This window comes from Mobula birostris, chromosome 6 (assembly GCF_030028105.1).
Source record: "Mobula birostris isolate sMobBir1 chromosome 6, sMobBir1.hap1, whole genome shotgun sequence".
Taxonomy (NCBI): domain Eukaryota; kingdom Metazoa; phylum Chordata; class Chondrichthyes; order Myliobatiformes; family Myliobatidae; genus Mobula; species Mobula birostris.
In genome coordinates, this window is record NC_092375.1 from 47,470,158 (window position 1) to 47,542,246 (window position 72,089).

Genomic DNA, 72,089 nt, shown 5'->3' on the forward strand with positions numbered 1-72,089 from the left:
AGGGTAGGTCATATAATCCTTCATTTGCTTTACCATAAAGAGATTATGGATTATCACTTAATTTACCTGAATTATGAATGTATCCAATGATTCTACCTCCGCAGTGAAGTAGAGAATTTCAAAGTTCTACGTCCCATTGAGAGAAAACAAATTGTTCATCATCTCCACCTTAAAAGATTGTTCACTACTTCAGTAGCTTTGCCCCCAGTACTGGATTTCCACATGAGGAATCATCTCCTGGTCGTTTATCTTGGTAGGCAGTCTGTTTTAATAGAATTGAACCTAATTGACAATTAATTTCAGTTGTCCGATTTTCTGCTATCTAGGCATCATTGGTTCGGCCAGCATCTATTGTCTATTCTTGCACAAAGGTGGTGGTGTGGTGCCCTGAACTGCTGCAGGTTCCCCACAGTACTGCTGGGTAGGACGTTCTAGGATTTAACTCCAGTGATGACAAAGGATCAGCAACATATTTCCAGTTTTAAAATAATGTGCGACTTGGAGGAGAACGTGCGAGGAATGTTATTCTCATTCACTTGTTATTAGCAGCGGATGCTGTGGATTTGAGAGGTGCTGTCAAATAGCTAAAGTCAAAGTCAAAATTGAGTTTATTGTCATCTGCACAAGAACATGTATGCACTGGTGCAATGAAAATCTTACTTGCAGCTGCATCACTGACACATAGCGCTGTATTAGCACCACCTCGCAAGACAAACATAAAGGAATCATAATATTAACCAATCAAAATAGCCTAGGTGCGTAACTGCATTATATATTGTGGATGGTATACACTGAAGCCACTGTGTGCTGGTGATGGAGGGATTGAATAATTTATTTTTTTAGAGATTCCTTCCAGTTCACACTGCCCAGCAACCCATCTGCTTAGCCCTGGCCTAATCACAGGACAATCTGCAATGACCAATTACGAAGGGGAGTAGACAGGAGAATGGGATTGAGAGAGATAATAAATCAGCCATGATGGAATGGCACAGCAGACTCAACGGGCTAAGTGGCCAAAATCTGCTCCTATGTCTTATGGTCTTATGGTCCCATTAACCTACTAGCTAGTACATCTTTGGAACATGGGAGGAAACTGGAGAACCTGGAAGAAACCCGCGTGACTCATGGGAAGGACTACAAACTTCTTACAGACGACATCTGAATTGAACTCTGAACTCCAATGCCCCAAGTTGTAATAGCTTCACACTAACTGCTATGGTGCCCGTATGATAATGTTTAGGTGGTAGGTGGATGATGTTCACATTGTCCTGGATGTCAATACTTTTGAGTTTGATTGGAGCTGCACTTCGCCAGATAGAGGTAGGGTATTCTATCACCCTCCTTACATTCCTTATGGATAGTAAAAAAGCTTTGGGAGGCCACACTGACTTAGCAACGTGGAGTAGTAGGGACGTCTCTCCTCTCCACTGGCCACCGCAACTCACAGCTCTCAGCTCTCAGCTCTGAGTGAGGGGGTCAAACCAAAACATTGGAATCCCTTTCCTCCCACAGGTGCTGCTTGACTCACTGAGTTCCTTCAGCAGATTGTTTGCTTCTCCACATCTGTCATCTACAGTCTCTTGTGCCTCTACTTTATTGGAAATAGTGATTGCCTGGCTCTTGTTGACATGAATGTTACATCCACTTATTAACCTAGGCCTGAATTTTATCTAGGTCTTACTGGATGCAGGAATGGACAACTGAGGCGTGGGGATTGGAAATACCTATTGTGAAATCATGAATGAACACCCCCTGCTCTGACCTATAAAGCATTCAGACACACAGGGCAACTCTGTGCCAACTTGTTCACAAGCAACAGGAGATTCTGCAGATATTTTGGGCTGAGACCCTTCAGCAGGGAACAGGCCACTGAGGAGAAAAGTGAAGGGTCTCAGCCAAAACATCAGCTGCTTATTCCCTTCCCATAGATGCTGCCTGTCCTGCTGAGTTTCACCAGCACTGTGTGCCTGTTGCAATATTATTCATAGTTTATAATGGCTTTTCAAGATAGATAACAAGATACTGTTGAAGGTTAACTTCCTGTTGCAAAGAATCCCAGAAGGGATTAAATTAGGGAAGTGAACCTGAACAAGTAATTTCAATAGCAGTTCTGTCCTCTATCTGTGGACAGTAATAAAGCTCTTTGTGATTCCTAGCTTCTTAGAGAATGACTTCCCAAATCAATAAACCATTGTCATTGTTTCAGGGAAGTGACATTTATAAACATTCAAGAAATATAATTGAGTAACTCCTTGGGACACTATACAATAAACAGGTGAATCGAGCACGTCTTTTCACTGTAGCCTATCAAAATTCCTTTGCATACTTCTAATGCTTGCCCATGAAAAGTTTGTCACCTGTGACTCTGACCCCCTAGTCCTCCCCGTTCCTATGTTGGTGAGAATTAGTTGCAAGGCTTATAGTTGGAATTTTAGTCAGGGATATGGCACTTATTTCAGCATAGAAATCTTCCCTCACCTTCTCAGGTCAACAGAGAGAATGGGCAATAACATGACCCTGCCAGCGCTACATGTGACCGAAGAATAATTTAAAGAACACATTTGTTCATTAGATTCAGACACGCATTTGCTGATTATGTCTGAAAGCGAATCCTCCCTGATCACAGCTTCAGATGAGACCTGTGAGACCAGCTCTTTGTCTAGTGATTCTAACAGCTCTGGACTGGTCTGACTGTTGTTCTTCCTCGGTCTTTCTGCACATTTGCTGCACCCACACAGCTGCATTTTACATCCTTTGTTTTGAGGCCCCCACCCCCACCCCGCCAATGTAGTTGCAAGCTCGGTGCAAAGCACTGTCTTTCTCTTGGGTCTGCCAATAGAAAAAGAATAGGAATTTTACACAGGGGAAAGAGTGCATGTGCTTTGCTTCAAGCACAGTCTCAAGAACGACACACTATCAGCCAGGCTCAGCAATCTGGCCATTTAGGAGGAAGCTGGCTTAACCCCTTGTGATATAGTGAGGAAGGAATCAGTAAATTTTAAGTCCTACCCGCACCTGACGTCCAATTGAACCTTTATGTCACTAACCTTCAGTCTACCAGTGACGTTGTTTTCCCTGAACATCAGAAATCCAAACCCATTACGTGTTAAGCAGGTGACTGAGTTCCCAAATATTTAGACATCGGCAGCTGCACCTGTACAGGCATAGTCAAGGACCAGTTTTGTGCATGTATTAATCGTGAAAAAGTTCAAATGATCTTTAGCTATCAAATCAAATCACTCAGTAGTGACTGTGATGCTTTCATCTCATGATAATTCATTGTCAACTGAGTGAAGAAGGGGGAAGGATGGGTAAAGACTGCTGGGCTGGGCTGTCCAGAACTCCCACCAGCAATAGGGGTATACAGTGGACCTCATTGGTCTGATGATATGTTTGGCTGGTATAGATACAGCTGCATGTTCTAATGCTTTGAGAGATCTGCTTTGTGTTTCTTTACTTGAGTTAGAGAGATAACCCTTGCATCAGGATAAGCTGGAAGCTGAGCATGAGCTCTTGCTACAGGGAGGAGTGGGTCGCCATGGTTGATACTAGCATTGTCAAGAATTGACAGAATTTCCAGTTACTGCATGAATATTCCTTTGGCTCTCCCTGTTTTACAATCTCCCCATAATGTGATCCTTCTCTTTTCAAAACCAATCCCTTTGCACAAGAGCTTTGGGGAGGAAATTCCAGATTTGGAATTATAGTGATCAATAGTGGTTCTAGAAAACCTGCTGGTTTGTGGGATGACTGCAGGTTGTAGGGACCAGAAGGGGTAAGGCCACGGAGGGCTGTACAAATGGTGATTTCTAAATTGAAATGTTGCTTAATCATGATTTGCTGTAGATCACAAACATAGGGGTTGTGGATAAAAAGGATGGTATAAGTTCAGAGTTTGGTTTTTACAGTGTACTAAATATCACTGCAGCTTTAAGAACTATGCGCACCATGTAACATGACTTTGACACATAGCCACTGCTGTTTTGTTGAGAGGCACTGTTGGGAGACCAATCAGAAGTACACTGGAATAACAAATTCTGGATGTAACAAAGCCATGGATGACCATTGCAGCCACATTGCCAAAGAGACAGACCCGGGCAACGTATAGTATTGGTGATGGAGGTATGTGGTCCAAGTCAATCAGAAAGTGAGCTTAATACATTAGTTTAAAACATTAATTTGGTGTTGATTTATTGGGATTTAACTCTAACCATTTACTTTGCTGTAACAAGAAAGGGAAAATCATATGTAGGATTCTAGCCCATCTTAATAATAACTAGCAATAAGAGGGAGAGATCATTTCACTTTAGCCATTACAAGATTCTTTACTTCAGTCTGCCAAAACAGGCCACAAAGGATTACTGTCGAAGTATTCAGACTGCGGTTTGCTGCTTAAATGAAACCTCATTTACAAATACAATAACACCCCCCCCCCCGCCGACACTTTGGAACAGAATGTTTTCTGAATATTCTGAACCAATACAATAAGTCTGCATTACAAAACCACAGCATGTATTGTCAAGCAGTGTTTTAACAAAATCAGTTTCAAAAGTTTCTTTGAGCTTCAACGTGGCCTAAGAGATAGATGGTGGTTTTCAAGACTTTATTGAGGTATTTCCTGTGTATGACAACAAAAGCATTGTGCCTTTATATTTCTCAATATCTCTGGAGCAATACCAGTTGTTATAAGGCCAGAACTTTTTTGACAAGCTTGCTTTTTAAACTTACTTCCACAAACGTACCAGCCACCAAGCTTCTGCATGAATCACTGAGTTCCAACTCAATTGCATGGACTGCTGCAGTCTGGCGGCATAGCAGATGAACATCTGGAAATTTCCACAGTTTAATAGCTAGGTGACACTTCATCAGTACAGCTGTTCTTTAGGGCATAGTCTTCTGCCACTTAATGGTGGAAACACTACAACTACTAAATAGTTTAACTGTGAATGAAAAAGAGCACACGCAGGAAGACGGAGAGTGAAGCTGAAATGCCGGAAAAAGAAGTTGCAAACAAGTCAGATTTTCCAACTGGAGGAGGAAATCAAACTCTGCCTTTCTAACTGTCTGTGTGATGTGTTACATCATCCCTATTGAGGATCATGTTGAGGTTAAATATTATGGCACCCAGCCTGTATTCTTGGGAAACAGTGAATCAGAGCTTGGGGTCTGGACAACTGGACGCACGGCTGCCAACAGTCTACTGACTGAGCTCTGAGATGCCCAACAACCAGAAATGAAAATGTGTAGGCATCTGGAAGGGTTATATCGTGTGGGGGCGGGGGGGGGGGGTGGAAGGCTGAGATCATGGACAAATCAAAAAGAAATATGAGAATTTTAAAGTTGGAGTGTTACTGAAATGGATAACTAGTCAAGTACAGAGGTAGTGAAAATACAGGTTGTGATGCTGGTTAGGGTTAAGCAGCAGTCTTTTAAATGACTTTGAGATTGTAAAAACTGGATGGAGGGAAGCATATTGGAATGCACTGAGGGTTTACTGCAACAGTCAAGTCCAGAGGAAACAAAGGTAAGGACGATGAAACCATGGAGATGAGTTGAGGCAGTGTGGAATGTTACTGTGGAGGAATTAAGTGACCTTGGAGATGGTATGAATATGATATCTGTAGCTCAACATTGACATGTTCCTGGCCAGAATGGCAAGAGCTTTGAAACATCTGCTCCTCTTTGGAGCCTGAGCTCTGGCTTTCTGATTCTACACCTCACTGGATCAAGTTAGTAAGGTTTTAAGGATGCATTAATTTTTACTGATCAGACTAGAAACCTCCTTGAAATTATCTACAATTCTTCACCAGCATATCAAGGCCAGAGATAAGGGGGTGAATTGGTTTGTACAAATCAGCATCACTGATCAGTCACAACACTGTGAGAAATAATTTCATTCACTGGCAATTTTAATTGTCTCAAGTTAATTCCATTCTCTTTTGCAATCTATTGAGGCAGTGCAATCAATTCTTCATAAGTATTAGAACAGAGATTACTCTCTTCAATCCTCCATCTCAATGTTTGGAATTGCTCTAAGTGTTAGGCTTATTCAAAACATCCAATGAATTTGTGATGTTTATGGTCAGATATACTATAAGTGCTTATTTGTGACTATCGTATTGAACTTTAAGGAATATATGAATATTTCTCGATGATTAAAGTGAGAAAAATGCCACATGTACAGATTGAATCCTACGTACATCCCTGATACTCATTTTCTTGCAGGCGCTCACAATGAATACGAGAAACACAGTAGAATAAATGAAAGACAGCACCGGACAGGAAGGACAGACAATCAATGTGCAAAAGACAACAAACTGGTCAAATGCAAAAAATAAAATAATAATAATAATCATAATAATAAATAGATAAGCAATGAATATTGAGAACATGAGATGAAGAGTCCCTGAAAGTGAGTCCATGGCTTGTGGGAACAGCTCAGTGATGGGGTGATTGAAGTTATCCCCTTTGGTTCATGAGCCTGATAGTTAAGGGGTAATAACTGTTCCTGAACTTGGTGATGTGGGTCTTGGCACTCCTGTATCTTCTTCCTGATGGCAGCAGTGAGAAGAAAGCATGGCGCGGATTTTTTGGGTCCACAATGAGGAATGCTGCTTTCCTATGACAGTGTTCTCTATAGGTGTGCTCAGTGGTGGATAGGTCTTTACCTGTGACGGACTGGGCCATATCCGCTACCTTTTGTAAGCATTTCCATTCACTGTGACTCATTGGCAACATATGTTTGATAGCACTTTTATGAAGTGTCTGGGACATCTTGCTGCATTTATACCTGTATATAAATAGGCATTTATTGTTCTTGAATAAGCAAAGCTCTTACCTTGTATTAATAGTTAAACAGGAATCTATGACCATAGAAAATCTATTTCTTTATAGAGCAAACTCCTTTGATGATGCATATTAATGTTGAACAACACCAGTTTACTTTCATGGATTAAAAAATTCAAGTCACATTCCTTCCTCCTCCATGCACTGTTTGATTTTTTTTTCTTGTATTAATGAATTGCTGGATTAAATATTGAGAAAATTCAGTTTTTGGCAATATTCTGCATGATTTCTGATTAGTGCCAGTAGATACCATTCTGTGCTCAATCAATTAATATACAGATTTCCTGTACAGAGCCTTATCAAGTTTGCCCATATGGCATTACTCCATTAAAATTCCAATCATCCTCTGGGATATGCTCTATTAGATTCCAGCAATCTCATGCCTTGCCTGAAACACAGATTACTGAAGCCCCTCAAGATTTTAAGGCATAATGGAATAAGCCAGGTTCTCAGCACCAAAGGAAGGAGACTGAACCTCCGGTTAGGTCCTCCGTTCAATTAATCGTGCTTTCTACATTATCTCTTGACACTTTCAAGCATCCCAACCCTGCCAAAGCAGAACACTTACGGCATATACCACTTTATGTATTTAGGTATACAATTTAAATAAAAATTCACTCTTTTACCAGGTATAACATTTTAAGTAAAAAAAAATCTTTCTGTTACCTTAAGCCAGACCGTTCTTTTGCATCTAACGTCTCATAGGAAGAATATTAATTACAACAACTTGACAGAGCTTCAATTCATTCAGTTTGAGTTTTCTGGATTAGTTCTATCCCCCCAGGGTTAGATCCTGGTTTACAGTCAGCTGACTCTCTGCCTTGTCAGGACTCTAATGAAAACAAATATTAGACTGAAATGTTTCAAAAGCAATCTTGCACATTCTAAAATCTGTTTCAAATGGAAATTCGACTTTTCAGTCACCCCTCATAAATGTTGAAGTTCATTAGCAACAAGGATTTGATTGATGCGACAGACATTTTTGTGTCAAAAACCTAAATATTAGCAAGGAAGAAGTCTGTGTAGAGAGAATTTAAAGCTAAGTAAAAGTAAATCATCTGTTATGATTAAAAATTAAAGGTTAAAGATTAGCTTTGTTTTTCAAATGTACATAAATCAAAACATACAGTGAAATGCGTTGTTTGCGTCAATGACTAACAGTCCAAGGATGAACAAATGACTTACACATATAATTCCATCGAACACATAGCTTCATTTCAGTTTCCATAACTAAAATGAAGTTAACATTCAAGCTCCATATATGCCTCACTCCATCTTTCCTCTTACCAGCATAACCCATCCTTCCCTTTCCCCTTGTGCTCATCCAGGATTGTGGCACTGACCAGCACAGTTCAAGGATGTGCTGGATATTTCTGGTGCCAACAAAGCACTCTCCTAACATGTATGCCTTTGAAACGTGGGGGGAGCCATAGCGCCCAAAGGAAACCCAGCAGTCACGAAGAGAATATTAAAAACTCCTTAAAGACAGTGCCAGGAATTGAACCCCAATCACGATTGGTAGCATTGTATAGCATTACAATAACTGCTACACTACTGTACTGCCCCTTTTGTTGAGTTTTACCCCCGCTACACCTTCTGTGATTGCTGATTTACAAACTTTTGCTACCTGATTTCTCATGAACTCACATTCCTTCCTTGCTGTAGAACAATAGATATCTTCTACTTGGCACACGACCAGACTTTATGGAAAGATAAAAGACTGGAAAAGTTTCTATCACCAACGTAGCTAAATAACATCTCAGTAACATTGGCAGTTACTTGGACTAAGAGGTCGTATTTGGACTAAGACTGTCTTAAGTCTTGTTATTTTTGGATAGATTGAATTGTAAATCTGATTTTGATCATTGTGGTATGTAAAAGGATTCAAGTTCCTTTGGTAGGTACTGCAATTTGAAAAAATACTTTAAAAAAATATTTCTTCCTAAATAACCCAATGAGTAACAACTATGCAACATCCATTTGTCTTTTTGGAGGTCATTTGAAATCTCCAGCACATGTGCTTTATTAAAGCCTTGAATTGATTAGATATGTTTTATGATGGTCTGGAGGCTTACTCACTGACACAGAGCGGTAACCAAGCAAGGACAAATAAGCTTGAACAACACTGATGAATTGCAATATTTGAGTAAATTGGTTCCATGCATACAGTATGCATTATCTTATTATGATGTAGTCTATTGAATCATGATGATGACTGACAAACACCAAACTGAAAATTGAAACAGTGCAGTGGGTATAATACTCTGTCTACACTTTAAATGCCAAAGGCTCATTCAGGTCAACTTTGGATGAAGTAATCATTGATGTCTTTCAGAGCAGACTGTATTTGAAAAGACAGGTCTATGCTTAAATATCATTGCAGTCAGGGCAGTTTATGCATGTCTGATTGCAGTGCTTAAGCTTGCACATGGAACAAACATCTGTTTATGCTTGCTGTTGTTGACATAAGGAAATACCACTCTAGATGACTCTTGCAGCCAGTGAATTTACAGTCTATTAGTTGGTTTTCTGGTAGGAAAATAAAACTTGCTTTGGATTCATCCAATATGATTGGTAAAGTGCATTTAATCAGGGTCCTCAGATAGGCACAAGACTCCTCCGAATTCTGTGGGTACATGGGGGGGAGTTAGGGAAAGGGAAGGGGTGCTGATGTGGTTATCGCACGCACATAGTACAGAAGGAGCCTGCTGCAGGGGACACCAGCACCTTCAGGTTCACACATCAACCTGACTTAGAAATACCTTGCCATTCCAGTATTGCTACTGGAATTCTCTACTCAGAAGTATTGTGGGAGCACCTGCAATGCATGATTGCTGAGATTCAAAAGCACCACCAGCAATAACTTGCAACGAATTTCTCACCACGGGAATTACTGGAACTTTCATGCAGGACTGAGATCCTAACTTTGTATTAGAACAAATGCTGAAGGGTTTAACAAATCTGACAGAAGATTTTAAGTTTTCCAAATGTCTTTCTTTCAGAATTGTTGGAACTAATGTACAATCTCTAAAGTTACTCTACTAGCCTACAGAAGAAATATATCAGTATATCCAAGTCTGAACCATTGCAGTGGTTTGGTTTCTTGTGTAAATCAAGTATGGTGAGGCTAAAAATGCCTGATTCCCCTAGGTAGTTTATAACTTTAAACTCAAGGTAGGTTTCACTGTTACTAAAGGTAGGTTGTGAGGGTGTCATTATTGTATTATGTGCCTTCCAAGTGTTTAAGCTTTTGAGTGACCTGCTCTCCACATGCAGAAAACCATGCATGCTATTGGGCAGAAGAATGACAAATCCACTTAAAGTATGTAAAAAGATTAAGAGTCAACTAGAAGCCAAACCAGGACCTTGTAGATTAGTGCTGGTGCAATTTTGACATAGGTGTTGGGAACTGACATTGGGAACCTCCCGTGCTGAGTTGGTCATAATAATAATAATAATAAGTACTTTATTGATCCCAAGTGAGCAATTCTTTCATTACAGCAGCAACATTTAAAAACACACTTAGTGTGCAGACTTAACGAATAAAATGTACAGAATAACAATATACACAATTTAACAATGTGCAATACGGTGCAATACTGTGCAATAATAATGTACAAAATAATAAAGCGGAGGCTATTGTACTATGATCTGTTCTCCTGTCTCACAGAGATGAACTGTTGTATACGCATATTTCATTTGGTAGGAAAGATGCTCTGTAACGATCCTTGCGACAATGGAGCTGAATGATCCTGTTTGAAAGGGTGCTCTGCTGCTTATTCAGTAGATCATGGAGAGGTCATGCCTGATTGTCCATAATGGATAACAGTTTGTTTAGTGACCTCCTCTCCACCACTAACTCAAGAGTCTGGGTTGTAGCCAAGGATGGATCCAGCCTTTTTGATGAGTTTATTTAGTCTTTTTGCATCTCCAGCGCCGATGCTGCTCCCCCAACATAAAGCTGCAAAGAGGACTGCACTCACTACAACAGACTGGTAAACAATCTCCAGTATTCTGCTGCACGCATTGAAGGATCTCAGCTTCCTTAGAAAATAGAGTCTGCTCATCCCCTTCTTGTAAGCAGCCTTGCTGTTGGCATTCCAGTCAAGTTTGTTGTCGAGGTGAACACCCGAGTACTCGCACTGCAACCTCTTCTCCCAGAATGTGTGCGGGATTTGTCACAGTCCTCTTCCTCATTGCTGGGTCAGCTTCTTCCACTTCCTGTTCTTTGCTGATTAACGTGGTGCCCTTCCTCATATCTCATGTTTTATGTGACACAAAAGCAGCCATTTGGCCCGAAAATTTCCTTGACAACTCTCAGAGTGATCCCTTCAATTCTATTCCCCGTTACAAAAATACAACCTATCTTTTCTCACACGTCCACGAATCTCCTGTCATTCATCTACAGCACACTTGGAGAAACTTACAGTAGCAAATTAACACACCAGTCCACTGTCTTTGATATATGAGGAGAACCTAGAGAAGGCCGAAACAGTCACAGCAGAACAGATATACCTACACAGTCAGCACCTATTGGCAGATTGAACTCTGATCGTTGGAGCCGTGAGATTGCAGCTCTAGAAGTTGCTCCATTGTGCTGCTGCCTTCCTCTAGGGCCTTTATGCAGCACTAAAGGACAACTCTTGAAGCTTTGGCTAGGCTGGATTGCAGAGTGTAATATGCTTGGTAAAAATAATTGGTTTATTATTGTCATGGGTACTGAGGTACTCCAAAAATTTGTCTTGCATACCATTCATACAGATCAATTCATTAGAACAGTGCATAAACATAGTACAAGGTAAAACAATACCCACGTGTACAATGAACTATTGTAGTTACAGTGAAAATGCTACGTAGGCAGACAGTAAAGTGCAAGGTGATAATGAGGTAGATTGTGAAGTCACGAATCCATCTTATCAGAGAATTCTTGAGCCTAGTGGTATGTGCTTTCAGACTTCGGTCCAATGCAAAGTGGATTGGGAAAGAATGTCCAGGGTGGGTGAAGTCAGGCTGCTTCACATAGAAGATAAGAACATGAGAAATTGGAGCAGGTGTAGCCCATCTAGCCCATTGAACATGTTCCACATTCAATAAGGCTGATCTGGCTGTAGACTCAGCTCTACTTCGCAAGCTTTTCCTATAACCCTTAATTCCCCTGCTATGCAAAAATCTATCCAGCTGGCTTAAATATACAATATTTAATGAGGTAGCCTCCATTGCATTTGCCCTGACCTGTACCTGAAGTCAATGACCAGCTCTTTCATTTTGCTGACCTTGAGGGAAAGGTTGTTGCATGACATCATGTCACTTTGCTCTCTGTTGTCTTTTACTACTCTGACTCATCATCATTTGAGATAAGCCACACTACAGAGGTAGTGGAAATCTCTGGGGTAGTGAGTAATCATGTAATCATGAGTGTGTGGGGCATAAAGTTGGGGACTGAGGGTGCAAACCTGTGGGGCACCAGGGCTGAGGATAATCCTGGCCAAGGTGTTGTTGCCTATTCTTACTGATTGTGGTCTGTTGCTCCAAAAGTCAATGATCCAGTTCCAAAGGGAGGTGCTGATTTCCAGGTCAAGGAGTCAGAGGATGGTTTTGCTAATGAAAAAGGACCTGCAGTCAGGGTTAATTATTGCACTCGTTGCAACAAACCCAACAAATATTTAATAAATTCCTTTCTTTTCAGAAAGAAAGTGGAGCTGCAGAGTATGAAAAAAATTGGAGATAACTGAATTCAACTCCTGTCTTCCTGTATTTCCACCAATTCAATTTCAAATTGAAGTTGAATTTTCATTCAACTATACATGAACACAGCCGAATGAAACAATGTTCCTCTGGGGCCAAGGTGCAAAACATACACAGCACATTCATTTTCAATTTTAAAATCTTTTTTATTAATTATTACTAAAGAACAACAAAAAATACATTAAGGTAATCAAGTCAATATGCCAATATGTACAATGAAGAATTAAATTAGCAAATAACTGATTAACAAAGCTAAGCGATATATCAATAATAATAAGAAAAAATAAAGTGTTAAGAATATACTTTTGAAAGAAGAAAAGAAAGAAAAAAAAAAGACCCCCTACTAACCAAAAAAAAACGAGAAAAAAACCCCATTGGGAGCACAACCCCATCATACAAGCTTCCATAAAAGAAAAACATCAATCCACCAACTCAAATCCATTTAAACAAAAATCAGAAGGTATCCATATTAATTAACTCAAATCAGATGATAGTGGTGGGCAAATGAACCCCCACCTTTTCTCAAAATCAAATCGAGGATCAAAAGTTCAACTTCTGATTTTCTCCAAACTAAGACATAGCATCACCTGAGAGAAGCATTGTATCAAGCACATTCAAAATAGAGAGCAAAGAAGCATAGTCACACAAACAAAAAGACAGATATATATGTGTGTGTGTGTGTGTGTGTGTGTGTGTGTGTGTGTGTGTGTTTGTGTATAGTCCAAGTCCCTGAACAGCATGTCCCGCAAATTGATGGTGCGGTTCCTGGCAGTACACAAACATGCACGCAATCCAGTCTGTCATTCCACTGATGGACACTGGAGGGCAGCACCAACAGGAGAGGCTAGCCCCCAGCCGAGCATGGATGCCACGCTACACTGCCTCTGGTATCTTCTCTCCTGGACTGCAGTAGCATGTAAACATGCAGCCTGAGGCCGAGTCTCACTATAACCGAGGCCATGCATCTCCCCCACCATCTGTAAACCTGCCAAACAAGGGAAACAAAACTATTCTGAACGCTGACATCGGGGAAGGATAGACATCTCCTTGTTTTGATATTTAAGAGTAAGTATCTGCTCATTCTATAAATCGGAGGTAGAAATGGAGTCTAATAAGGGGATGGTGATGAAGAATTGGCTTTATTTATTTCTTGGATTTATGCCCATCCTTTATAATTCCACTTATGGGTTTAATCTTCAGATGCATTAAAATCAGGGATTGGGACTATTCTTTCCAAAATACTTCATGAATGTCTGGAATTTGTTTTTAAAATATTATGGTCATTTCCTGTACTAGGTTACATATTAGGCTTTTCCCCAAACTGTGGCCTTGGATTGACTGCTGTTTTCAGAGGCAGACTGAACAAAGGGCAGGATCTTGACATCTGCAAACATTTTATGCTCCTCAGACCAGGGCCTGCTAGTGCTGTGGAATGACACACTTCCTATTCCAAGGAGGAAAGCCTGATCTATGCTCCTTCAGTTAAAATAATGGGCAAGGTTTAAGATTTTCACATTAGGAGTTTAATCTGAAATCAAATGTAACTTCAGAGATTTGCTTTACTTGCCACATGTACATCAAAATATCGAAACATACATTTTGTGCTAACGATCGAAAAGTCTGAAGATGTGCTGGGGACACCCTGCAGTCACCACACTTCTGGCGCCAACATAGCATGCCGACAACTTACTAACCCTAACGTATACGTCTTTGTAACATGGGGGAAACTGGAGAACTCAGAGTAAACCGCGCGTTAACTGGGAAAACGTACAAACTCCTTAGAGGCAGCAGTGGGAATTGAACCCCGAACTTCTGATTGTAGGTGCTGTAAAGCTCTACCCTAACCACAATGTTGCCATGCTACTCATAAGGACAACTTTAAGTTAATCTTAGTGTAACTCCAAAAAATATTTGCGTGTTCTTGGTCAGTATAAGAACAGGGGGATGGAGGACAGTGGCTTCAAATGACATGTAATGCAGAATATTTTGTTCTAGGAATTACCTCCCACTGAAAATATTGAACTAAATACAGAGTATAATGTTATGGTAATTATTAATTGTTCCTGCTCCTCTAATTCTTACTGATGGAAATTGATGGGAAATGTATATAAGGAGATTAATAACAGGAATCAAGATCTAGTTAAATGCTAATTGTTTAAATTATGCAACCTAATGATTAGCTGATGAGTCAGCTAGAGAAATTATACCAGACCTCATCTATATTTCATCGTTAATTTTGTCCATCTTCCCCTTGACCTACTGTAGTAAATGGAGTGAACATGTCATTACAATGAATAGCTATGACACTTAGCAGCTACTGTGAATAGATTCACTTATTCACCTTTTGTCTCAGAGATGACACATTGTTCTTATATAGCAATACTATGCTTTGCCAATTGCGTCCAGTGCATCACTTTGTTGGTCTGAAGACGTGGATGAAGATTGGCAGTTGAATGGGGCACGACTGCACAAGTGCGTGTAAGTTGGACCATGAGGCAGCGTGAATGTTTAAAAGCGAGATTAACAGAGCGGGTGATGTTGTAGTGGGTGACGGAGTAGAGGGAGATGCTTTGGCTCCTGAGGCTTTGGCAAGCAGAGGCTGAGGAAGAGCTTCACTCCAAGTGTGGTAAGGCTAGGTAAGTTCCTTTAATAAATCTAATTACCTTAAGAGTGGGTAGTGGAGGCAGCAGTTAGGGTAGTTGAGTGCTCCGATGCAGTATGTGGGAAGTCAGGGTGAGCACAATCATCCCTGATGACTACACTTGTAAAAAGTGCATCCAGCTGCAGCTCCTGACAAACTGAGTTAGGGAACTGGAGCTGGAGCTGGATGAACTTCGGATCATTCGGGAGGCAGAGGCAGAGGCAGAAATAGACGGGAGTTTCAGGGAGATAGTCACCCCTAAGATCAGGAGACAGGTAGCTGGGCGACTGTCAGGAGAGGGAAGGGGAAAAGACAGAATGAGCAGAGCACCCCTGTGGCCGTTCCCATCAATAATAAGTACATCATTTTGGATACTGTTGATGGGGACGACCTACCAGGGACAAGTTACAGTGGTTGCGTCTCTGGCACCGAGACGGGACCCTCAGCTCAGAAGGGAAGGAGGGAAAAGAGGAGAGCAGTAGTGATAGGAGATTCGATAGTAAGGGGAACTGATAAGAGGTTCTGTGGAAGAGATCGAGAATCCTGGATGGTCTGTGCCTCCCTGGTGCCAAGGTCCGCGATACCTCGGACTGAGTTCTCAGTATTCTCAAGAGGGAGGGTGAGCAGCTGGATGTCGTGGTCCATGTAGGGACCAATGACGTGGGTAGGAAGAGTGAGGAGGTTCTGAAAGATGAGTTTAGGGAGTTAGGCTCCAAGTTAAAGGGCAGGACCTCCAGGATAGCAATCTCAGGATTGTTACCAGTGCCATGTGCAGGCGGGTTTAGAAATAGTAAGATAGCGCAGATCAACACGTGGCTGAAGACATGCTGCAGGAGGGAGGGCTTCAGATTTTTAGATAATTGGGCAGTTTTCCAGGGACCTGTTCTGGCGGGATGGTTTACATCTGAACTGGAGGGAGACAAATATTCTTGCAGGTAGGTTTGCTAGAGAGGCTCCAGTGGATTTAAAATAGTAAAATTGTTTGCACCGTTAGCGATAAACAGAGAGTGAAAGGTGGAAAATTTCTTAAATGCATTTATCTTAATGCTAGGAGCATTATAAGAAAGGTGGATGAGCTTAAAGCATGGATTGATACCTGGAAGTATGATGTGGTAGCTATTAGTGAAACATGGTTACAGGAGGGGTGTGATTAGCAACTGGATTTCATTGCTTCAGATGTGATAGAATTGGAGGGACAGGAGGGGAAGATGTTGCATTGCTTGTCAGAGAAAATATTACAGTGGTGCTCTGGCAGGATAGATTAGAGGGCTTATCTAGGGAGGCTATTTGGGTGGAATTGAGGAATGGGAAAGGTGTAGTAACACTTATAGGGTGTATTATAGACCACCAAATTGGGAGTGAGAATTGGAGGAGCAAATTTGAAAGGAGATAGCAGATACTTGTAGTAAGCACAAGGTTGTGATTGTGGGAAATTTTAATTTTCCACACATAGACTGGGAAGCCCATACTGCAAAAGGGCTGGATGGTTTGGAGTTTGTAAAATGTGTGCAGGATAGTTTTTTTCAGCAATACATAGAGGTACCAACTAGAGAAGGGGCAGTGTTTGATCTCCTGTTAGGGAATTAGATAGGTCAGGTGACGGAGGTTTGTGTTGGGGAGCACTTCGGGTCCAATGATCACAATGCTATTAGTTTCAATATAATTATGGAGAAGGATAGGTCTGGGCCCAGGGTTGAGATCTTTGATTGGAGAAAGGCTAACTTTAAGGAGATGTGAAAGGATTTAGAAGGAGTGGATTGGGACAATTTGTTTTATGGGAAGGATGTAATAGAGAAATGGAGGTCATTTAAAGGTGGAATTTTGAGGGTAAAGAATCTTTATGTTCCTGTTTGGTTAAAAGGAAAGGTTAGAGGTTTGAGAGAGCCATGGTTTTCAAGGGATATTGGAAACCTGGTTCGGAAAAAGAGAGATATCTACAATAAGTATAGGCAGCATGGAGTAAATGAGGTGCTCGAGGAATATAAAGAATGTAAAAAGAATCTTAAGAAAGAAATTAGAAAAGCTAAAAGAAGATATGAGGTGTTTTGGCAAGTAAGGTGAAAATAAATCCCAAGGGTTTCTACAGTCATATTAATAGCAAAAAGATAGTGAGGGATAAAATTGGTCCCTTAGAGAATCAGAGTGGATAGCTATGTGTGGAGCCAAAAGAGATGGAGGAGATTCTGAACGATTTATTTTCTTCAGTATTCACTAAGGAGAAGGATATTGAATTGTGTAGGGTAAGGGAAACAGGTAGGGAAGTTATGGAAACTATGATGATTAAAGAAGAGGAAGTGCTGGTGCTTTTAAGGAATATAAAAGTGGATAAGTCTCCGGGTCCTGACAGGATATTCCCTAGGACCTTGAAGGAATTTAGTGTGGAAATAGCAGGGGCTCTGACAGAAATATTTCAAATGTCATTAGAAACGGGGATGGTGCTGGAGGATTGGCATATTGCTCATGTTGTTCCGTTGTTTAAAAAGGGTTCTAAGAGTAAACCTAGCAATTATCAGCCTGTGAATTTGACATCATTGGTGGGTAAATTGATGGAAAGTATTCTTAGAACTGGTATATATAATTATCTGGATAGACAGGGTCTGATTAGGAACAGTCAACATGGATTTGTGCGTGGAATGTCATGTTTGACAAATCTTATTGAATTTTTTGAAGAGGTTACTAGGAAAGTTGATGAGGGAAAAGCGGTAGATGTTGTCTATATGGACTTCAGTAAGGCCTTTGACAAGGTTCCACACGGAAGGTTAGTTAGAAAGGTTCAATCGTTAGGTATTAATATTGAAGTAGTGAAATGGATTCAGCAGTGGCTGGATGGGAGACGCCAGAGAGTAGTGGTGGATAACTGTTTGTCAGATTGGAGGCTGGTGACTAGTGGTGTGCCTCAGGGATCTGTACTGGGTCTCATGTTGTTTGTCATATATGTTAATAATCTGGATGATGGGGTGGTAAATTGGATGAGTAAGTATGCAGATGATACTACGATAGATTGAGTTATGGATAATAAAGTAGGTTTTCAAAACTTGCAGAGAGATTTAGGCCAGTTTGAAGAGTGGACTGAAAGATGGCAGATGGAGTTTAATGCTGATAAATGTGAGGTGCTACATTTTGGTAGGACTAATCAAAATGGGACATACATGGTAAATGGTAGGGCATTGAAGAATGCAGTAGAACAGAGGGATCTAGGAATAATGGTGTGTAGTTCCCTGAAGGTGGAATCTCATGTGGATAGGATGGTGAAGAAAGCTTTTGGTATGCTGGCCTTTATCAATCAGAGCATTGAGTATAGGAGTTGGGATGTAATGTTGAAATTGTACAAGGCATTGGTAAGGCCAAATTTGGAGTATTTTGTACAGTTCTGGTCACCGAATTATAGGAAAGATGTCAACAAAATAGAGAGAGTACAAGGAAGATTTATTAGAATGTTACCTGGGTTTCATCACCTAAGTTACAGAGAAAGGTTGAACAAGTTGGGTCTTTATTCTTTGGAGCGTAGGAGGTTGAGGGGAGACTTGATAGAGGTATTTAAAATTGTGAGGGGGATAGATAGAGTTGACGTGGATAGGCTTTTTCCATTCAGAGTAGGGGAGATTCAAACAAGAGCACATGAGTTGAGAGTTAAAGGGCGAAAGGTTAGGGGTAACATGAGGGGGAACTTCTTTACTTAGAGAGTGGTAGCTGTGTGGAACGAGCTTCCAGCAGAAGTGGTTGAGGCAGATTTGATGTTGTCATTTGAAGTTAAATTGGATAGATATATGGACAGGAAAGGAATAGAGGGTTATGGGCTGAGTGCAGGTCGGTGGGACCAGGTGAGAGTAAGCGTACGGCATGGACTAGAAGGGCCGAGATGGCCTGTTTCTGTGCTGTAATTGTTATGTGGTTATATGGTTATAAGATGTGTTTTTGATTATATCAAGCACCATAGAGAAGGTGAAGAAAGTTCTCTATAACACAGCAAATATTGTTATCCATATTGGAAATAATGGAGGAGGTGGAATTTGATTTTGAATAAATTAAATCAATTGTTTCTGTGTTTTTTAAATCTATACATTTCTCCCCTCAAAGGGGTTGAACCGTGGAAGTTTGTAGAAGTGCAACCTTTTCAGAGATCAATAGATTTCTTCAATTACAGATATATGGTGAAAACACTAGAAAATGGTGCTGAGGTGGAATGGTCAAGCCAGCTCAATGATACGCCTGTTTCTTATGTTATGCTATGAAGATTTCTACTGGGCTCCACACCAGACACACAGGGAACTGAACCAGTCCATGTTCTAACCATCAATGAATCATATATTGAGAAATCACTACAAGTTTAAATGCAACCTCTAGTTATGAATAGACAGTGTGACCATTTCCTTCTGTCTGGTCAATGTTTTATAGCAGGTTAGCTGCCAGTTTTGCACCACACCCAATGCCAGTTTTGCACCACACCCAATGCCAGACTTTGTTGTGGTTGGGCATCGCTCCTTGACCAGACTCCATGCTGCTTCTTCAGGATCAGGGCTGAAAATTGGGGTCGACCAAACAGCTGGGTGTGTCGGGATTGTGGGGAGCAGTGTTGGAGTGAGAGGCTCAAGTACATGATTGGGCTAGGGTTCAGGGTGGAGGTTTCAAACACTAAGGATTTACTTGATGAGCATCAAATCAAAAACCAAATTTCTGTCTATTGAGCATTAATCATTGATATACTGTAATTAGATAACTATTTGAAGTTTTCAGGGCAAGAAGTCCACAGTTCCTGTGTCCTCCTAACTTGATCCATCTTGATCACTGCAAAAATGTCATGGTATTAGATAGGATCTGGATTATGTCAAGAGCAGGTTGTACCACTTCAAAGGCAATAAAAGACTCACCATAATATTGGTTACAGGAACTGGTGAGTTAGGGAGTTCCTATTCAATATTTGATAAGTTACTTGCTGTGTCCAATTTCCATCCATTTATTGATAAACCATACATTTAGCCACAGCTGTTCTAAACCGTCCAATTCTCGACACCAGGCATTAGAAAAATGTGAAGGTTCAGGAGAACACTAAGAAGAAGTTGAATCCAGGGACGGGATGTTTCAGGTGCAAGGATAGATTCAAGATTCTGGAGCTGTTCTTGGAAGAAGAGATTGTGAAGATATTTCATAGAGCTGTTTAAAAATAAGGGCATACACTGGACGGAGGGAGATTACTCCCATTGTTGGAGACGTAAGAAAGTAGGGAGCATGGAAAGAAGTTAATTGGTAAAGGAGCCAAATGCTACTTTTTTTTAACCATTGAGTGTTTAAGTTGTGGATTGCACTGCTTGGAGTAATAATAGAGGCAGATGCAACTGTTCAAAACTGAGCTGCACAAGTGTTTTCAAGGGTTACAAACAAAACAAAACAAAACAAAAGGGGTTTCAAGGGTTATGAGGAGTGTACTTTGCTGCTTACATTGAACTATATAGACCTACCAGGTAAAACAACCTCATTTTGTGCCTGTTGTGTAGGAGCTGGCTGGACATATCTCCAGTCTATCCCTCCTGCTCTTTTCCTACTGTTATCTCAATATAGATTAAGCAGGACAAGTTCCATTTTCTAACCCCCTGAGCTACTTGTGCAAAGCAATCTCATCTCTAAATTCATTAAATGAACCATCTGCATGTTGCCCTAGATCAGAGGTTTCCAACCTTTTGTAATGCCACGGACCCCTACCATTAACCGAGAGGTCTGTGGACACCAGGTTGGGGACCTGTGCTTTAGATGCTTCATAAATAAAGTAAATGGAGCTGATCAAATCTGAAACCCTGAAGCATGGAATTTCCTTTCCATAAAAATTATTACTACCAATTCCAAGCCTTCTTCCACCCTAAAGAGGCAGGGCTAATGGGACAAGTTCTCCAGGAAAGTTTCAACCCTACCATTCCCTATCCAGAGATGTCATTGTGCATTTGTACTGTACACATCACTCAGAGCTGCAAACTGGAACTAAATGGCAGTCAAGCAGCCTGGGACAATGGTAGTTTGATTTCGCAGTTTCAAGGACATACAGGCATTTCCTGCAAAAGACTTTATTCTCAGGTTAATCTAGAACACATAATGAGAAGGCAGGGCAGAATCAAAATCAGAATCGGATTTATTATCATTGACAGATGTTGTGAAAGTTGGAGTTTTATGGCAACAGCTCAGTGCAATGTAAAAATTATTGTAAATTACAATAATAAATAATGCAAAAGAGGAATAGCAAGGCAGTGCTTACGAGCCTTTCTGAAATCTTACGGTAAAGGGAAAGAAGTTGTTCCTAAATCGTCGAGTGTGTGTCTTCAGGCTCCTGTACCACCTCCCTGATGGTAGTATTGGGGGGGGGGGGCATGTCCGGGATTCCACCTTGTTGAGACACTGCCTTTTGAAGATGTCCTCAGTGGCAGGGATGGTTGAACCCTTGATGAGGTTGGCTACAACCCTCTACAGCCTCCTTTGATCCTCCACATTGGAACCTCCATACCAAGTGTCGATGCAGCCATTCCGAATGCTTTCCACTGAACATTTACAGAAATTTGCTAGAGTGGCATGTCAAATCTCCTCAAACAACAAAGGAGGTACAGCTACTGGCATGCCTTCTTCATGATTGCATCAAAATGTTGAGCCCAGCATAGATCCACTGAGATGTTGACACCCAGGAACTTGAAGCTAATGACTTACTTTATTTCAAAATGATTTCTAATAAAATGGGAGACATTGGAAGGTAAAGTGACTGTAGGCAAGATGTTTTACAACAGAAATGATATCAAAGTTTTCTGAATATTCTCAGTCACTGAAAATGCATAAAATTATATTACCATGCACATCAGTAAACTCCTCTGCAGAAGGAGATATTAATGTACCTGCAAAGGTACCTCTGTTAATTAATGTAAAAAAATGCTCTTATCACCCTGAAATCTAGGAAGTTTCATGGACCTTTAGCAAAATAATAAAATGTTCTCTCCAGTTAACTGAATTTCTGCATCCTGCATTGTTTCATTAACTTTAAGATGGGTGAATGAGCTGGATTATACATTTTTTCAACAGGATAGAATGGGGGAAAATGCCTATTAGATGCATTTTGTTTGCCAACTTGGCCAAATTGATGTTTTGAGGTCATTTCTCTTTCTAACTTCCAGGTTATGATGTCAGATTTAGATTATTTTGGTCAGAAATGCTACAATGGAACATGTAATTGCTAATAACAACCTCACGGTGTCATGAGAAACAGTTTTTTAAATACTGGACACTGTATTAAAGAGTTATATGAACAGGCAATCCAACCTCATTTCCACATCACCAGCTCCTTCCCTTTCAAACATTACAAACTCATCTACAATCTTACTGCAACTTGTTAACATCAAGTAAACTCACTAAGTAGATGAGTAAGCCTTACATTTCTAAAGGTGCTACAAATTAAAATATTTCTCCCTTTTTTTTGTAATTTATTTTTTATTGAGTTTCATCATCAAACATGTTTCTCCCTATTTCAAAATTAAATGTCCCTGCCGAAGCTCTATCACAGCCAGCAATCCATGTCAGAATCAGAATCAGATCTTTTACCACTGGCATATGTCGTTAACTTAGTGACAGCATAACAATACAATATGTGATACATATAGAAAAAATCGATCAATCAATTACAGTAAATATATATATATATATATATATAAAATAGTTAAATTAAAAATAATGCAAAAAGTAGTGAGGTAGTGTTCATGGGGTCAACGTTCATTTAGAAATCGGATGGCAGAGGGGAAGAAGCTGTCCCTTCAGGCTTCTGTATCTGCTTTCTGACAGTAACAATGAGAAGAGAGCATGCAATGGATGATGGGATCCTTAATAATGGATGCTGTCTTTCTGTGACACCGCTCCTTGTAGATGTCTTCGATACTACGGGGGCTAGTACCCAAGATGGAGCTGACTAATTTTACAAGTTTCCGTAGCTTCTTTCATTACTGTGCAGTAGCCACTCTCCCCCCGCTCCCTATACCAGACACTGACGCAACCTGTCAAACTGCTCTCCACAGTACATCTGTAGAAGTTTTTGAATGTTTTAGGTGAGAAACCAGATCTCCTCAAACTCCCAATAAAATATAGTGGCTGTCTTGCCTTCTTTATAGCTGCATTAATATGTCGCGTCCAGGTTAGGCCCCCAAGAGATATTGACACCCAGGAACTTGAACTCCACTGATGATCACTCCGAGAGGATTGGTTTGTGTTCCCTCATCTTACCCTTTCTGAACTCCACAATCAGCCCTTTGGTCTTGCTGATGTTGGTTGTTGCTGTGACACCACTCAACCAGCTGATATATCTTCCTCCTGCACACACTCTTGTCTCCACCTGAGATTCTGCCAACAAAGATTGTATCATCAGTAAATTTATAGGTGGCGTTAGAGCTACACCTAGCCACACCATCATCACTGGCGGGGATGACGGCAGAGCAGAGATGGCTGAAGTTTCAGGGAATAGTTCACAAGGCGCAGGATAGATATGTCCCACAGAGGAAGAGTTCTCAGAGGGCAGAGCTAGGCAACCGTGGCTGACAAAGGAAGTTATGGACCGCATAAAGGCAAAGAAAGGGCATATAATGTCACAAAAGTGAGTGGAAGTTGGATAATTTGGAAGCTTTTAAAATCTAACAAAAGATGATTTAAAAAATCTATAAGAAGGGAAAAGATGAAATATGAGCAAGATACCAATTTTTATTTTCAATTATATAAAGAGTAAAAGCGAGGTGAGAGTTGATTTTGGACCACTGGAAAATGATGCTGGTGAGGTAGTAATGGGAGACAAAGAAATGGCAGATGAACTTAATGGGTACTTTGCATCAGTCTTCACTTTGGAAGACACTAGCAGTGTGCCAGAGGCCCGTGAGTATCAGGGAGCAGGAGTGAGTGCCATTGCTATTACAAAGGAAAAAGCTCTAGGCAAACTCAAAGGTCTTAAGGTGGATAAGTCACCTGGACCAAATGGGCTACATCCCAGAGTCCTGAAAGAGGTTGCTGAAGAGATCATGAATGTATTGATCATGATCTTTCAAGAATCACTTGATTCTGGCATGGTCTCAGGAGACTGGAAGATTCCAAATGTGACTCCACTCTTTAAGAAGGGAGTAAGTCATAACAAAGGAAATTATAGGCCAGTTAGCCTAACCTCAGTGGTTGGGAAAGTGTTGGAGTCTATTTTTAAGGATGAGGTTTCAAGGTACTTGGAGACTAATGATAAAACAAATCAAGGTCAGCATGGTTTCTGTGAAGGGAGATCTTGCCTGACAAATCTGTTATAGTTCTTCGATAAAGTAGCAAGCAGGGTGGACAAAGGAGAGGCAGTGGATGTCATTTACTTGGATTTTCAGAAGGTGTTCGATAAGGTGCCACACATGAGGCTGCTTAATAAGATAAAATCCTATACCATTACAGGAAAGGTACTGGCATGGATAGCAGAATGGCTGACAGGCAGGAGGCAGCGAGTAGGAATAAAGGGGCCTTTTCTGGTTGGCTGCCGGTGACTAATGGTGATCTTCAGGTATCAGTATTGAGACCACTGCTTTTCACATTGTTTGTCAATGATTTAGATAATGGAATTGATGACATTGTGGCAAATTTTGCAAATGATACAAAGATAGGTGGAGGGGTAGGTAATGCTGAGGAACCAATATGATTGCAGCAGGACTTAGACAAATTGGAAGAATGGGCAAAAAAGTGGCAGATGGAATATAGTGTTGGGAAATGTATGTTAACGCATTTTGGTAAAAGGAACAATAGTGCAGAATATTATTTAAATGGGGAGAAGGTTCAAACATCGGAGGTGCAAAGAGACTTAGGAGTCCTCGTGTAAGACTCCCGGAAGGTTAATTTACAGGTTGAGTCTGTGGTAGAGAAGGCAAATGCAATGTTGGCATTTATAAAGTACAAAGTATTTCAAAGGGAATAGAATATAAAAGCAAGGAGATAATGCTGAGACTTTACAAGTTTCAAGTCAGGCCGCACTTAGAATATTGTCAACAGATTTGGGGCCCCATATCTCGGAAAGGATATGTTGCCTTTGGAGAGAGTCCGGAGGAGGTTCACAAGAAGGATTCCAGGAATGAAGGGGTAAACTTATGAGGAGCATTTGGCAGCTTTGGGCCTGTACTCACCAGAATTCAGAAGAATGCAGGGAGATCTCATTGAAGCCTACCGAATGTTGAAAGGACTAGATAGGGTGGATGCGGGGAGGATGTTTCTGATGATGGGATATCCCAGAGCTAGAGGGCACAGACTCAAAATTGAGAGGTGACCCTTTGGAACAGAGGTAAGGAGGATTTTTTTTTAGCCAGAAGTAAATCTATGGAATGCTCTGCCACACACCGTGGTGGAGGTCAAGTCTGTGGGTATATTTAAGGCGGAAGTTGATCATTTCCTGATTGGTCAGGGCATCAAGGGATATGGCGAGAAGGCAGGTGTCTGGGGTTGAGTGGGTTCTGGGATCAGCCATGATGGAATGGTGGAGCAGACTCAGTGGGCTGAATGGCCTAGTTCTACTACTATGCCTTATGGTCTTATGCATATAGAGAGAGTAGAGCAGTAGGCTAAACACATATCCCTAAGATGCCCCAATGTTTATTGTCAGCATGGTGGAGATGTTGTTACCAATCCACACAGATTGGGGTCTACCGGTTTGGAAGTTGAGTTTCCAATTGCAGAGGGAGGTATATAAGGCTGGGTTCTGTAACTTTTCGATCAGGATTGTAGGAATGATGGTGTTAAATGCTGAGCTATAGTCAATGAACAGCATCCTGACGTAGGTGTTTGTATTGTCCAGGTGATCTAAGGCCACATGCAGAGCCATTGAGTTTGCATCTGCCATAGACCTATTGTGATGATCGGCAAATTGCACTGGGTCCAGTTCCTTGCTGAGACAGGAATTGATCCTAGCCATTATCAACCTCTATCAGCATTACATCACTGTAGATGTGAGAGTTGCTGGAGGATAGTTGTTAAGGCAGCTCACGCTACTCTTCTTGGGCACTCTTGGCCAAGCATTGTGACAATGCCTATCTGTATTTCACTGCTGGGAGTTGTGCAAAAGCATGCTATTTCTTTCTTTCAGTGGAGAAGCCTCTCCCTTTCTCAGTATTTAGTGGATGAGGGAATTAAATGCAGCATCTCCAAGTTTGCGGATGACACGAAGCTGGGTGGCAGTGTTAGCTGTGAGGAGGATGCTAAGAGGATGCAGGGTGACTTGGATAGGTTGGGTGAGTGGGCAAGTTCATGGCAGATGCAATTTAATGTTGATAAATGTGAAGTTATCCACTTTGGTGGCAAAAATAGGAAAACAGATTATTATCTGAATGGTGGCCGATTAGGAAAAGGGGAGGTGCAACGAGACCTGGGTGTCATTATACACCAGTCATTGAAAGTGGGCATGCAGGTACAGCAGGCGGTGAAAAAGGCGAATGGTATGCTGGCATTTATAGCGAGAGGATTCGAGTACAGGAGCAGGGAGGTACTACTGCAGTTGTACAAGGCCTTGGTGACACCACACCTGGAGTATTGTGTGCAGTTTTGGTCCCCTAATCTGAGGAAAGACATCCTTGCCATAGAGGGAGTACAAAGAAGGTTCACCAGATTGATTCCTGGGATGGCAGGACTTTCATATGAAGAAAGACTGGATGAACTGGCCTTGTACTCGTTGGAATTTAGAAGATTGTGGGGGGATCTGATTGAAACGTATAAGATCCTAAAGGGATTGGACAGGCTAGATGCAGGAAGATTATTCCCGATGTTGGGGAAGTCCAGAACGAGGGGCCACAGTTTGAGGATAGAGGGGAAGCTTTTTAGGACCGAGATTAGGAAAAACTTCTTCACACAGAGAGTGGTGAATCTGTGGAATTCTCTGCCACAGGAAGCAGTTGAGGCCAGTTCATTGGCTATATTTAAGAGGGAGTTAGATATGGCCCTTGTGGCTACGGGGGTCAGGGGGTATGGAGGGAAGGCTGGGGCGGGGTTCTGAGTTGGATGATCAACCATGATCATAATGAATGGCGGTGCAGGTTCGAAGGGCCGAATGGCCTACTCCTGCACCTATTTTCTATGTTTCTATGTTTCTATGTTTCACATTATTATGTAAGGTGTGAGATTTTTTTTTGCATGGAAATCAATAAGAAAACAATAACCTTGACTGGAGTATCAATCTACTGGTTCATTGTATTGTATTTTCCATTCAAGTTCAAAAGTAACACCTTGCCTCTGAGTCAGGAGATTATAATATCAAACCTTAGTCAGTCGAAAAAAAATGGCTGAATAATCCAGACACATTTAAAAGCCCTTGAGTAGAACAGAGGGATCTGGAAATACAGATCCATAATTCCTTGAAAGTGACAGTGCATGTAGATGGGGCCGTAAAAAGAGCTTTTGGCACATTGGCCTTCAAAAATTAACGTATTGGGTGCAGGAGTTGGGATGTTGTGTAAGATGTTGGTGTGTCCTCATTCGGAATATTGTGTGCAGTTCTTGTCACTTACCTTCAGGAAGGATATCAATAAGATTGAAGGAGTGCAGAGAAAATTTATTAGAACGCTGCCAGGACTTCAGGACCTGAGTTATAAGGAAAAGTTGAACAAGTTAGGACCTTATTCACTGGAGCATAGGAGAATGAGAGGAGATCTGATAGAGGTATATACAGTAAATTATGAGTGGTACAGCATAGACAGCAGGCTTTTTCCACTGAGGTTGGGTGAGATTAGACCTAGAGAATATGGGTGAAGGGTGAAAGGAGAAATGACTGGGGGAACATTTTAACTCAGAGGGTGTGGAAGGAGCTGATGAGCCAGATGAAGTAGTGGATATAGATTTGATTTCAACATTTAAGAGAAATTTGGATGTAGATGATGGGAGGATCATGGAGGGCTATGGTCCAGATACAGGTCGATGAATCTAGAGAGAATAACTAGACGGCCAAGGGATCTATTTCTGTGCTGTAGTGTTCTATGATTCTAAACTATCACATTATTCTCCATCTCTTTGCTCAATCTCCAGGCAGTAATTGGCACCAAATAACTGCCTGAAAACAGAATCATTTTGCCATAGAAAAACAACCTTCAGCTATAGTGTTAACCATATTGAAAAGAATTGGAAGTACCTACAGCAAGTGGAATTGAATCTGTATGAAACATTAAAGAAGATTTATTTTCTGTAAGTTGCACCTATGCCTAACAAATGGCTGGTACAGCATATATATTTGGGTTTATTGTCATGGTAAATCAACTAGGTATTTGTGGTCATTTCTGGGTCAACTCATCTCCAACATGAAATCTGGCCAAGCATAAAAATAACTGACACTTAGTTGGATATGATTGAGGTTTCAAGCTTCTATCAGAAGAAATTTTTATGCAGTCAGTCTCTGGCCAAATGGTAACTGCATCTTCTCATTAACACCATATCTAAATATCCCTTGGATGTACTGGAATGGTCTCTAGAGGACAAGCAGATTGGATTGGAGGTAAGATTTATTGTTTGCACTGTTGCTTTTCTGAGTTCATAGTCAGCAAGATGATTGAAAGTAGATTTATTAATAGTCAAGTAAAAACTGATATGATTTTGTATTTTATAACAGGTTTAAGTAAGTGATATAGAATTGTGCAATGATACAGCATAGAAGTTAAACATTTGACACATTATGCTTGTCACTGAGCCATCCCAAAAAACCCCCTTCCTTGCACATTCCAACTTACCCTGGCAACATCTTCCCTTCAAGTATTTGTTTAATTTCCATTTTGAAAATTACTACTGCATCTACTTCTCCATCCTGTCGGGAGTATCTTCCAGATCACAGCAGATTGCTCCATTTATTCCCCTCCTGTCACCTCTGAGTTTTGTTCGCTAGTTAATCCTTTGGTTATCAATTCTTCTGTCACTGGGGGAGAAAAATCTCCCTATATATTTAATCACAACCCGCTTTTGGATTTTGCATTTCTCTATTATAGTCAGGGGTTAAGGGGGAAAGGTGAAATGTTGAAGGGGAGCACAAAGGGGGAGCTCCTTCACTCAGAGAGTGGAGAGAGTGTGGAATGAGCTGCCAGTGACATTGATGGATACAGGTTTTATTTCAACAGTTAAGAGAAGTTTGGAAAGGTACATGGATGGGGGGGGGGGAGTATGGAAGGCTATGATCTGGGTGCAGGTCAATGGGATTAAGCTGACAGGATGGATCAAAGGGCCTGTTTCTGTTCTATAGTGTTCAATGACTCTGTTATCTTCAGCCTAACCATTATTGTTAAAGAGTGATTTCTGAGTTCTAATATCTTTCAAAATGGAAAGACAATGAGCTTGTTTTGGCTTCTGACTTTAATTAAGTGACCTTGTTGAGTGTATAAAATGCTCTGTTTTCATTGCAACTTTGAAGAAAATTCAGGTAAACAAGCTGTCTTGCAAGGAACTCTACAAATTTTATATACTTGCAAACAGAAATACACAAAACCAGAGACTCATGTCATCCCGTCTGGTTCCTCATCTCCAGACTCACTGACTGATTTGAGCAGTTAGAGATTAATGGCTGTACCATTGCAACATATTTGCAACTCTGCTCATGTTATCAGGAATTCAATTTCACACAGGATTTCCTGTGGTCCACTGCAAGTGCAGATAGGTTTTAAAAGTCTGCTCATTATCTTTAGATTTCTACAGAAATGTAGATTCACAAGTACTACAGCACTGAAGGTGCTCATGTAGTCCATCCAGAGTTTGCCAGCACTTCATGAGATAAAGGTGCTGCAAATCTCATTCCTGTTTCTTTCATGCACTTGTAACACCATCGTTCCTACATGTAGCCCTATAACTTCCTTTCTTTAAAGTACCTATCCAGTTCATTTTCAAAAGTCACAATTAAATTCTCTTTCACTCAGTGAATTCCAAGTCATAAGCAAGCTCAGCATTCTGTTGCCAGGATTCCTCTATCGTCTCAACAATGGCAACAGTGACTCCTTATTTATCTAGATCTTTCATGACATCTGCCCCTTCAATCAGCTCTTCTCTCAACTTTAATTAAACCAAGGATTATTGAGAGTTATGTAGGAGGGAAGGGTTAAATTGATCTAGAGTAGGTTGAAAGGTCAGCCAAAGGCCCTTTACTGTGCTGTAATTATTATGTTCCACAGTATGTTCTATCAACAAGTAGTCTGAGAAATAAACCTGAGAAATTAATACTGCATTCTTCGTCTACCCTTTTCCTGACATGCTGAAAAGTTCCAGTATGTTCTATTTTTACTTTCAATCTTCAGCATCCACTGCAATTTGCTTCTGAGCTGTTCTGAACCATTAGGTCTTTCTTGACCATTGTAGTCTCAATGCAGAGTGCAAGATGCACAGAGATCCTCCTTATTCCACTTTCCCAGGCTTGCTGCACAGTTAAAGTGAGTAGCTAAATCCTATTACATTGTTCCAATGACCAATAATTTCTTAAGAATGTAATGCGTCAGGATTCAAAGATAAGCACAGTCCTGTAGTCAAAGTAAAGCTGAACCCCCCGTATGTGAGTTCAATCCTAAATACAAGTGTCTTCATTGCTTTTCTCATTATTAAGAATAAAAGAATGGTGACAATCAATGCTGGCAATATTTGAAGCGGTGTGCTCTTATTTAATTATCTAAAGTTCTCACAAGAACGTCAGTCTCCATTGTTTCAGCTGTATGCAGTATTGAAATTAAGGAATGTCTCTTTCCTTATTCAAGAGACAATGAGTCATTTGATACAGGAGTCTGACTAATTTCAGGCTGAATCTGGCAAGCTTTATTACTGGGCCTTGTACAATAGTTCTAGATCAGCTAAGCTGTTGCTCCTTCCTTGCACTCTGTCATCAAAGATCCAGGAGCATTCTGTGTTACATGGCTGATCATACACTTGCAAAAATATTTGCTCGGGTCCCATCTTGGCCCTCTGCCTGGGTTATATGAGTAAACTACATTGAATTGCTATTCCTGGAAATTAGTCATCTGTGACAGTGGAAAACGTATGACTCTGATGAATCATTCATTTCCCCCCTCCATTTTTATAAAATAAAAATTAACTAGTTTAAAAGTGGTAGAGAAATTTGTTCAGATCTACCAATGTGAATGTTTGGTCTTAAGTAACTTGCTACTCAGCAAATTGTCACCTATGCCCTTCAAACAGCAGGGTTTCAAGTAAAGATTAAAGAAAATGTTATTGCTGGTATATTGCTGGAAGTGCTGTTTTTTAATAGCACACTTATATTCCCAGCCAAATTGCCCCTAAGAGAAAGAACATATCCCTTCACGATCGCTGGATCAACGAAAAGCTGCTCTCATATCATTACAAGTGCCTGACAGCTGGATACTTGCTCTCAAGGGTTCTTTTGCACATTGTACTCTCCCTACAAAGTACCCTGGAAAGTACCCTGGCTGAGAATTCCACAGCATGGTCACTGCTTTATCAGAGCTGTAAGACCCCCTACAATGCCAACGTGGAAGGCAGCAGGAAATAAAAACTGTTGTGCCCCACCTACTGTGCTGGTAAAGGGCACGGCAGTCAACAGCCATACCTGAAGGCTGGTTACCTCAACTGCAGCTGCTCTCTCTTAACATGCCAACTCCTTCCTTAAAGACCAAGTGCATGAGAGATATTGCCGAGGCCATATTTGGAATATTGTGTTCAGTTTTGGTCAGACTGCCATGGGAAAGATGGTGTAATGTTGGAAAGAGAAGAGAGGAGATTTGTGAGGATGTTTTTAGGACTCAAGGGGCTGAATTATGGAAAGAGGTTGAGTTGTTTTGGACTTATACATTGGAGTGTAGAATATGAGGGATGATCTTATAGAGGTGTATGAAACCTTAAGGGGCATAGATAGGGTTGTGTATATGGTCCTTTTCCCAGGGTTGGTAATTCTTGCCACTATATTTGCCCCACCTGCCCCACTGAACTTGTGTCCTCATAACTTGACTCCATTTTATCCCCCTTGGTCCAGTCCCTTCCCACCTACCTCCGTGACACTTCTCATGCTCTGTCTCCTCAGCAACTTTCAACTCCTTGGCCCTGACTGCCTCATATTCACCATCAATGTTCAGTCCCTATATACTTCCATCCCCATCAGGAAAGCCTCAAAGCTCTCTGCTTCTTTTTTAACAAAAGAACCAAACAATTCCCCTCCACCACCACCCACTGTCTGTCAGAACCAGTCCTCACCCTCAACAATTTTTCCTTTGGGTCCTCCCACTTTCTCCAGACTTGAGGGGTAGCCATGGGCACCCACATGGGCCCCAGCTATGCCTGTCTCTTTGTTGGCTACGTAAAACAGCCCATGTCCCAAGTCTTCCATGGTAATACTTCCCAACTCTTCCTCTGCTACGATGACACCTGCATTGGTGCTGCTTCATGCACCCATGCTGAGCTTGCCAATTTCATCAACTTTGCCTCTAACTTCCACTTTGGCCTTAAATTCACTTGCTCCATTTCTGACCCTTCCTTTGCTTTCTCAATCTCTCTGGAGACAAACTGTCAACCGACATCTCTTATAAACTTACCAATTCCCACAGTTATTTTGACTGCACCTCTTCCCACCCCCTTTCCTTTAAAAATGCTATTCCCATTTCTCAGTTCGTTTGCCTCCACTATATCCATTCCCAGGACGTGGCCTTCCTTTCCAGGACATCAGAGATGTCTTCTTTCTTCAAAGAACAGGGTTTCCCACCCTCCACCACTGATGCTTCCCTCAGCTGCATCTCCTCCACTTCTCAAGCATCTGTGCTCTCCCCATCTCCCCACTTCCTTAACAGTGATAGAGTTCCTCTTGTCCTCACCTACCACGCTATCAGCCTCTGCACCTAACACATTATCCTCTGCAACTAGGGCAATCTCCAAAGAGATCCTACCACCTAACACACCTTTGTCTCCCCTCCCTCCACCTCTTGCAGCTCACTCTGCAACTCCCCTGTCCATTCTTCCCTCCCAACACTTTTCCCAGCAAGCAGCCTAAGTGCCACACCTGCCAATCCACCTCCTCCCTCACCTCCATTCAGGGCTCCAAGCAGTCCTTCCAGGTGAGGCAACACTTCACCTGTGAATCTGCTGGGCTCGTCTATTGTGACCGATGCTCCCAATGCCGCCTCCTCTACATTGGTGAGATCCACTGTCAATTGGGTGACGGCTTTGCCAAGCACCTTTGCTCCATCTGCCAAAGGTGAAACTTCACAAGAGGCAAACATTTCAATTCCGATTCCCATTCCAGTTCTGACATTTCAGTCCAGGGAACCCTCGTGTACTAAGGTGAGGCTGCCCTCAGGGTGGAGGAACAACACTTTATATTCCATCTGGGCAGTCTCCACGAACATGGATTTCTTCCGGTAATTTTATTTTCCCCTCCACTTTCTCTTTTCTTCTATTCCACACTCTGGCCTTTTACCTCTTCTCACCTGCCTATCAATTCCCCCTGGTTCCCCTCCTACTTCCCTTTCTCCCATGGTCCACTCTCCTCTCCTATCAGATTCCTTCTTCTCCAGCTCTATCTTTTCCACCAACTTGGTTTCACCTACCACCTTCTAGTCAGTCTCTTTCCCCTCCCCCCACCTTTTTATTCTGGCATCTTCCCCCTTCCATTTCAGTCCTGATGAAGGCTCTCGGTCCAAAATGTTGACTGTTTATTTATTTCCATAGATGCTGCCTGATCTGCTGAGTTCCTCTAGCATCCAAGTACGTTTCCTTGTGCCATAGCCTTTGGGGTCAGGGCTGGGCACCAGTTTTACTTATTTAGGATGGTTAATCTCCTGAGAAGAGAATATAACATTCAGGCATCGTGCATTATTGCAGCTTTATCTTTATGGATTAGAATGTTTGCCTTCCCTTTTTTTTAGCGTGTGTCTGCGTGTGCGCGCGTCCGTGCCTGTGCGTCTGCATGTCCATGTGTGTGTCTGTGCGTGCGTCCGTGATGATGTCTCTTTCATGGCTTTTACAAGGCGCAGAGCGAGGGAGAGAGACCGTGTGGCGCTCCACTCCTCACACAGACATTTTCACAGTATTTTCCCTTTATTTTACGAGGTTGAGTTGCAATCTCGACACTCAGCCCGGCACGGATGGAGACCGTACTCGGGAGCAGACCCAACTAGTTTCGAACCCGGGAACTTCCACTCCCGGGTCTGGCGCCCATGTTATTGTGCCACCAGCCGGCCCAGAACGTTTGCTTTCCAATGCCAGAGTCCATCACCAGGGCAAATCTAGAAGTCCCAAGGCAAAGCAAAAGAAGCACGCCTATCTCTAATTTTTCATGCGCTTTGCATGTAATACTAAAACTTTCTTCAGTGTAAAATGAAGCAAATTGCTTCCTTAAGGCACCAACATGATCTGAAGATAGCTCCTTGGGGTAAGATTTTTGCAAACGAATATTTGATTTATTTGCTCTATTTGATTGTAATTTTATTTTAAAAATTTATCATTCCATCATGGTACTTTGGCCCTGCACAATTTTCTTAATCTCTCCAATTTTCTTTATTTCCTTTTCAATGTCCATTAAATATCAAAAATCTTGACAAAGCTTTTAATTATTTTGCTTGTCATTTCCCTGTGACTTGGCACCAAAGCGTTGATAAAGGCACTATATAAATGTAGCTTGTTGTTGTTTGCAGCCTCTTTTTGCTGCTGTTTTCCTCTTCCTATTTGTTCTCCAGTCAGAGTGGAATTGCCAGAAGAAACCAGTTTGTTGTCAGCAGCCTGTTAAGTATCTAGAAAGTTATATGACCTCTACAAGTACTTTCACATCACGGACATAGCAAAAAGACACTTCTCAAAACAAGGGAAATGTTTTCTTGAATCTATGCTGTGCCTGACTTTTAAATTCAGCTCAAAATGGGTTCATCATAATTTGCACCACCGGTATTTGTAAGATGAGGAATTGGTGGTTGCAATGGGATTAAAGATGAAAATAGCATTGAAGTCTTCATTGTATGATCTGATTCCACTTGGCTCCCTTTAATGAAGTTCCCACAGCAACTGTTGCTCAGACTCCAGGAACGTGTTGCCTAGCAATCTAAGGTTTTCTTTCTGGAATGGAGAAATTAACAAACAACAATATCTGGACAAAATATGAATACATTAAAAAATTATTAACATGCTAAAATTATAAAATTATTCTAAATCTTTTACCCAGTAGCAGATGAAGATCTAGTTAAATATTCTATAAATCACCTAAATTGAGGTAGAATATTGCTCTCTGCCAAGTCAATAGCTATTGTCTTATTGTAGCCAAACACTGGACTCACCCAGTATTGCGCTATTCTACACAGGATTAAATTAAGTAGTATTTGTTCAGAATTTCCTTCTACAAAGTTCACTTTACCCCTAATCCTGACCTAAATTCATATCTTACATTCTTTATGGGTGGGGTGTGGGGGTTAGTTTTCAGATTTTCTAATCCATTCACTTCTACTAGGTTCTAATGGAATTAGCAGAACCTCATGATATTAAGGAACTGGCTTATAGCTAATCTTGAACTAATGAGGTTCTGGCTCTATAGACATCACCCTGGCTGAGGAACAATTAGTATATTAACTTCAAAGATTCTGGCAAGAACTGGAAGAAAAGTAGAAAAGTCAGAAATCATTTTTCTAAGAGAGGATGTACGTAAGTGCCTCGTATGATGCCTACCCATCAGTCCGAAAAGATGAAAGAGTCCCAGGTCTGATAAGAGCTTTCATGGTAGACATGGCAAGGTGCTGCAATGTATCTTGCAGATGATACACTCTGTGGCCACAATATGTTGCTTGCAGAAGGAATAAATGTTTAGGCTGTGCAAAAGGTTCTGGAGGAGATTCAGCATTTTGAGTGTTGCTGAAGGCTTGCCCATCCAGGAATGTGGAAAGTATCCTGTTGTTCTCCTGGCTTGTGCCTTGTAGGTGCTATGAAAACTCAGGAGGTGAGTTGCTCACTTAGCTTCAAATCTGCTCTTGTTTCTGCATCAGTTGTGCATCTGCTCCACTTGAGTTTCTTGTCAAATATGATGGCCAGGAAGTTGGTGTAGGAAGGCATTTCAATAGTAAAAGTAGGTGGGTAATCAAGTCAAGTCTAGTTTATTGTCATGTGCTCAAGTACAAGGAGGTAAAATACAATGAAAAACTTGCTTACAGCAGGATCACAGGGACATAAGTACACAGCCTATAAATTATACATAAATTATACCCTACAATAAAAAATATTTTAAAACATGGCAGAAGCATAAAGCCTTTGTCCAAAAAAAAAACAGAAGTCACAATCAAAGTTAAGTCCATGGAATGGAAAGAATAGCCCACTCTGCCCATTGCTAAGGTAGAGTTAGGGTGCAGGTAGGTTCAAGAACCTAATGGTTGTAGGAAAGCAGCTCTTCCTTAATCTGGTGGTCTGGCTGATAGTAGTAGCATAAAGAAGGTATGGCCTGGATGTGGGGATCCTTAATGATAGGTATTGCTTTCTTGAGACAACGTCTCCTGTAGATACTGTGAGGAGGAGGGCTGTGCCTCCGATGGAACGAGCTACGTTCACCATTCTCTGCAGCCTCTTTATGGGTGGGGTGTAGGGGTTAGTTTTCAGATTTTCTAATCCATTTGCTTCTACTAGGTTCTAATGGAATTAGCAGAACCTCATGATATTAGGGCACTTGCATTGAAATTGCCATACCAGGATACTTTCAACGGTCCGTCTGTGGAAGTCAGAGTAGCTGATGAGGTGCCAACTGTCCTTAAGCTTCGAAGAAAGTAGAGGTGTTACCGAGCCTTCTTCATAGCCTGGGCTCAGGACAGATCATTCAAGGTGTAAACGCCTGGGATATGCTTAGCGAGAGGAATTGGTGCATCTTTTATTTGCTGCCTACTTGGTCATATCTGAATAATGTTGTGGTCTGGAATGGATAACACTATGATAGAACAAACACAGTGGAATCGTCAGGAAATATCCCCACTCTGACCACACGTTGTAGAGAAAGTCATTGATAAAGAAGCTGAAGATCATTGTTCAAGAACCTGGTCCTGAAATGCAGTCTGGGGGTGGGGAGCTTAGATTATTGACCTCCAACAATCATCTTCCCTTATTTTTTTAATCTCAATTGCTATTGGCTTCAGTTTTACTTGGGCGCCTTAATGCCACACGTGGTCTGTTCCTTTGTTCATAATCAAAGCAAGAGCAGGGAGAAGTGTTTTGCTGACAGGACTTGTGGTGGTTGGTGAATAAGTGCCATTTGATAGCTTTCTTGATAACTTCCAATGTGATTGGACTGATATATCCCCAATTAATTTTGTCCCCAATTTGAGTACAGGACAATTTTCCACATCGTTGACTAGATGCCAATTTCTCAGCTGTACTGGGACAGCTTATCCAGAGGCACAGTGTCGGCAGTCAGCAGTATCGCCACTGTGCAATATCTCCCTGTCCCCATTTTGTCCATACTTAAGTTATTAAACATACTTAAGGCTGGGATAGAGTATTGGAGAACAGGGGAATCAGGCATTGCCAAGGTCATCAATCAGTTTGGCCATAATCTTGTCAAGTGGAAGAACATGCCTGAGATGCTATTTGACCTGCGACTGATTGATCTTATTTTATTTCCTCTTGTATTCCACATGAGTACCTTGTGGCATTGGCATTGCAATCCCTCCCTAAATTCTCTAATTATTCTTTTAATAGAAAATGTTCTGGTAGTAGTGAAGGGCAGAATTGACTACAGTAATTAATGTTTAATGGGCCAGGTATTCAAGTAATTCTACACTTGCACCCCCATCAGAACCACTAAAAGAGTTAATTTTTACCTTAACCGGTATGTGAACCATGAGATCTTGAGAATTCCTGGTGTTTGCTTCATGTACGTAGTCATGCAAAACTTTATCACAAACTCGAAGCAGATAAAAGTTATAATTGTTTAAGTTTGTTCAAAGAATTACTTGAAGGTCTTGCAATTTATAAGCATCTTGCATTGTATGGTGCAACTATATCAAAACAAAATCTCTCAGACTTCTTTTTTGCATTGAGGTAGTAATTCAAATAAACAGCAGACATTGCAGCTCTATGATCCCACCTTCCCTTGGATGCCAGGACATAGGCACTTCACACTGAGCACGATTTATCAAAAGCTCTTCAAAAGTGTGATTGCACTTTAAGAAGTAATGGTGGAATGACATTACATTAAAAGTTTTATCAATGCAGCAAGTTGAAAGTAAGCATTACCTACACAAGTCCGGGAGGCACATGCAAGTTGAAAGTAGACGTTTTAAAAATCTGTCTGGACAACAAGAAGTGCTAACTGGTCCATTTCTCCATGGCCAAAATTATTTAGGTTCCAAAGATTATCCAGAGCAACTAAATCCCAACTTCCTTTCTCCACTGCCAATTGTTGCCATCAGCCCTTCGTGTTCAAAAGTGGAAAACCTTATGGATTCCTTTGATGGTTGTGTGGAAATGTAGGCAGTTGAATATTTGTGTCTGCAAGAAACAGAACATACCCCACCCTAGGTCAATCATTAGTCTACTCTCAATCATCAGCAATATGTTGGAAGATATAGTTGACTTACTGTCAAGCAGTTCTTACTAATAATCTGCTTGTTGGTGCTTAGTTTCAGTTCTACTGGGATTACTTGGCTGTATGCCTGATTATATGTTTGGTTCAAACATGAATTCCAAGGTGAACACAAAATAATCTGCAGATGCTGGGGTCAAAGCAACACTCATAACATGCTGGAGGAACTCAGCAGGTCGGGCAGCATCCGTGGACACAACACGCTGGAGGAAGTCTTCCACGGATGCTGCCCGACCTGCTGAGTTCCTCCGGCGTGTTGTGAATTCCAGAGGTGAGATGGGAGGAGTGTGACTGCCCTTGACATCGAAGTAACATTGACTGAATGTATCAACAAGGAACCCTGGTAAAACGTGGCCAATGGGCATCGAGGAAAACTCTCCATGAGGTGGAGGAGTTTCTCAGCAGAGCAGCAGACATGAGCTGCTTCATCAATGGCATTCCTTCCATCACATGGTCAGAAGTGGTGATATTCTTCGATGACTGACCAGTTTTTAATTCCGTTTGCAGCCCCTGTGAAGGTGAAGCAACCCAGCTCCTCATGTGGTACAAATGGACTCTGCTCAGTTGTGGGTCGATACTGTAAGTACCAAGTGATACAGCTGCCTCTTCTTTCAGACAACGAGCACATCAACAAATCTGCACATTTACATTACAATGTTTTCCTCGTTGTTCCTGGGCCCAATATTGAACTTGCAAAAGCAAAGTACTGCATATGCTGTAGGTCTGAAATGAAACATAAGTGTTGGAAATACCAAGTGTCTTATAGAATCTGTGGATAGAGAAGCAGATTTAATGTTTCAGACTGATGAACTATCATTAGGGTGCCCTAATACCGAAAATTCTAACATAGCCACTCTGAAGTTATACTATCAGCAAAATGTCTGCCACAGACCAAGGTCAGCCCCATCTTCCCACAGGCAATGAATACTGGCTCTGCTGCCAAGGCACACTTAGGAAATGAGTGAGAAAGGGAGCCAATAGCCCAAATGTTACCAGGAATTGATTCTTGCCCTTACTTGGTGAAAGCATCCGCCACCTACCATATGTTTACAGGTAACCCATGCTTTGAGAAAGCCTCAGTAAAAATTGCATTCATGTGATCCCGAGATGAGTTCTGGCAAGTTGCAAGGGTTGATGATATAATGTGATGATTAATCACCAAGGTATAGAATTCCAGGAGTACTCCTTTTTCCTGGCTCCAAATGGAATTTTATTCCTAATTCATTTCAACATTTCAGAAGCAGATTCAGGTTTATTATCACTGGTATTTACCTCGAAATGAAAGCAGTAATGGCTATTAACTAACCCTAAACTTGACATCTGTTGACATTTTTCACAGGGGTTCTTAAACAGGAATTAATTCCAGTTAGGAGATGAATTGGCTAATGTAAACTTATCTGGTGTAGGTGAATGGTGGAAGAAACACAGGAAGTCGTTAGTCATATGAGAGAGGATAGGTTCCCGTGAAATCAATGAGGGAGTGGGACCTATGGGTGTTCTGAGAGAGCCAGTATAACCTGGATGAGTTGAGTGGTCTTGTTCACAGGAAAATATGAACGATTATTTCCAAAGAGACTCGCAGTTATTCTAGTCACTGTCAAGAAAATGTAAATTGTTTAGTTTAAGTCGGTTTATTATCGCCACATACTGTATACTGAGGTACAATAAAAATATCACAAGCATGAGGAAATCCAAAGCAACACACACAAAATGCTGGAGGAACTCAGCAGGCCAGGCAGCATCTATGGAAGAGAGTAAAGAGTTGGTGTTTCAGACCGAGACCCTTCAGCAAAGCTGCACACTGTTCATTTACCTGTAGATCCATTCAGTACACAGTGCAATAATGGTCATGTACCTGTAGATCCATTCAGTACACAGTGCAACGAGGTAAAACAATAACAGAATGCAGAATAAAGTGTTACAGTTACAGAGAAAGTGCAGACAACAAGGTGCAAGGGGAAAAATGGTCCCCCATGTTTAGCAACACTTATCCAAATTCAGCATTGCTTTTTGCAGACATGGTGTGGTTCATCTCTGTTTAACACAACATAACTCTCACAACTTACACCAACCCCTACCAATTTCATTTGCCAGCTCCTACTCTAGTGATTCTAATCTATATTAATTATGCTTGAGCAGCACGATGGGTTTTCCAAATTGCTAACTCTAATTCACAGCAAGAACAACAGGCTTGGGTTCTACTTCCAGGCTGTGCTTGGTTAGCTAGGAGAGCAGCAGCGGACAGGGTGGGGTGGGAGGGGTCACTATAGACGCCAACATTTCTGGGCTAAGGAACACACGTTAAAAATATATGCAAAGCCCGACTTCCGATCATTTTAAGGACAGTCACTATAAAAGCTACAAGGACACAGCTTCAGATGCGAACACAATGATGGTGATGACTACCTCAATCAGGAATGTGACCACACCAGCCATCCAGGCTCTGGGGCTCTGGCCTGGTGCATGAGTGAGGTATGAAGAGCAGGGCTGGTGCCGGTGGAACCAGGTACCTGCATGAGTCAGTAGCTCCCAGGCAGAAGTAGAGAGATTAACAGGATAAAAAAAAGCTAATTTGCAAGAAACACCTGCTTAATATTTTCTCAGGGTCAGGCATCGTATTGTATAGCATGAATAGACCAGTAGAGGTTGCTGTTGCCGTTATACAGACCTTCAGCTTACTAATTGTCCAGAAGAAAGCAAATTTCACTTAAATGTGAATATATTGATCATATTTATTATATATTCAACAATGGAATTGGAACTGACCGACTTTGCTAAGTAATTAGATACTTGTTCTGTAAACATGAGCACATCACTTAATGTCAAGTCACAATGAACAATGATTCTGTGGTACTCTGCCTGAGAAAAAACTATTTATGTGGGAGTTTTTCTACTTCCCACAGGGATGAGTAAAAGGATATTTTATGTAATAAGTGGGTTGTCATGACAATGAATACTTGCTTACCATGCACTGTTTCTAAAAGCCAGGTGAATAGTAACTTCCCATAAAATGCTTGTATAGCAATCAGCTTGTGGCTTTGACCACAAATCCACTGGGAACCAAGAGCTGCTGTAATGAAACTGGTATTCAAGGGAGACCATGTGCGTTAGGTGCTCTTGTGTAATTCAGCGTAAATTATCCCCACTTCAGAAGGCAATGCATGGCCATAAGGAATGCAAAAACTGAACTGATCTGAGAGACTGGGGGGAAAGGGTCGAAAGGATGTTAGTGGGTATGTTTAGGTCTGTGACAAGGACCGTGCTATTGTCTCTGGCTTGTTTACAGTTTACTTGAGAAAGATTCACAAAGGGGATCAAAATAAATATGAAATCCTCAATATATAGAGATAATGGACTTGATGGCTGAATGTGGCAAATGATACACTTACAACACAGGCTGAGTAGATTCCTCTCTGAAATACTTGGATCACCATGGGGCTGATTCTCCTGCTGCTTCCAACATGTACCTGTGTGTATGTTGTGCAGGAAGATCGAGCTCTGTGTGGAACAAACTCTTCTCGGGCTTCCAGCTGGGTACAGGTATCAATAATAACTCACGTTTCGATGACCTGCTCTGCCACCTTCATCAGTGTTGATGCCTGGGCATGTCTAGTCAAGTGGTACTTATACCCCATAGTCCCTCCCTCTTGATTGGTTAGTCCTCATCCAATCAAGTTTCCACTCTCCCACCTTGTTTACAATCAAATTCCAGTTCTTACTTAAAGCAAGACCTTCGTCTTTGTTAAAATTCTTTTCCTCTAGTTTTCTTTCAATGGCTTCCTTCACCAGGAGATCCCAAAAGCCAGTGGCACTGCACAGCAGTCAATCCTGTGGCCATTGTGAATGCAATGATCTTCTACCACAGATTTCTCCAGGTAACCCAAACAGATACACCTCCTGTGTACCATGCATCCCATCTGGCCGATAAACACTGCTCTGCTTTCACAGGGAATCCTGTAAACACCGGCTGACCTGAGTCTCAGATCAGCTTTGACCTGTGTGTGCTGTGACCATTAAAACAGCTCCTCTGCAGACATTACTAAGCTGATCTGTAATCCACTTGTGACTGCCATCCACTGGAGTGGTGGCCCTGAGCTTCCTGGGTCTGGACTGCTGATGAACGATGGGTCATTTAGATGGAGATACTCGAGACAGAACAGTTGGCAGGACCAGTCTATCAAAGTGTAGCAATATGTTTGGCTCTAAAGTGATCTTAAGCACTGACATCTACAACCAGGAAACTGTGTAACATCTTATCGTTTACACTTCTGAATGCTTCAGGCAGGAGCAGCCTACAGGCAAGTTCTCAGATTCCTCACCACCTGCTGTCAGAGCATCTTAGAAGTGATTTGACAGTCCTTATTGGTAAAGGCTTTTGTGCCAGTGTGCTGGAGAAGGCAGGTGAGCAACATGGGATAAAGTTAAGCAGAATCAGGCAGTATTTCCCAGGATTTTACCTGGTTTAGTGGGCGTGTGCTATCACAGAGGCTGTATAACCTTGGATTGTTTTCTCTGGAGCACCAGAGACTGAGGGGAGATCTGATAGAGGTTACAAGGTAGGCATAGATAGAGTGGACAGAAAGTTTCCCGGGGTTGAAATGTCTAATGCTGGAGGGCATGTATTGAAGGTGAGAGGGGCAGGCTCAAGGAGGATGTGAGGGTAGCCTTTTCACTCAGAGAGTCGTGGCTGTCTGGAATGCGCTGCCTGGTATGGTGGTACAGGCAAATGCATTGGAGGATTTTCAGAGATGTTTGTATAGACACATGGATGTGAGGAAGATGGAGGGATATGGACATGGTGTAAGTACGAGGGGTTTGTGTTTGGGTGCTTTTGATTTGCCTTTTAGCACAACATTGTGGGCCAAATGGCCTTTACCTGTGCTGTAATGTTCTAAGTTCTACGCTCTATTCAAAGCAGATGCAATCTGTCGGGCATTCCCTCACCCCCTTACCCCAAGTCCATGATACCTACATCCAGTGACAGGAAGTGCATCGAGTCTGCATCGTGCAGAGTTTGGTGGTCTGGTACCTTTTCTTCACTACAGCAAGGCTGATAACCAATCTTTCTTACTCGTGTTAGAATTGGGTGGCTCTGAAATGAAGCTACTCAACAGCAGTACTAACTCACTCCGTAGATACTGCCTAACCTATTGAGTATTTATGCTGTTCCACTCTATTGCAGCTTTCCACAAAATGGCTGTCTTTTGTATTTCACAGTTCCTCTCAAAAGGATAACAGCATGAAATTTCACAAAGTCCCCCAGCCCCTGACAACCCTGTGATCTCAGTCTCTGAGGCTGACATGAAAGAATGTCAGGAGAGCGAATCCACAGAAAACATCTGGCCCAGACTGGGTACCGAACACCTGCGGTAATCAACTGACTAGTATGTTTACAGGCATTTTGAACCTCTCTTTTCAGCAGTCTGAGCTACCCGTCAGCTTCAAGCAGGCCCCAAGAAGAATGTGGTAACCTGCCTCAATGACTATCATCCAGGAGCACTTACATCCACTGTGATGAAGTGCTTCGAGAGGCACATCAACTCCTGTCTGAGGAGTGACCAGGATCCTCTCCAATTTGCCTACCATCATAACAGGTCAACAGCAGATGCTGTTTCATTGGCTCTTCATTTGGCCCTGGAGCACCTGGACAATGAAAATGCATATGTCAGGATGCTCTTCATTGACTACACCTCAGGATTCGATATAATCATCCCCTCAAAACTCATCACTGAACTCCAGGACCTGAGCCTAGGTACCTTCCTATGCAACTGGATCTTCCATTTCCTCACTAACACACCCCATTTAGCACAGATTAGCAGCATCATCTCCTCCAAATTCACCATCAGCACAGGTGCATCACGAGACTATTTGCTTTACTCACTTTATACCTATGATTGTGTGGTTAAGTACATCCCTGATGCCATATTTAAGTTTGCTGCTGAATAAAAGTTGGGGATGAATCAGCATAGAAGAGGGAAATGGAAAATCTGACTAAGTGGTGCCACATCAACCATATCCTACACTGAAATTCGCTTTCTTGCAGGAATTAACAGGTAAAATAAAGAAATACAATAAAATTTACAAAAAACTATACATTAACATAGAATGATCAATAGCCAATGTGCAAAAGAAGAAAGCCGTGTAATTAAAAAACAATACTAAGAACATGAATTGTAAAGAGTTCCTGAAAGTAACTCTGTAGGCTGTAGAATCAGAGTTGTAGTGAGTGAACTTATCCAGGCTGGTTCAGGGGTCTGATAGTTCTTGGGTAATAACTATTCCTGGACCTGGTGGTGTGGGACCTAAAGCTTCTGTATCTCCTGCTTGATGGTAGTAAAGAGAAGACAGCATGGTCTGGATCTTAGGATTCTTTGATGATTGATGTGTCATGGTCCAGATCGGGGTCCTTTTAAATTTAGCTTGTTTATGTTACGATCCGGACCGTTGATTCCCTGTTTTCCCATGTCCCTCAACTTTGGTGATTAGAGGCAATTAACACTCGGCTGAACCGGTAGTTTATAGTCTCCAGCTTTCAGCCGTTCGGTGCGGGAGCATTTGCAAAGTCACCAAGGTACGGCGTGCCGATGTCATCTGGCCGGAGGAAGCCTAGTCTCCGCCCGAAACGAGTGCCGGTAATTCGCCTCTCCTCACCGGAACAACCTTGTCAAGTTACCTAGCCAAAGCGAGCCTGCAAAGTTTCCTTACCAAGGTGGGTCCGTCAGTTTACCCGCCGGAGGGAATCAAGAACCGCTGTCTACTGTTCCTGGGCCGAGTCGAGAGCTTGTCACTACCCGGAGGCTCCAAGTCAAGTCCTGGCTCTGGGGGCATTCAAGTACCACGTCAAGTCCTGTCCCTGGTGGCATTCAAGCGCCAAGTCAAGTCCTGGCCCTGGCGACATTCAAGCACCAAGTCAAGTCCTGGCCCTGGCGGCTTTCAAGCACCAAGTCAAGTCCTGGCCCAGGCGGCTTCCCAGTTCTGAGCCAAGTCCTGGCCCTGGCAGTCTGTGATTCCTGTCCTACCCCTTGTCTGAATCTCTTCTCTGCCCCTCTCACTTCTAGCCCTCGTCTGCAGCCCCCACCTGCACTTCGGTCTAGTTCCATCGCCAGAGCTAGATAGATACTGTCCGGTGTTCATTCTTGTTGGTCTTGTCTTGTCTTGTCCTCGCCCTGTGGGGTAAGTCAGGCCATCTTGCCGTTGCCCCGCGGAGGGTCATGAGTGCTGGCCCTATGTCCTGTACCCAAGGAGGGGTCCCAGCTCTCTGTTCTGTGTGCGAGTCCCGGCCCTATGGCCTGTACCCAAGGAGGGGTCCCGGCTCTCTGTTCTGTGTGTGAGTCCCAGCCCTATGTCCTGTACTCAAGGAGGGGTCCCGACTCTGTGTTCTGTGTATGTGTCTATGGTTCCATGTACCTGCTCTCCCGAGACTGAGGCTATGTGTTCCCATGTTCCTCCTCACCCTAGCCCATGTCATGTCCATGCCTGGTTCTGGGGTCCGAGCCCGAGGCAAGACCCAGGTACTGGGTCCTTGCCCAGTCTCTGGCTTGGAGTCCATACCCTAGCCTCTTCACGTCTCCGTTAGTTCTGGGAGCCGATTCCGAGTCCAGCCTAGTCGTAGTCCTGAGTCCTTGTCCAGTTTGCTATTTCCTTCTCCTGCCTAGCTCTCCTGGTATCGAACAATAAACTAAATCTAAGTAACCTCACAAGATGTGTCTTGCATTTGGGTCCACCCTTGCTCCCTATGCCCCCACTATTGTGACAGGATGCTGCTTTCTTGTGGCAGTGCTCCTTGTAGATGTGTTCAATAGTGTAGAAAGCTTTGCCTGTGATGGACTAGACTGTATCCACCACTTTCTGTAATCTTTTCCATTCCAGGATATTGATGTGACCAGGCTGTGATGCAACAAGTTAGTATTCTTTCCTCTGTGCATCTATAGAAGTCAAAGTTTTTGGTGACATGCCGAATCTTAGCAAACTTCTAAGAAAGTAAGGGCACTGTTGTGCCTTTTTTATGATGGTGCTTACACATTGGTACTAGGAGAGAACCTCTGATATGATGATGTCAAGGAATTTAAAGCTCCTGATCCTCTTCAATCCCAACCCCCTCAAGAGGACTGCCTCATGAACCTTCAGCTTCTTCCTCCTGTAGTCGATAAGTATCTGTTTCAGTGTACAAGGCTCACATCCTTTATGATCCTTGTCTCTGCATTAAAATGTCATCAATTATCATCAAATTATCATCTACCCTGTATGACATCACTGTAGTATTCAATCATCACTACAGATTTGCATGTACCTAGTTTCAGGAAGTATGCCAACACCTCACAATGTGCCTGATTCAACATAAAATTATCCTGATATACTCGCAAATTTTTGGCAATGGATTCATAAAAAATCAGTAGACAAATTTTACTTTGTGTTTCACCAATAACTAAAAGGCTGACTGAAATCCATAATTATGCAATAATATTATATTATACATGAAGATTTATGGTCCCATTTTCTAAAGTAAAATATAATTTCTCCACGTTTCCTTGTGCATACTTTTTATTTTAAATTATATTAATTATTTTAAATTGAAGAATTTCAGACTTGTATGCTTTGGTTAATAAAATGAACCTTTGAATCCATTTGCTGTCTGAAAGGTCTTAACGGTCTATTCATATGATCACTAATACTTCCTTCCACATTTACCTCTCAGGCAACATGAAACTTTGTATTGGATGTTGCTGGGAAATATCAACAGTGGTGTGCCAAGTGATCACATTTCTCTGACTACGTATCAACAAACTTGTGATTCAAACTTGTGATTCCTATGCAAACATGGAACAACTAAGTTTAGCACCTGGTCTTATGCTGGGTTCTACCTGCTAAACCCACTCTGTACAATTGTGAAGTTACTGCTTTACCTTCAACACCCTATAAAGGAATTTAGAATGAATGTAATGGTGCTCTTAAATAGTCATTGTTGCTTTAGAAATTTGGCAGAACCATGACTAGTAAAGTTACCTAAAAAACTTAATTCCTATAAAATATGGTGTACGATAAATGGGTTTAATGTCAAAGTCCACTAAAAAAATAACTTACTGAAGCCCTCATTAAAATTCTACAGTAACACAGAAGCTTTTAATTAGTAATTAGGTTTACTGATTTCTTGGCCACACTACATGGAAGGGTAAATGGTCCACATAACAGGAATAGTAGAATAATCAAGGTTTAGAATTAATTAGAAACAATGTTGTGAAATAGGCCACCTTACCCTGCTTATGTTTATTCACATGAGCAATGGTCCTAATCCTTTGTACCTGCCTCTACCCTTGATATCTCATGGAAAGGACTACATTCTTGGGAAGCACATTCCAAGTACGGACAAAAGCCCCTCCCTTATATCCCCTCTAAACTTTTTTCCCTCGTTGTAAGTCTATGTCGTCTTGTCAGCTCTGTAATGGGACAAGGTTTTCTGCAGTTTATCCTATCTACATCCCTCATTATTTTATATACCTCAGTCGCGACCCCTCTAAGCTTTCCCCCGTTCCATGGAGGACAGAGCTAGCTCTTTCAGACTTCCCTCATAACTAAAATTCTCCATCCCAGTCAACATTGTGATGAATCTGCTCAGCACTCTGCACAATGCTATCACTCATTTTCTGCAGTGTTGCACCTAGAAGTGCATACTGTTGTCCAGTTGAGGGCAACACTTGTAAAAGTGGAACATAAGCTTGCTGCTTTGGTATTCCATGCCCTGGCTAATCAAGGCCAGTAATAAAACAGAAAAAGCTGGAAATGTTCAACAGGTCAAGTAGCTTTTGTGGAGAGAGTTGACAATCTGACATAAAGATATTGACCTCTCTTTTTCCTTTCCATGGCTGCTAATTCAACTGCTGAACGTTTTCAGTAATTTCTATATTACATCTTATAAATTCCAGTCCTGCCCTCTCTCAGCAGGCTTTCGGAAGAAGTTACTAAATTTAATTTCAACCTTTTATGCTGAGATTCTGTTAAACTTATTGACAACTATCTTAGCAAAAGCGATTCTTCCAGCCTCCAAATCCATTTGTGATTTGTTAATTGTAGCCCTGTTCTTCATCTGTTACATGGAAGTAGTTACTATAAGGCCATAAGACATAGGAGCAGAATTAGGCCATTTGGCCCATCGACTCTGCTCAGCCATTTAATCATGGCAGATCCTTTTTTCCCCTCCTCAACCCCACTCCCCAGCCTTCTCCACATAACTTTTGATGGTGTTTCCAATCAAGAACCTATCAATCTCTACCTCAAATGCACCCAAACGACCTGGTCTCCACATAGAAGTAGTTACTACTATGGAAGTAGTCTGCTTTCGTGTATGTTACTCTTGCCTCCTAATATTTTAAAGTTCTAAGTAAAGTTGTTTTCCCTCCATCTACCTTATCACCTCTGAAATTGTCCTTAAATTCCTGATGGTGTGCTCTGCTGCCCTGCAGTACTGATCCCACTGGAGCAGTGGTTTTCTAGGGTAACCCAAGCACCCAATTTTGTTACGGGAGGAGTAGCTGTCAGTAGTTAATTTTCCCCCTTTTATTTGTGGACAGGCAGCCTCTACTGGCTCAGTCCCTTACCAAATATCCATAATCTAAAGACATCAGATTCCGCCAGGTCCCTCCTGCTAACTAGTGATTCTTCCAGTCTCTCACTTGAATTCAGTTGGAAATTTGGCAGCCAGAATTCATTCTTTTATGTATCCTTGTAAAAAATATCAATGATATTTAGGAAGCATGTTACCCAAAGTGTTTTCCCTAAATCTGTAGTGTTTCTTTCTAAAATAGCATTTACTTGATAAACTTTTCATTGTGCTGCTCACTTATGATTTAAGAAAGAACGTTTTTCTCCCGTTTATAGTCTATGGTTCTCTAACCTTCATCCCTTTCACCTATTTTTAAAATTACCTTCAAATTGCTTTTCTTAACCCTACTACTTAACTAAATAATGATTTATTTTAATTATAAGTATTAGTTAAAAAAGTAGAACGCTAAGAAAAGAAATTTGCAGCATCTTAGGTACAGTTTGAAATAACCTTATAATGCATACATAGCACTGAAAGACAGAATGAAGATCCAGTACTTGCAGTAATTACATATCCTACAGGAATGGCAATTACTCTGAATTGTGATACCATATGGAGACAGATTGTGGTGCCATTTCAGACCAAAAGAAACCCTGTTTTATTTTGAAATAGTTTTCCTAAGGAGATTTTTAAACATGTTCTTAGACTTCTTAGTGCAAAATATTGCGTAGACCCAAGAATAGTGAAGTGGATGATTACTATAATGGGCTATAAGCGTAAATCTGTCATAAAAGTCATTAGGATATGTGAAGTGGAAACATAATCAGGCAGGGCATTCCACTTTCAAACGCACTGGAGTCCATCAAAGGATATTTCTGGAGGTTTCAGAAAAGGAATTCATTTAGAATTAACTCAATGTTTACTTTCTTGTTAATATTTCTGTTGTGTTCTTAATATTTCACTAATATTTGAGTAATATTGTAAATACGCAATAGGACATATACAAAGAGAATTTTGGGCAGGCAAAAATAAATGGATTGGACAGGGAAGAGAAAAAGACAAGAAGTTAAGTTGCAGTTTTAAAAATAACACCAATCTGCATGCTGTTGACGAAAAATGAGCACAGGACTGACTAGCCTTGAGAGTTACAATGTGAAAACTAACAATAGATAAGCATTATGGCTTACACCAGAAGTGAACAGTAAGTTAATTAAAATGGAATTGGACACTGGTTTCACTGTTTCTGTCACTCAATGAAATGAGTCTGAACAGCATTTCAGAGATACTGAACTGAAGCCTCAGATATCCAGCTAAGAACCTATACTGGAGAAAAGACATCTCCAGTGGGAATGATATTCGTAATAATGACATACAACAATTAACAAGCCACATTGGGGTTGTATGCGGTACAGTAAAAGCAAAAGGACCAGCATTGTGGGGCCACGAATGGCTGAGACCACTAAACCTTGATTGGAGATCCATCCACTATTTGCATGCCACGTCCCTGCGATAGAGTCAACCAAAAGCAAACTAATAAAAGGTTCTAGATGATGCCACAGCAGTATTCAACAATGGTATTGGAAAATTCTAACATATCAAAGGTAAAATAGTGTTAAATGAAATTGCCACACATCAGGTTCAGTATGGTTCTTTGTACCATCCGTGATAAAGTTGTCAAAGAGCTAAATTGCATGGAAGCTGAAGAAATTCTTTCAAAGCCTGAGTGGAACCCATGGGTAATGCCAGCGGTCCCAATAGCCAAGAAGAATGGGTCTGTCAACATCTGTGGTGATTTTAAGGTCGCCATAAACCCAGTACTGAAAGTAGATCAATACTCCCTGCCCAAGATAAAGGGACCTTTGAAAACCTTTCTGGAGGAAAGCTCTTCAGCCAAGTGGTCTTAGCTGAGGCCTACCTACAAAATGAGACAGAAATAGAGCCCAAAGTGTTTCTCACCAAAAACACTCACTAAGGGCTTTACTGCTATACTAGGCTTATTTTTGGAGTGGCATCTGCACCGGTACTCTGGCAGAAAGCTATGGGCCAGGTGTTGCAAGGTTGCCCAGGCACTCGGTGTTACCTGGATGAATCATTTGAGGAAAGCAGAGTCAATTGTTAGAGAGGATAATTTGTCATTGCTGTCAGAACCACTTCCTGCAGTCCCAGAGTCAATTCCTACAACCACCACAGAGGCGGCCCCAGAACCTGTGATTGTTTCAAAGCCACAAGTCTCACCTGCCAAACAGAGTGATCCCCTTGTCAGGAAAGATGTTATCCCACATAAGTAAGAAATCTCCACAGCAATTAAAATGAAATGTTTAGGCCTGAATGGGACCATATAAAATTTACTATGCTATGGATGTCTATTTAGTGGTTGTATTATATAGTGCACTGTATATATATGTGTGTGTGTGTGTGTGTGTTAGCCTGTGTGTCTGTGAGTGTGCACATGTGTGTGTGTGTTTGTGTGTATATAAGCTGAGATGCATTCTACTGTACATTGAGTTTGAGTTAATGGCTACACTGGAAGGAGTGTTGTGTATTTAATTCTTCAATAATACTTGAGTAATATTGTAAATATATTGTTTGATCAAGCATTCTTGTTCATTTAGATTAGATTATGAGGACACGCAGTCCTCTTTTATCGTCATTTAGTAATGCATGCATTAAGAAATGATACAATATTCCTCCGGTGTGATGTCACAGAAACACAGGACAGACCAAGACAGAAAAACTAACAAAAACCACATAATTATAACATAGAGTTACAACAGTGCAACAATACCATAACTTGATGAAGAACAATCCATGGCACAGTAAAAAAGTTCAACGTCTCTCGAAAGTCCCACATCTCACGCAGACGGGAGAAGGAAGAAAACTCTCCCTGCCATGCCCGACCACAGTCCGACTCTGAGTCGTCCAAAAACTTCAAGTTCTGATCAGCCCTCTGACACCGAGTACTGAGCACCATCTCTGCCGAACGCTTCGACCCCAGCCTCAGCCACCAGCAGCAGGCAAAGCCGGGGATTTTGGGGCCTTCCCTCCGGAGATTCTCGATCGCACAGTAGCAGCAGCAGTGAACTGGGCATTTCAGAAATTTCTCCAGATGTTCCTCTGTGCCTTCTCACATCTGTCTCCATCAAATCAGAATTGTCCACAGGATCCTACTTACAAGTACGATATCATTTCACCAGAGAGCAGCACGCTGCATCGCGCCACCATCTTCTCCTCCTGCCTTTTAAATTATTATTTAAATAATTCACTAAGGGTTATATGTAAAAGTACATGAATGGCATACGTCATCATGTTACCACATCATAAGTGAAAACAAAACTAAGATACGCTTTCCTGGCTCCATGAATCCTTTCAATTAGTTTTATGTTTTGGAGTTATAAAACATAACAACTTCCCATTCAGCAGGTTATTATATTCTGACCTGTAACATTTAGGTATAAATTTTTTGGAAGTAATGAATCAGCAACATGCAGATTTGCAGAAGTCTTAGTACTTTTTAACCAGGACCAAAAACCTAAATGATCATACAAATTTTTCTTGTTTGCTTAGGTTCATGCAGGTTCCAAGATTATGTCTGGTGATCAGAATTTCTGGGAACAGTTCTACATATCACACTCAAGAAGCTTAGTTTTGTTTGTTTAAGAGTGGTTTATGTAAATGTAATGCCTTCTTTCAGATGGTTCATTTTTTTTCTCTGGTATGCTGTTCTGCTCTGTGTTTGTTGCTTGTTCGGGTTACTGTTGAAGATAAGAGATAGGCCAATTGTATCCCATCCAATTAGGATGGCTAGATTTAGGGGAGGTTTCTCTGGTGAGGGACACTAAGGTTGTGCTTGGGGCTTTGTTGGGGGAGAAGAGAGAAGACTAGTTACTAACCCTTTAGTCAAATTAAGAATTATAACGCCAAAACTTTTAATTGTATGTGGTGTGCTCTCTGTTACTTCGTGGTACTTTTTTGTAACAGGGTAACAAATCACACAGCATCCACACAAACCGAGGGATTTGGGGGGCTTGCACTTCAATCTCCCACATTTGGCGGGACCAGAGACAGCTTTCCCTAGACTTACACAGCTGACGGAACCAGTGTGTTACATAAATGCTGTCATCCCATCCTGAGCTAATAAATGGGAAATCTTTCAAACTTCCCTCTTGCGATTAGGATGGCATGGCAGCATAGTGCTGTGCAGTGCCAGTAATCACCGAGCAGAGTTTGATTACTGCCCCTGCCTGCAAGAGGTTTGTACGTTCTCCCCATTACTACACGGACTTGCTCCAGGTTTCCTCCTCATTCCAAAGATGTCCGAGTTAGAGTTAGTAAGTTGCGGCATGCTAAGTTGGTACTGGAAGCATGACAACACTTGCAGGCTGCACCCATAATCCTCACTGATTTGTTTTGACACAAATGATGCTTTTCCCTGTATGTTTCGATGTTTTGAAGTACATGTAAGTGACAAAGAAAAATTCATCTTTTTTCTTTCTTTCTTTGCTATCTAGAACTTCTGCTGGAACATACTGTGCAGCGCTCTGGGTGCCAAGAGAGGAAAGGCAGTTGCCATATTGGGCAGAGCCCCCAGACAAACTATATCTCATTCCACACAACAACACTGAAGGCTGTTGGCATCTGTAGAACAAAACCACAGGATCTGAAAGAATAGGGGTGTGTAAGTTGCAAGGTAGTGTCCATTCAAGACGACAGCAAGTGTGGCTATTCTATATTGGGTCTCATCGACATACGGGAGACCGCACCTGCCCCTACACCTCCTCCCTCACTGCCATTCAGGGCCCCAAGCAGTCCTGCCAGGTGAGGCGACACTTCACCTGTGAGTCTGTTGGGGTCATATACTGTATCTGGTGCTCCCGGTGTGGCCTCCTGTATATCGATGAGACCTAACGTAGATGGGAAGGCCATTTCGCCAAGCACCTGCTCTCCATCAGCCAGAACAAGTGGGATCTCCCAGTGGCCACCCATTTTAATTCCAGTTCCCATTCCCATTCCGATATGTCCATCCATGGCCTCCTCTACTGTTGCAATGAGGCCACACTCAGGTTGGAGGAACAACACCTTATATTCCGTCTGGGTAGCCTCCAACCTGATGGCATGAACTTTGAGTTCTCAAACTGGTCATGGCCCCCCAGCTCTCTCCCCATCCCCTTTTCCCTCTCTCACCTTATCTCCTTGCCTTCCCATTGCCTCCCTCTGGTGCTCCTCCCCCTTTTCTTCCTTCTATGGCCTTCTGTCCTCTCCTGTAAGACTCTCCCTTCTGCAGCCCTGCATCTCTTTCACGAATCAACTTCCCAGCTCTTTACTTCATCCCTCCCCCTCCCAGTTTCACCTTTAACCTCGTGTTTCTCTCTTTCCTCCCCCAGCTGTTAAATCTACTCCTCATCCTTTTTCGCCAGTCCTGCTGAGGGGCCTTGGCCTGAAATATTGACTGTACTCTTTTCCATGGATGCTGCCTGGCCTGCTGAGTTCCTCCAGCGTTTTGTGTCCGTTGCTCGGTTATTTCTCCTTCAGCTTCAATAACATCACCATCATTAGGCTCATCAGCATCAACATCTTGGGGCAGAAGCTTAACAGAACGACCCCTCAGGACATTTCCACTACTTGAAAAGCTCATGGAAAAGCCTGACGTTGGCCTGAATAAGTGAAGCGACAACAATATTTTACGCAGATTAAAGACATCCAATATTGAATAGTTTGCTCTATTTACTGTCCCAAGAGCAGGTTAACTATGAAATCTTACCCGTGCACGATATGTGACTGGTACACAATTCAGGCCATCTTTTCATCATTAGCACCAGGCCAGACACTGGAACAGCGTTATTACAGAAGCAATGTCACCTGATGGAGTGGCCCAGAATCACGCTCTTGACGGACCGCTGACGAATCACTCTCTTGAGGCATCCGGAAAATGGTAATTATTAAGGCACATGAGAAGAATTATTTTTATATTTTCCAGAAATAATTTTTTTCTAAGTAATACCCTGAGAATGGGCCTTGCTTTACTGTTTAATCAAGCATTTCAAAAAATCAATAAATAAAGGATAAATTTCTGTAAGAAGAACAGACAACAGGAGTTTCCTTAGCAAGAGCTGTCCCACCAGCAGCCAATTAACTGTAATTGGAGCTAATCAGGAAGGAGTTAACTTTTTACTTTCATCAATACAGAAGGATAGGAGTTCTGCCTGGTTAGTGAGCTGTTTAAGCTTGCTGTGCAGATGTCTTGTCTTTGTGACTGTGAAAGGAATTTATGGAATTACATTGATCGTTGTTTAGTGCTGGCATGGTGATGAAGCTGTAAAGTATGCATTCAAACTAACAGAAACCCAGCCCACCTCAATGATCGAAACTACTCCCACGCATGTTTAACCTGTGACTTACAATCGTGGGAAAACCTCCAAGGCCTTAAGCTGCATACCTGTTGATAAAAGAAAGTTATATGTTCAGGGGAGTGCAGCTTTTTCACATGTTAAGCAAATAAAGCATTTTAAATTAGCTGCATCTGCGCCTACTTTATAAGAAGTGATCATAATGACATGCTCCACATAGTTATTAATTTTAAGATATTCAGTAACAAAATCCTTAAACTTAAGGCATTCAGTTGCATGACTCCACCAGTTTGACTTTCAATTGTCACAAAACATCTTGAAGAAGAAGAGGGGAAAGTAATTGCAGTTTCTATCTGGCTCATTCACTCAGAGGTCTAAAGCATTCCCTGCCTGCTCCTGATTAAGCAGCAGCAGAGGTTATACTAAATTAAATTAAAATAACTTAAATGTTAACTACCCTCCCAGGGTAGTCCTGGCTCTCCTTGCTAACTGATGAGAACTCTGACCTTCAGAAGGCAGATTTTTTAAAATATAATCATTGTTTAAAGTAAATGCAACCCAAAGCAATCTGCTATTCTTGGTATCACAACCATAACTAAGACCTATTCCTCAGGACCTTTGTTACACCTTTAGGTGTATTTCCCGGGTGTTCAGTTATCAGATTCATTCTGCTCCAGCAATGGAAATATTTCTCCAAGTCAGCCAGATGAGCAAGGTGCTCTTTCCCAGGTTCTGTCTGTAGGAGGTGAGATGAGTGGGTCAAGGTGAGTGGTAGCAGGTAAATGCAGCAGGACTTCTGTTTCAGCGAAAATTCGCAGTGCAGCATTAATAGTTAAATAATTACTCAACTTGTTTCAAGAAAGCATACCCACCCTAACCACATATGAATGGGTGTATCAGATATACATGCCCTGAATTCCACCCACATCCACCTATGGTACTTTATAAGATTCCCATAATTGTCCTTTTATATATAAAGGTACAGCATGTAACTATTTTCTTTCCCATTACCTACCTTGTTGCCTAACTTTTACGTTGTCAACTGCTATTATGTAGAATAAATCCTTCCATTTACAGTACTACACCAGTATCATTCTTATTAGTCCGTGGCTAGCAGATACATTGTCTTCCCTGTGTGTACCCCACCCCTCCTCCCCATCGCATAGTTTGTTACATAGTACATGGAAACAATGAGGGAAATGCCATTTGTGCAAGGGATCCGCTCTTACTCCCTTTGTCAGAAAAGAACAAGAGATCTGAAATAGTGTGACTAGATAGAAGGAGAAGAGAGAACAGGTGCTTTTAGCAGGTTACTTTATAGTGATTAGGGACATTAGAAAACAGGTCAAGCTATTTTCATCTTCAATGATATCTTACACCAAATTAATACAATTGTGTTCATTAACTTAGTGGCTGCCTGATGGCTTTGGCAGGTGAGGATTGATTATGAAAATGTCATAGTATTACAGGATGACAACAGGCTGCTACGCTTGCCCATCGCAGTGAGAAAGTTAAACGGGCGATGGAAGCAGACAGAAGATTGGATGGTGGAGAACATTAGGTCTTCCGTCTGATTTCAGAAGACAGAATGAAAAAGTAACATGAAGACAAATATTAAAACACAGCTAGGGGAGAAAAAAATGGTTTCACCATTCCAGGCAGTGTTTCTAGTAATTGTGTCGGTTCTGGACCACTGGACAACACAAATCAAATGGCTATCAATACAGGAAGATGTATGAAAAGATTTAATTTCTTGAGGGTAGGTAGAGGAGGTAACTCCTTACACAAGGAGTGAGTGCGATGATTCAGAAAAGGTCTGATCCATGAGAGTTGTTGTCAGAGATGAATTACACGGTCAATTGTGTCTTGCTTTCTGTACCCACTTGCACTGTGTAACCTCTGTAGAGTTTGCATTGGACTGCAAAGCTACACGATCCGCAGGCAGTGATAGCAATGATGTGTGGCTTTTGCCCATACTCACTGTGACTAGGGGGTTGCAAGCATTTATTGCAATAAGCTGGATCCACTTAACCCTCTATTTGATGCAGTGATGTGGGTTTCATCGCTATCATAAAGTGATCATTTTTAAATTGTAGTTACAGATCTCCACTGAAACAGCAAACATCAGCTTTTGGATTTATAATGAAGAAAAGTAAGATATTTTTTGCTTTTAGCATAAACTAGTAACAGGAAATAGTCTTAGACTAATTATTTTCATATATGATTTCTTTTCATAAATTCTTCCTCTATGTTTTCTTATTTTCATTGAATCTGCTTTATATCTCCCTGAGAGATATAATATTGAAGGCAGTATTCCGGGTAAATTCCTTTTAATTCATGCACCAAAATGTGTGAGAGAAAGATACCGGTGACTCTGTCCCATACATTCAACTTCACCCAAACCCCTTCAGAAAAAGGAGTTTGGTATCTGTGAATACCAGTCAATGTGTGATCATGTACTTAAGGCATTAAGGCTTAGAGTTAATGAGCGAGCAACAGAATCTTGAATTTCTTGAATTGTGATCAAAGGCCATTGACCTGAAACATTAACTCTGTATCTCTTGTATCGGGTGCTGCTTTTACTGCTTTGATTTCAGGTTTCCAGCAACTTCAGCATTGATTTTGGAGTACTTAAAGTTTCCCTTTTCACCATATGTTAAAAGATAGTGAATGCCATTGCTGGGGAAACAGAATTTTGTACTATCATGGCCAGTGTCAGATCAGACATAGTACAGGTTAAATACCAAAAAAAAAAGTGAATCCTTCCTCTCTGCTTCCTGAATGTAACTTTTCCCCACTCTCATGATTGTCCTGCGCATTGTTCTCGGTGTGTTTCTTTTTCCATACCAGCATTTGGGGCCGTTCTGTTCTGCCAAGTCCTTCGAGTCTCTATGGACATGCTTTATTTTGATTACTTAAATCTTAAAACAATTGTAAAAATTGCAGGTTGATTGTAATGTGAATTCATTAAAACATGAAGTAGTTAAATTGCATTGGCTTAATACATTCTTTGATAGACCAGTGGGAGTACTCTTTGTGCCTATGCAGAGAGTTGCTTATCATTTTCCACATTATTTCTGTTATACTTGAGGAATTCTGTGCTTTATCTTTAAATCAATTTTCCGTATCACTGTTAACCACAAGCCCATTCCTCAATTTTCCCACCCCTGAAATACTAGTACAAATTTCAAATAAGATTATTTAGAAACTTCACATTTCTTAATAGAACAGATTACTTCTTGAACATAGACGCTAAAATTTCAGAAGTTTCTTGAAAGGTAATTATCCAAAGCTTTAGGCTAAAAGAATGTTTTAGATGAACAAGCATTGAGATAGTTTTCATATTAATTACAGTAGGTATGCCTACATTTATTTCCAAACAGTAAGATACACGAAGAAATCAAAGATAAATCTAATTTTACCCAGGAAAGTATCTCTCAAATAGGTAAGCTCTTCAATGTGGAAAATTACAAGTGTCTCTTAGCATACAACAAAGAATACTCACATGGGTATGTCAAAGGATGTATTAAGTTAACTGTCTAATGTTTCACTAAATTAGCATTACAATTAAATTTCAAGTGTTGTAGATGGATTAAGATTGAAGATATCAAAGTAAACGTGTCAGTAAAGGGGCCAAGGACTTGTTAGAACAAAGCTACTCTAATTCGGAAGGAATGGTGGTCTCGCTCAGAAATTACACATAATGCTGGCATGGAAAATGGTAAAATAACGTACCACAGGGAGGGATATCATAAGACTGGTGAAAAGGTACATTTGGAAAACAGAGAGGAAGGGATTTTTATTGGTACTTTCTCTGTATTATATCTTCATAATGCTAACGCAAATAAAAAAAAGCGAAAATGACCTTCAAACTAGGAAAGCACACTTCTAAACACAACAACCAATTCTCATATATAAGCCAATGCTGGGTATACCAGAATTTTCAGCCCATCTGCAATCATGCAAATAGAAAATGTTGACATTGATTTTCTTATCTTTGAAAATGGAATAAAGAGAACTTGTTTTGATGAATGGTCTTCCACTAATTTAGATTTTGATACTGATTTGAGTCCAATTGCTAGCCAGACTGATTCCAAATCTGATTGAATTGTCAGACCTATAGTTGGTAATCCTCAAACAGGGACGAAGGGAAAGGAGAATTATCCTAATGTACATCAAAAATTGTTATTTCATGCAAAGTAAGATATGAAGATGTCCACTGTATAAATGTCTTCATCCTTCTTATCTAACAGAGGATATCCTGGAGCTGGAAAAATGGTCAAGGAGTGCCAAGTTCCATTCCTGTGCTAGTGGAAAATCAGGAGCAGAAATCTGCTAACTTATCCAGGACTTCTTTAACACCAAATCAGGAACCAATTTAATTTGCTCAACAAATAATGCGACTCTCTGCGAGTGAACGTTTGAATTTTTAGGCAACAATACTAGATACTTGAGTACCCCTGAATAGAGGGACATCAAAGAATTTAAAGAGCAGGATTTATTAAGCTGTGCTGCTATAGCAGAGAATCACTAGATTCTAGGCCTGATATAGAAACAAGTCCAGAACATTAGCTTGTTGCATCTAAAGAATTTTAAACCTCCTTCATTTATAATATTCCAAAATAGATTAACAGGTTAATTAGTGATAAGAAGACTACTAAAACTTCTTTCCAGTACTGCAGCAGTAGGAGTCTACAGTTCTAATGGATACAAATATCAAATTTTGCAGATTAACCAAATGGAAAAAGGGAACTTTTCATAAATGTTAAACTCAGTAAAATGATTTGTTTTAACTTGCTGTTCAAGTTTTAAAGCACTGATATGATCTCAGACAACATTGATATCAGTATAACAGAGGTAATTATTAAAAAAGGAAGCTAAAAGGAACAAATTCCTCAGGCCAGATGAAGGAGATAATACTGAATATCTGGGGGATACGCATTTGTCATCCTGAAGGAATAACTGGATAATGAGTCAGAAACAGCACCAGATATTTAAAATAATGCCTCGTCTGGGAGCATTGCCGTTCAGTCAATAACAAATAAAACAGGGAAATCCCTACTTAAAGGGAGGTTGGTTGAAAACCATTAGGGTGGAATGGAAATTGAAAATCTTACTCAATAAAATTCTTTCACATTTTTAAAAATGTCGCTGCTGAAGTTGTCATTGGGGTGTTGCAATACATAAAATCACAGAACTGTACCTGAATTTGACCATCATTGCTCATTGCCCAGAATAACCCCAAAATCTTGATAGCACAAATTCAATATGGTCTGGATCCTAGATATTTTGACCTTCAAGACTGTACTACTTTTAATGAAGAATCCTAAAATTGTCTATTGTAATTTTATTCTACAATTATAATTCCAATTTAAAAAATCTTATATATGAATATATTAAATATTATTTATAATTCTGTATGCATTAAATATTGCAATGGGTCCAACCAGCCAAACACAAGAACAGAAGAAAATAGAAATAAGAGTATGCCGCTTGCCTATCAAGTCTGCCCCACCACACAAGGTGATTATTGCTGATCTCGTTCAGGCATCTCCTGTACCATTTCCCTCGAGCCATGAATTCCATGATTTTTCAAAATACATCTTTAAAGCTCTCTGGCAATCGAGGTATCATAACTGCCTGGGGCCAAGAATTCTACATATTCACCATTCCATCACCTTTCTTTCTTCAAGTTTGTAATTATTGGATAAACTTTGAGGTGGTACTCATCAATGGCTACCTCTCTTTTATAATTACAGTGCTGAATTAAGTTCCTAATTAATTATGGCTTAAGATACTGATGCGAAACTAACTAAATCACCAAAATCAAAAGGACATTAATTACTTTTCTGTTGTTGAGATTTTCCTGGGTGCTGCAAAAGATTACAGAGTCTGTATGTCATTTAAGTCCTGTATTGTAATGGCAGGCTTTGTCTGAAAATCACAGTTTGGTGAATGTAACTGAATCTATAGCCTTTGCAATACTTGAAATCCACAATGTTTCTATGTGCATGTCCTATTATGGAATGACTTGTCTCTTAAATCCACATCCATTTTCCATTGTATATAGCAGCTCTACATGAAAGCTTATCTTAACAGTTAAAATGTTTAACATGCTCTTGTCAGTGGATGCTGCATAGCTGCAGTCTGAAGATCAAGATCGAACATCTGCCACATTTAATTCAAAAGGAGAACTGAAGCAGGCGTGGGACATTCCTGAACATGAGGCTTGACTCCATATTGTATTTTTTCAGCACCATGCCCATCTGTAGAAACTGTCCCACCTGTAATACCTGGTGAAGTGGTAGCTTTGCCCAAGGAAGTGGAGAGCTAACTTTAGCTATAATTAGTCAATGAGGGAGTTGTGCAGATGGAGGGTTAAGATGTCTGGAGTTGGGAATGATGAGTTCATGCTGCTTGACTGTTCCTACCACCGTGACCCTCAGTGCAAGCACAAATAACATATCTGCCCTTGTCAGGTGAGCAACTACTTCATATTCACAAGTTTTAGTCTGCTGATATACTAGCACTCCGTTCTATTTGAATTAAACAATTCAGCAAATTTTAGCCAAACCTCTCTCACCTTATCTCCTTACCTGCCCATCACCTCCTTCTGGTACTCCTCCTCCTTCCCTTTCTTCCACGGTCTTCTACCCTCGCCTATCAGATTCCCCATCCTCCAGCCCTTTATCTCTTTCACCCATCACCTTCCCAGCACCCCTTTCCCCTCTCCTGGTTTCACCTATCACCTACCACCTTGTACTTCTTCCTCTCCTCCTCACACCTTCCTACTCTGACTTTGACTTCCCGGCTTTTTCTCCAGTCCTGATGAAGGATCTTGGCCCAAAACATCGACTGTTTACTCTCTTCCATAAATGCTGCCTGGCCTGCCGAGTTCCTCCAGCATTTTGTGGGTGTTGCTATTAGCAGACCTGGTGGGGATCATCCCGCTGATTTGCCTTCCTGGCAGATTCTTTGATGTTCAGGAGAAGCAGATGTGCTTCATGTGGATGTTGCAAGCAGTACTTGTACATTCCCACCATTGCATTTGGCTCACTCTTTGCTTCGCCCTTATTGTCTGCAGAAATAACCCCCAGTGTTCCAACCTCATTGGAGAATGTTATGTGTCCCCCTGGTGCACTTGATCTCTGCAACAGTTTCTTTTTCCTCCGCCCCAACCTAACCTCACTTTGGTGCAACTGTATTTTAATCTGGAAGACGTCCTGGGCCTGCTGGCTTCAGGCTGAAGTTTCTGCTGAGGTTTCTGCCACCAGGCCTGAACTTGATCCATGTTAATACTAACCCTAAGGTCTTAAATTCCAGCTTTATGTTTTTCAAATGCCAAAAATTAATTATTCATTTCCACATTGCAGCAAAGGAAACAATTCCTGGTATGACACATTTTGATTCTGGCAAGATTAGATTAGATTAGATTATGAGGACGCGCAGTCCTCTTTTATTGCCATTTAGTAATGCATGCATTAAGAAATGATACAGTATTCCTCCGGTGTGATATCACAGAAACACAGGACAGACCAAGACTGAAAAAAGATTGAATTTAAAGAGAGTGTTCTATTCATCGAGGTACTGGTACAAAGCTTGTTATATTACAGAAGGCAGATAGAATCAACACTGAATCGGAGTGACACTCAGGTAAACTGCTTGGAGCTGTCTTGCAGAGAGCAGCAAGTATCATTTTAAACAGCCATTTTACACTTCGAATCAGCGGTGATCACTGCACAATTTGGAACAGCCCACACTTGTCGTCAGAGAGAATCATTGGAATTTTATGACCATGATTTGTACATTTTATTATGATGCAGGCAGAAGAGATCACAGAGACCGAGATGACCAAAGTAACCTGTGGGTGGGTAATTTATCTGCTCAAGTCTTTCATCAACGAACTTTGAAATGGTACGATCAACTGCGTCATTAGGTCAGTTTATCTAGTTCAAAGTTACTCAAATAATGCTTATCAAATTACTGAGAAGTCTGTTACTTAGCTCTACTGAATTTTGCCTGTATTTGTTCGGCATCGGGGCTGACATCATTATGCATTCAGTGCATGCTCTATTTTTGTGCTCCAGGCCTCTTGAAATTCTGGATGTCTGGAGGATATTGAATGTCGCTGAAATGTTCTTAAAGGAACTTTGTAAACACTGGGTTAGTATGCATGCCTACCTATGAACATGATATCCTTACACTTATGAATGGAGATTATGGATGGCCACGAGTTTAAATCTCAGGAGATTTGAAAAGCAGATGTGATAAGGAAAAAGAAACTTTCGATATGACAGAGGGCACTCTGGGATTAAGTTTTATGTGTTAAGTGTGGCATTGAGTAACCCACACCTGATCGCCTCAATGGTGCTCTCCAGTATCAGGGAGGAAGGGAGAGAAAGCCAAGGCAAGGAAAGCGCAGAGAAAAATAACGAGGGAAAAGGAAGAAGAGATGAGTGAAGAGGGAAGGGTGGTAAGGAAAAAGGGCAGTGCAGCAAGGAATTAATGCAGGGCAGAGTATTAAACTGGGAGCAAATAACCAAGTAGAAATTGTGAGAGTAAAAGAAAGGAAAGAGAAATGAAACAAAAAGGAATAAGACATCCACGTGCTCTCATTGTTTTAAAAATGTACTTTTTACGTGACTCATCAGTGTCAGATTTTTTTGTGGGGTTTAATGTCAGCAGCATAAAGCAGATAACAAACTATTACCTTCCTTTCTATTGGCTTACACAGATTGGAGAACACAGATAAAGGATATAGGGATAAAGTCCTGAACATAATTAACACTGGGTCAACAAACGAGGCAACGGATTTAAACAAAAATCGGGTGACAGGACAACGGTAGAACCCTGGTAATCTGACATCCTGACATTCTGAAATCCTGACACTTGGGCATCCAGCCCGCTCTTTGGTTCAGATTGTGAGTTGGGGTGTTTGAGACCAGAGCTGGAGATTCAGGGTCCAGCTGGAACCGGGGTGTGGACTATTGGCCAAGGGTGCAGCTACAGCCGAGGTCAGGGTTTCAAACGTCAGGCTTCTGGAATACATGCAGCTGCAGTCGAAACAGTTTGTACATTTCCTGCTGCCACTCAGCCTACCAGATTCACCAGAAAATGTATTTTGCTGCTGTGTAAGACATAAAAGAAGCAAAAATGAAGTAATATCCAATTGCCAAAAAAAATGGTTACTTCAGCATTACCAAAGTGTGGAATGGTAATGCACTGATTAGTGTAACATTACTACAGCACGAGCAACCCAGGTTCAATTCCATCACTGTGTGTAAGGAATTTGTATGTTCTCCCTGTGACTACACTTCTGGGTGCTTCAGCTTACTCCCATATTCCAAAGAGATACAGGGGTCAGTTATTGGAAATTAGGACTGATTCACAGATAGAAGGTGCAACCCGTAAACCTCTCATCCAGTTTCCCCTTCACAATGAGCAAAACCCAATGGCATTATTCCTACTGTTAACTTCCTGTGGTGCTTTTTGTCTCATGCACATTAGACAGGTACAGTAGTGTAGTGGTTAGCGCAATGCCTTACGGTGCCGGCAACCCAGGTTCTCTTCCTGCCGCCGCCTGTAAGTAGTTTCTACGTTCTCTTTGTGACCGCGTGGGGTTCCTCCGTCTGCTCCGGTTTCCTCCCACAGTCCAAAGATGTAAAGTGTTCCATGATTAGGATCGGATTAAACTGGGGGATTGCTGGGCAGCATGTTTCAAGGGACCAGGAGGACCTACTCCCTGCTGTATGTCAATAAACATATATTACGTCAAATTTAGTGCAATTAATTCTACCTTAAAATTGTGGCATGTGTTTAGCGATTGTAGCATAATTTCAATTCAGTGAGAATCCCAATAAATAGACATGTTTCCTATATGTTCCACAATATCAGTACAAGATGAACCCTAGTCACTAGATCCCCTGAGCAGGAATGTTTCTCCTGTGTTATAACCTCGCCATTTGTTCAGCTGACTTTAAACAAGAACATTCTAAAGGATGAAAATGCATTATAGAGGCATTAAAATGGAAGAACCTACACTGTTAAATAAAGCAGTAAAAAGATAATCTGCTTATTCTGTGAATTTGACAGCAAAGTTAAATATGCTACTGTTTGGCAGGGAACAAAATACTCCATCAGCTGCCCATTTGTTTTATGTCCAATTAACTCCTGTTTAAACTGTGGCTTCAGGTGGACCTAAAAGATTCCACTGTGCTATTTTTAACTAGAACGATTACCTCTATAATGAGCATCATTAAAGCAGATGATATAGTCACAACCATCCTGCAGTTTATAGGAGCTTGCTTTGTCTCATTGGCTGCTGGGGTTACTTTACTACTGTAGGGAGTGTGCTTCATTTGTAGTAAAGTACTTAGTGAAATATTTGACAAAAAGGCAAGTCTTTCTTCGAATCAATTCACAGTGAAGATCATTTGATTAAGCAGATGATTCTTTGCTTCTTTGCACAAGTCTACTGAAATGAGATCTAGAGGCCCATTGCAGAAAATAGATGCAATTCACTTTTAAAAGTTCTAAAGCTGAAACTGATGCAATGTTCTGATTGCAGCTGCTAATTTACTTTAAGATGTGTTCATCGGCATTTTGAGGGAAAGTGTGATGAAGCTAATGTCGACTGGGGAGGTAGTTTCTAAAATGGCAAAAAATAAAACAAATTGCATCAGAATGGCTTGGCAATAAGTTAGAAATAACAGTGCGGTTTGATCTGAAGCCCTATACAGTGTAGATAACCACAGGTGCTTTCACTAAAGGGAGGTTATATTGTAGCCACCTACTCTTCAAAGGCTAGATTACTTCCCTGTTTATCATCCATGGCAACTTTGGCTGCCGATACCCACATTTTGAGCAGTTGAACCATCCCCTCCCTGCCAAGGAGGAGCTACTTTAGTTTAAACTACAGTAGTTTAAACACTGCTCATTTATTTTTAGTGATATACATTTAAATTTAGCAAAACCCTTAAAACACATTTAAAACTCACAGCAGATTTCTATCTCATAAAAGATTTCCAAATTACAAATGATTTCCAAACAATCAGAATCCGAATCAGAATCCTTTACTATCGCCAAGTATGTGGACACATACAGGGAATTTGATGCCAGTTTCCCTGAGCTCTCGTTGTACAGAATCAAAAAGCAAACAAAACAATAGTGCAAATAATTGTGAACTGTATACAATGAGGTATACCTGTGTATTTACAGGTGGACTTGGTTTATAGTAGACTAAAATTCAAGTGTTCATAAGACTGATGGCATACGGAAAGAAACTGTTCTTGTACCTATTTGTCCTGGCATACAGTGATCTAAAGTGCCTACCAGAAGGAAGGAGATTGAACAGGTGATGTCCAGGGTGTGATGGGTGGACAATGATGCACAGGTACAATTCCTAAAAGGTAAAAAAGACATATCAATGAGTTGCAGATAAGCCAGTTGTGTGCTGCAGAAATTGAATACAGAGGAATGGATTCTAATTCACGACATCTGTCTGTCATTCTTATGATTATCCCTTGACATTCCTAACAAGCCTAACTGCTCTCTTACATTTACACAGTTCTTTTTGCTACTTAGGTGTCAACTTCTTGCAGCACCGTTCGTGTCGTTAAAGACTGAATTATTTCCTTTATAAACTTGCTGAGCCCCATTTCCCTCCTGTTTGGTATTACTAATAATTAGTAATGCTGGACTATCATATGGTGGAGAAAGCTTAATTAAAATGAGACATGTTACATAACATGTGAAAATAGTTTATTGGGAAGAATTTATTTTGCCACTTCTATGATATTATGAAAAAGTTTAAAAGAGTATTGTTATTCACAGAGGCAGTGAAATAGATTTGTAGAACTTCATTGTTGGAAATTAATATTCTGCAACCTTGCAGCATTGTCATATATGGAAATCGTTTACTGCAAGAAATCTAACTTTCATTGGTTTCATTAGATTAGGCCATGCTATTTGTTGACTTTTGTTTTGAAGGACTTATGGAACATTGCAAACAATTGACGCATGATATTTTTAAGCATGCAATTAAATGTCGTCAACTGCATTTTAGAATTTGAGTTGTGAATATTTATGTGTATAGTTTGTGTGTATATAAACAGGAGATAGGGGAATAGTTTTGCATCACTCTTGGCTCTTACAGCTGGGAATAGAATGCAAATAAAAGTTGAGAATGATATAAAGTAGGCTGTGACGTCTTGCTGACAGTCTTACAATATCTGAAGTCAGCTGAAACTAGTTTAACTGCTTTTAAAAAAAGTTGTTACGCTCCTTTAAATTTGGCAACAATTCAATTTTTGCTTCTTTTTCATCACACTAAAATCATGCAGGTAATAAAGAATTAACAAATTAATAGATCACCATGTTTGTAATACTTTTCATAAAAAGAATGCCATTAAGGGAAACATGAAAACTGTTGAAGAAGGTTAGGTTTAAGCGCAGTGCAAGAAGAAGTAAGATTAATTGAGCTTCTGAAATTAATGCATAGCTAGGGGATTTGCCACAGCAATGTACTCACTGAAGCATCTTGATGGGATTGAACAGACTTTCCACATCAAATCGTCGGCTGTTTACGTCCATCCAATATTGCTGCAGCCCACAAAGCAAAAAGTCTGTTATATGTTCTCAGTAGCTTTCTATAAAGCAAGCACTCAAAAATGACCAAAATAGACTAGATGGAACCTAATCATTCATCTTTTCCCTGATCATCTCTGGGAATCATATATTTGAAGCTCCGGTTGTCTCTGTTCATATAATTTCATTCCTTGTTACTCCTAAAGATATGATCTTACACTTCCACAAATTAAATTACATCTCCTTACTATCTATTTTGTAAACTAGTTTTAACATCTGAACTATTTTGAATTATTTGCTTCACCCCCTACCTGTTGTTATGAAACACACCTGACCGTGCCAGCTTCCAGGGTTTAGATCTTCGACTCTCTGGAATACGGCTAGCTGGCATGGCTCAGGCTTGCCCCACCTATTGGCAGCCACATTTTGGCACCAGGATTTTAATATTTAAAGAGCACCTGAACTGAGGATCGGTGCTCGATCGTCAACTCAACGTTGGATTCTCATCTAGCGTCTAGTACAGATGCCTGTCCTCATTTCAGTCTCCTACCATGTCTCAATTCTAGTCTCAGATACAGTACTCCAGAACTTGGACCTAAACATCCTCGCCTAGGTCTCTCACTACACCTTTGTTGACCAGTATTTTTCAGATTGTGCTTCCGTTACCCAAGAGGAAATCACCTGCAGATTTGTTGGCTACTAAAGCATTCTCAGTATCTATCTAGCATATCTACCTTCAGGCTGCAATCCCAACAACCCCATTCCCCAAGCTCTTCGTTCATCGTACACCAATCAATTTTCTATCTGTGCAGCTCTGTTTAGTGTTGTGCAAAAGGGAAGATTTTATAAAGCATATCTCCTAACAAGCAGCTTATCAAAAACTTCTGGAGATATGTATGCATTCCATCCTCTTTGTAAATTTGGCAGATGTCATTTTGGGGTATCCATATTGACCCTGTTCAATTGCCAACATGTACACTAGACCTGGGTTCTGGTTCTCCTTGGCAATCGTTCATCAGTAAAACGGGGTAGATGTGGATAACCAAGTTATTGATGGTGTCAGACATAAATTCTCCATCCTTGTAACCATGGCATTAATGGGAGTACTATAATAAACCATTTGAAAGACTTATCCTTCAAAATCGTTATGTGCACTGTTGTTTATATACTGGGTAAACATGAAGCAGGTTTCAGAGCCTGCACACACCATGACTTCTGGGCCAGTTGAAAAAGAAGGTGCAGTATTTCTTAATTGTACTAATCTATGATGACACAATTTAGCAAATAGATATCAGAGTTGTATATGGTGACATATATGTACTTTGATAATACATTTACTTTGAATTTTGAATGTAGATCTATTACCTACATTCTCAAGAGTCTAATGCAGTGAATTAACATGACAGTGAAATCTCTGCTTTGAATGTTTCAATTCCAGCTTCCATTTAGAGAAAGTGTTCTTTTTTTTGGAGAGACTCAATAGTCAATGGAATGATGTGTATCATTTGATGCAAAATCTGCAATGTAAGGCTATTTTAGTAGATAATAGAAATGCAAAAATAAAATAAATACACTAACAAGCACTTGAATCATCGTCATAGTTTGGAATTGACCATGTGCTGTTAAATGGGTTTAGTTTGGGTGGTGTTTGATATTTGCTATGGATGGAAAGGTTGGGACATAACACTTTGGTGATCAGAGGGACAGTACACAGTTATAGCAGGACCCTCAACAGGACTGAAGTACAGAGGGATCTTGGGGTCCAAATCCATAGCTTCCAGAAAGTGGTCACACAAGGTGACTGAGCAGTTTGCTACTTCTGGTCCAGCACTAAGTTTAAGTCTGGAAGCTATGTTGCAGTTTTATAAAACTCTGCTTAGGCCACAGCTGGAGTACTACATTCAATTCTAGTTGTCTCATTACATAAAGACATGGAGGCTTTGGAGAGGGTGCAGGAGGGATTTACCAAATGCCACCGGATTAGGCGGCATGTGCAACAAGAAGATGCTGACAAGCTAGGGGCTTTTTCTTCTGGACTGGCGGAAGAGAGACCTAATAGAAATTTACAAGTTTATGAGAGACATGAGTAACGTAGACAGCTGGTATCTTTTTCCCAAGGTTGAAATATCTACTATGAGAGGACGTGCATTTAAGTGGAGTGGGGTGGAGTTCAAAGGAGATATACGGGGCAAGTTTCCTTTACACAGTGAGTGGTAGGTGCTTGAAATGTGCTGTCAGGGTTCTGATGGTGGTAGATACGATGGAGGTGTTTAAAGGCTTTTAGATAGGCATGTAAGTATACAGAGAACGGAGAGAAAAGGACCATGTGCAGTTAAAAGGGATTACTTTAATTAGGAATCATAGGCTTAATTAGTTCAGCAGGACACTATGGGCTGAAGAGCCTGTTCCTGTGTTGTACTATTTTATGTTCTATGTGCGTTCTATATATAAGAAGGGCCAAAGGGCTTGTTTCAATGCTCTGTAACCTTGAAGAGAATGAATGAAAATCTAAAAACCTGCAGGTGTCAGAAATCTGAAACAGAAAACAGAAAATGTTGGTCAGCAGGTCAGACTGCATCTGTGGAAAGAGAAATAGAGCTAGTATTTTATCCCAAAGATCCTTTAGCGGAATTGGGAAAGAAAGAAAAACATTTAGTGTTGCAGATAAATTTAAGAGAGGAAATATGAAACATCTGTAAAGGCTAAGGCCAGGGTTGCTCTGCATAGGAGTTGCCAATAGGGCAATTAGAGGGGGGCAGAAGTGTGATGTGTTGCAAATAACTGGCCAGGATGTACTAATGGGGAGGAAGAGAACAAATCTGAGACAATATCACAGCTGGGTATCTTGAACAAAAATGACAAGATCTGATTGAGGCACAGAATGTAAGTTATGGGAATTCAAGATTGAGTCCAGATGGAAGATGAGATGCTGTTCCTCGAATCTGCATTGGGCCTTTCCTTTTGGAGAGGATTGGGTGCACAGAGAAGAAAAGTTTGAAAACACCCCACGTTTTATTGATGTACGGAGAGTAAGAACTGCACTGGCTGCCTCAAGAACTCCTTTGCAGACAAAAGTAGAAAATACAGATACCACCTTTCACATAATTCAAGGTATACAGTGTCTGTTTGAATGATAAGTGACTAGAGTATAAATTAACTAAAATATTTGCAACCATTATCTTGCTGACAAGTTTTTCACGCTTAAAAGAGCCAAATATTGACTATCTGGATATTTTTCATTTTGAAATGTATTAATATGGTTCACAATAAAGCTAAAATGTACATCTGTTATATATTTGCCGCAGTGAATATTTATTAGTCACCACTGATTATTTCTGGAGCTTAGAGAACTGCAAATATGGAGTGTCAATAGAAATGACTACACTTTGTAGATTTTCAAATCTGTCAGGAATTGGGCATTTTCTACTAGAAGTTGCTATGTCAATAAAAAGTAATGATGTAATTTTTTTGTACTACTAAGAGTTCTAGATTTTCCCCAAAAAACATGAATCCATATACAGCTGAACACTACGAGCAAAGGCAAGCACTGCAGGATGAAAGGTGTTCCATATTTTAAAAGCACATCTGTGTACTTCTCTTACATTAATATTGAATAAAAATTTCTGAAAAATTACTGGAGTACACATGTCTGAGAAAAACAAACTCTCCATCCATAATTAGAGTGTGATTATTCTATCAAGGATTTCATCTCCAGCCCTCTCAGTGATTGAGGCCATACTGATTCCCTTCCACAACAGAAGCAATTTTCTTTAGAAATTGCTGGAGATTCCTATACTGTCTGCATTGTATAACTTAAACAGAAGTTAGACATTCAGTTGACTAAAGATAATCAGTTTAACTACT

At 40.9% G+C, this 72,089-nt stretch overlaps 1 long non-coding RNA gene across 1 annotated transcript; it reads left to right on the top strand.

The window, feature by feature from the left end:
- Positions 1-5,390: 5,390 nt before the first annotated feature.
- On the top strand, positions 5,391-55,781 carry LOC140199778 (uncharacterized). The gene is made up of 3 exons (XR_011886487.1): positions 5,391-5,524; positions 39,267-39,338; positions 53,805-55,781. It is a non-coding gene; the product is annotated as an uncharacterized lncRNA (long non-coding RNA).
- Positions 55,782-72,089: the final 16,308 nt, after the last annotated feature.